Source organism: Helianthus annuus, chromosome 5 (genome assembly GCF_002127325.2).
Source record: "Helianthus annuus cultivar XRQ/B chromosome 5, HanXRQr2.0-SUNRISE, whole genome shotgun sequence".
Classification (NCBI taxonomy): Eukaryota; Viridiplantae; Streptophyta; class Magnoliopsida; order Asterales; family Asteraceae; genus Helianthus; species Helianthus annuus.
In genome coordinates, this window is record NC_035437.2 from 73115058 (window position 1) to 73187146 (window position 72089).

General features: G+C 37.5%; 2 protein-coding genes and 2 long non-coding RNA genes across 5 annotated transcripts; 1 reads left to right on the forward strand and 3 right to left on the reverse strand.

The window, feature by feature from the left end:
• Nucleotides 1-27314: 27314 nt before the first annotated feature.
• On the reverse strand, nt 27315-27812 carry LOC118492330. The gene is made up of 2 exons (XR_004893228.1): nt 27679-27812; nt 27315-27603 (listed from the first exon to the last, which is right to left on the reverse strand). It is a non-coding gene; the product is annotated as an uncharacterized LOC118492330 (long non-coding RNA).
• A 2560-nt stretch (nt 27813-30372) lies between these two features.
• Nucleotides 30373-31383, reverse strand: LOC110938769. Its single transcript, XR_002591672.2, has 4 exons — nt 31360-31383; nt 31195-31262; nt 31056-31112; nt 30373-30422 (listed from the first exon to the last, which is right to left on the reverse strand). It is a non-coding gene; the product is annotated as an uncharacterized LOC110938769 (long non-coding RNA).
• A 27590-nt stretch (nt 31384-58973) lies between these two features.
• LOC110940430 (transmembrane 9 superfamily member 7) lies at nt 58974-62985 on the forward strand. Its single transcript, XM_022181965.2, has 7 exons — nt 58974-59183; nt 60181-60345; nt 60420-60529; nt 60604-60712; nt 60782-60894; nt 61236-61386; nt 61605-62985. Exons 1-7 carry the CDS (start codon nt 59070-59072, stop codon nt 62760-62762), a joined length of 1920 nt encoding a protein of 639 aa, XP_022037657.1. The 5' UTR covers nt 58974-59069; the 3' UTR covers nt 62763-62985.
• Nucleotides 62986-65537: 2552 nt separating this feature from the next.
• LOC110940431 (calcineurin B-like protein 10) lies at nt 65538-68852 on the reverse strand. Of its 2 annotated transcripts, none has more exons than XR_004893229.1 (9): nt 68713-68852; nt 68463-68637; nt 68314-68396; nt 67786-67845; nt 66782-66890; nt 66655-66707; nt 66506-66586; nt 66323-66435; nt 65538-65782 (listed from the first exon to the last, which is right to left on the reverse strand). XR_004893229.1 is itself a non-coding variant. In XM_022181966.2 (9 exons), exons 1-9 carry the CDS (start codon nt 68740-68742, stop codon nt 65707-65709), a joined length of 771 nt encoding a protein of 256 aa, XP_022037658.1. In that variant the 5' UTR covers nt 68743-68848; the 3' UTR covers nt 65538-65706. The 2 variants fall into 2 exon arrangements, 1 of the variants encoding a protein (XP_022037658.1); XM_022181966.2 differs by having other exon boundaries at nt 68463-68628; nt 68713-68848.
• Between the last annotated feature and the right edge of the window lie 3237 nt (nt 68853-72089).

Below are 72089 nucleotides of genomic sequence, written 5' to 3' on the forward strand. Positions count from 1 at the left end.
TACTTGAACTTATGGATAAATTGCTACTTGAATATTGATACTTGTACATATCTGCATCATACTTTAATTACCGTCACTACATTAATTACACGCTGAACCTTAGTGACAAACATGATGCACAAAAGCACAGTAGCACTATGAACGGATAAGCTATTGAACATGCTGATAAGCCAGCATCAGGCAGATATTGCCTCTAAGGCCTGTATGAGCCAGAAATATTTTCACTAAACCCATAGTGAGTGTAGGGATACAAGGGTTGTAGAACTGCGTCACTAGGTGATTATTACAGTGACCGGATGTGCCTAAAACGTACTTTAAGTACAAAATTCAGCACTTTAAATAAAAATTCAGCATTTATCTAACTAATAAAGTGCCAAAACATGAGAAAAATATTGTTAGACACTTTCCAAAGTGTCGGGAATAAATTGTGTCACTAAAAATAATAATAACGACACCCTAAAGCTTTGTTAAGCACTTTAACAGATCACTATCCAACCGAACAACCGGACTTTATCCGGAACATAAAAAGATTGTCTTTAACATTGTTTTTCCTTGTTTAAGCCTGTTAGGGTCCCCGAATACCCTAACACCCGTTATATATTACACACCACACAATACACTAAATAAATCTCCAACTAAACTAACTTTAACACCAACCATTTAGTTCAAAATGAACCAATTACCCCACCCCCATAGAACCGATCGGTTCCTCCTATGGAACCACCATCCTTACAAGATTTTGATTAGTTTATTCTTATGCTAAATATCTCCTACATATTATCCTTTGGTTAAAGTTGGTTAGAGGTTATAAGTAGGCACATGGGGAAAGAACATTACATTCACTTTACAACCCACAAAAAAAAATTTTCACACTTTTTCTTTCCACCTTGGATACTCACGGCCGGCCACTAAGCCACACACCCATCCACTTTCCAATTTCCATCTTGTATTCTACATACACACAAAGGTGAAGGATCGCGTACAAGGAAGCTTGGTGCTTCCGGATCGTCAAGGACCTCACCTCAACGCTATTAACCACCCATTTTTCGACTAGTTTCTTCCCTAGCCTCGAGCTAGTAGTAAGTGACTCTAAACACCTTTTTGATCTATTCTAAAGTGGTTAATAAAAGTTTTGTCGGTTGAAAACCATGAACATATAAGATCAAAATTAAAAGTCTACTAAAGAAGATGAACAAGGTGGATAATAGATGAATATTAGAGTAAAACTTATAAAACTAGTATTGTTATGATTATTTTTGGTTGTTGATTGCTAGCATGGGAATGGATCGTCATCAAACCCGCTAGATCATGTTCACAAAACATGAACTAGCCTTATGTTCAGTTGTAAAGTTTCTAGATGACGAACCCTTTCCAACATAAACATGAACTTGTGTAAAAATAATTTTTCTTATGAAATGGAGCTCTAAACTAGTAGATCTACGGATCTACAAGTGGTATTTTCAAATGACCGAGTGTCAAGGAAATTATGTTTTCTAAAGAAGGATCTTACGTTAACTAGAATGATTTTTAGAACACACAAGTGTTTAAACACTTGTGTAACGCAAAGTTTCGACAAAATAACAATTTTTGTAAAAGATGACGAGAAGTTGTAAAGACGAAATTTCTATAAAAACGGGGTTTCTACGAAATCGGAATTATTTATATGAAGATCCGCTAAAAGTAATGGGATTTACATCATAGTTTTGGAAAAACTACAAGTTCATGTGATTTATGCGATTTACATATTTATCAACTAGTTTGTTGTGTTGGACGTTGTTTTGATTGAATAAGAAAATTGTTGAATTGATTTGTAAAAGAAAATGATACGCTTGAAAGCGTGGCCACCTCCAGTTACAGAGGAAACTCTGGCGAAATTTTTCTAAAAACCTAACACTTAGAATTATTTTCACTACAAGTGTTAGAAATACTTTTCGACATGTTTTCAAAATATAAGTTTCGCCACGACTTTATTTACAAATATCGGAGGTGGGATTTTCACAAAATTAAACGTGATAAATATATATTTGGTAAATATATTTTTCACAACGTCACTTGTCAACTATTTTGTGAAGTGTATAAATATTATTTTTAGGGTAAAAATAATATTATCGAACGTTAACGAATCCAAAATAATACGAACGCTTTCACGATAAATATATAAGTACACCGGTAATTATTATTACCACTCGATCGTTAAAACGAAACTTACGCATTTTACGGAAATATTCATGCATGCGTATATTTGACAAAGTATTATTTTGGGAAAATTTTGTAAAGTAGAAATATGATATTTTTGAGAAAAATATTTATGTTTTGGGATTGGAAATAAATATATATTAAGTGAGACTTAATGATATAATTCGAACGCACATGTATTAAATCCCCCATCCTTGGGAAGGAAAATAATCACCAAGTATATACAGAAAGTAAACACGAAATAGTTGTCTAACTATTTCCCAAAGAATTAAACCATAAAGCTAAGGCACGGCCGTCCGTCTAATAGAGTTAGTACATGTAGGTCGTTGCACAGCTGCTTGACTTGAAGTATTACTTGGTAGAGACGCACCGCTGTGAGTTCATGTCCCCCTTTTCTCTTAACTGTTTTCAGTTTTCTAAACTGCGGGGGTGAAATACATGTTACTTTGATTACGAATACTTATTACATGGTATGGTTAGCGTAAGGAGGGTTAATACCTAGATCATGTGAATGGGTAGGCTATTATCGTAAGACCATTAATCCTTGTATAAGGACCGAGAGGCATGAGTGATAGATCTATCGGGTGTTGCGAGCCCCACGCATGAGCCAGCGTGTGGCTGCATGTGGTGACTATGTCGTTCCGCCGGAAGGACCGGTATGAAATTCGCGTTACAGGTTTGAGTGCTTCCTAGGCCATTTCACTTATTAATGTATTAGCTACACATTAATTGATCTCTTTTTCCTTACTGCTACATACCAGGAATTTTCATACATACAGACATTTTACAAAGGTTTTACTTACTCACTACACATGAACTCGCTCAACATTATTGTTGATTTTTCAACTTACATGTATTTCAGGGAATTAAAGGATCTGGCACGGTATGGCACGTTTTCCCGCTGCACTAGTACGAGGTCATCCGGGTTTAGGGAATGTGACTCTTTCCTGGACAAGTCACAGTCCTTAAACTGTGTTTATGTTTATGTTTGCTGAACAATGTTTATGTCGTTAGGGTGTGTTTCCGTTGATACAATTTTATTGTATTTGGTTTTAAAACTTAAATGAATGGATGATCTTGCATGGTTTTTACTCCTACAGCTTTGTTATGGTTAAGCTAAGGTATTAAGAAGTCACACCAAATTAACCACGCTTCCGCAAAGCCAGGGTGTGACAGCTTGGTATCAGAGCTCTGATCGTAGCGAACTAGGATTCCTTCTCGAGTCTAGACTTTGATCACTAGGGCTCTCACGAAAACATTTTTATTGCATACCACTTAAGTCCAGATCCAAAACGTTTTTACATACAAATGTTGAGCACATTTTATTCATTTTTCTTTTTAGGCTCAGTCTTGGAGGCTGAGGCTCGGTCTTGGAGGCCGAGGCTCGATCTAGGAGATCGAGGTAGATGGCTAGTGGGACTAGGGAGAGTAGGCCCAGTCTTGGGGGCTGAGGCTCGGTCTTGGAGACCGAGGCTCGATCTAAGAGATCGAGGTAGATGGCTAGTAAGACTAGGAAGTGTAGGCTCAGTCTTGGAGGCTGAGGCTCGGTCTTGGAGGCCGAGGCTCGATCTAAGAGATCGAGGTGGATGATAGAGCAGTCTTAGAGGCTGGGAGAATTTGGCTAGTGGGACTAGGAATGTCAGTCTAGGAGACTGGGAGGCTAGTGGGACTAGGAGAATTATTTGATTGTTTATTGTTGACTTACATGCTTATATGAATATATGGTTGATTATTATACGTATATGTGTTTGTGTTACAAACGTCATGCTTTCATCATGTACTAGAAAGATGGACACTACGAATCCCATGGCCATAGTATCAGACGACATAGTTTTATCGAAGCACGAGGTGTACATTTCCGATACTACCGGCACAGACAATGACGACTTTCAGCCCTTTTGCGCTGCCTGAAGTCGTAGCAGAGCCTACTGATGGCCATCTTGTTGAGAATTTGCCACTCGCGGTGATCCCTGCTCCTGTGCCCCTTGCCGCTTATCCTGTTGTTGATATGCCCCCCCCCCCCGACGTGGCCTCTGACGACGATAACGATCTACTAGAAGAGGACCCATTGGAGGGCGAGGCCCTATTGCTGCTGGTATTAGCCTACTGCTTGCGGACGCTCCTGCAGGGGAAACTCATGCCCATTCCCCTGTCCCAGACTCATTTGAGTTCCTGACATCCGCATTTTCGCATATACAGGGAGTGCAGCACCATTCACACAACGCCGACCCTGATACGGCATCATCGGCTACACCGGTTCCCGCACACAGCTTTGAGTTTGATCACAGTATTGAGGGTGATCCTGTTCTCCCATCTGGTTTTGATCCAGACCATGACCTTGAGTTCATACACTTAGACCAGCCCTTGGAGGATCCTGTAACCCCCTGTGATGGTTGATCCAGCTGATTTTAAGATGGAGTTTGTTGATCCGGAGCCAGCCGTGGCCCCTGAGCCAGGCGTTGCTCCTAACACCGCATTGGAGCATGACCCTGTTCATGCCGATGCACCTTCTGTTGCTCCTTGATTGATCATCTGCTTGGACGAGAGAAAATTTGGGGTAACTGTGCAAGACAATTTATTATTACGGGGGCCCACGTAATAATAACTTGTAGTGCACAGAAATCCTGGTGGACTCTGCGGGTCAAGCTAATGAAAACCAATGTGGCAGGAAATAACTCGAACACGAATGACCAAGGCGATGAAGCCTCGAGTTCATTCTATTTCAAGCAACAAGCCAAATTGGCAAGCCTATGTGAAGGCTCAGAGATTTATTTCCCCACCCATACATTGAGTATATTTACGTGAGTACATGATGGCTTATGGTGCTATGTATCTCATAGACAATTGGAAAGTTGTCTAACCCACTTCATGCCATTTCGGCAGAAGAGAATGCCACCCAGGCGTGACACAAACACCAGTATGTTGCCAAGGATAGAAGCTGAGCTGCGAAAACGCAACTCACAGGCAATTGCTTGACATGAAGCACTCCGCTCTAAGCACAGCGATGGCACTACTGGGAATAACCCCCCCCCCCCAACTGACCGCACCGCTTGCTACATTCTTCTCTACAACGTTCGATAAGCCGATTTGATGGTCCCTATAAACGCACTATGCTAGCTATAAACCCTTACCATTCCTCGCATTATGAAAAACACGCACAGGATAAGTTGCTCCTATAATATCGACTGCAGTTGAGGATATAAGTCGCGGAACATTGAAGCTTGAGCTGACACCACAAAGGGCAACTTCTAATACAAAACATTACATAACCGAAGACATGAGCTATGTGTCTACATCACAAGACAGCATATTGTCTGAAGACTTTAAGTAAAACACCACGTCCTCCACCAGCATGCTTTGATCCGCCGCATACATCAAGACCCCTTTGTGCTCTTGACCTTGTTCTTTCACCATTCCCGGGATTCTGATGTTCATGTCTAAACTAACAAGCGATAGAGCAAATGACTCACGCACGTTAACAGTATACTTTTCTTTCCCACCTCAGTCACCAGTATAGTTGCTTTCTGGATTAAGCGGATTGCATTACTCTTGGGAAAAGATGCTAATGATAAGCGGGGATTTCAGAGACTTTTGAGGATCACTTCTGACCACGTAATTATGATGCACCGATATACTTGTTGGACAAGGGTAGGGTGACCCTATGTCCCTTCTGATGTGATGCATTTTGGTAAGACACAGTGATTGTGGCCGGAGGATAATGAAAGCCCGATCATCTTTAAACATGCGACTATACTTATGACTAATGACTGACGAAAAATATCGTCGCTATGCTCCCACTAAGCACGTTGATGATTTACATATCTGTGCTATAACTATAATACCACATGTCTGCTTGCTACGTTCCTATCTGCCAGCTGTGCTATAACCGTGATGATATGTGATTAATTGTTAAACAACTACGTATTTACGTAAATGTAATATACCTCTGAGGTCTTATTCGTTAGACAGAGACTTATGTGCTCGTGTCCTTACTAAGACCCGACCTAACCGACTTCCTACTAGGAAGATGTCGACTCGAGGGAACACCGATACCAACAACCCTTTGCCGACGACAGAGGCGGAATTTCAAGAACGCCTCTTACAGTTCATCGCACAGTATGAGGCCTTTCGCCCCGGAAACAAACCACCCAACGGCTGCACCTATAAGCAGTTCTTAGGCTGCCAGCCCCTACATTTCGACGGCACTGGGGGTGCCGTAGCCTTCGTGCGCTGGGTTGAGAAGACGGACACTGTTTTGCGTGCGAGCAAATGCGCCCCAGAAGATCAGGTCACGTACATTTCCGGGCTGTTCCGAGATGGGGCTCTGTCATGGTGGAAACTACAGGTTCAGACAATGGGCGAGGCGGTTGCGTATGCTTTATCATGGGACGAGCTAAAAGAGCTAATGTATAAAAAGTACTGTTCGAGAACAGAAAGCCAGAAGGTGGAGACTGAGTTCTGGAACTTGAAGATGGAAGGCCCAAAAATAGCTGAGTATGTGGAGAAGTTCCAAGTTCTGTCGCGTGTTGTTCCTTACATGGTAGATCCGGAGTTTAAGAGGATTGAGCGTTTCATTTGGGGATTGGCACCCCAAATCATGAGCATGGTGACGACATCAAAGCCTGCAATGATCACTGAGGCCATCAATCTAAGTGTAGCCTTGACTGAAGAGGCAATTAGGATGAACAAATTTTCAACCTCTGAGGAGAAGATAGAGACTCATGTAGAGTCATCGGGGGACAACAAGAGAAAGTTGGCAAATTTCAAACAGGGTACCCAGTCGAGTAGCAACAACATGGCCAAAAAGAGAAAAGAGTACATGGGTAAGCTACCTAAATGCGACAGGTGCCGACGTCATTATACCGGGCGATGTAAAAATGGGAAGTGTGACAACTGTGGCAAAGTGGGACACAACAGGGAAACGTGTTGGCGTGAGACGAAGCGTGGAAAGAAAGGAAAAGGAAAAGATAAGGAATGTTACAACTGCGGGGATATGAGGCACTATAGGAAAGATTGCCCAAAGGAGATTAGACAAAATTATGGGAAAGATGCCTAACACCGGGCTAAGGAAGCACGCCAGGAATCCAAGCATGGATATCGGTACGTCCCATATTACTCAACGCTATGCATCCGTTTTATTTGATACTGGTGCCGATTATAGCTTCGTATCATTAGAGTTTAAGAATATGCTTGGGTTAGCCGATAGTAAGTTAGATATTCCGTACTCAAGTGAATTGGCTAATGGAAAGATAGTAGAAGCCAACGAAGTTATCAGAGGTTGTGTGATCGAATTGGGAGCGCGTGAGTTTGTTTTGAATCTACTACCCGTCCAGTTGAGAAGCTTCGACGTGGTAGTAGGGATGGATTGGTTATCGAGCAACAAGGCAGAAATTGTTTGCCACGAAAAGGTCGTTCGTATGCCAACCGATGATGGTGAGACCATTGTGGTTCATGGAGAGAAGCGTGAGACGCCTTTGAGAATTATCAGCTGCTTGAAAGCGCGTAAGTGTTTGCAGAAGGGATGTGCTGCCTTCCTGGCACACATTGTGGATAAGAAGGCTGCTGAGCCGAGGATCAAAGACATCCCTGTTGTGAGGGAATACCCAGAAGACTTGCCTGGACTGCCGCCTCAGAGGCAAGTAGAGTTCCGCATTGACTTAGTTCCAGGCGCCGCGCCTGTGGCTAAGGCACCCTATAGACTTGCTCCGTCTGAGATGCAGGAACTGTCGACACAACTTCAAGAGTTGTTAGACAAGGGATTTATCCAACCAAGCTTCTCGCCTTGGGGAGCTCCAGTTTTGTTTGTCAAGAGGAAGGACGGTAGTCTCCGTATGTGTATTGACTACCGGGGGTTGAGCAAGCTGACGATCAAGAATAGGTACCCTCTGCCAAGGATTGATGATCTGTTCGACCAACTGCAAGTTCAAGCTTTTATTCAAGATCGATCTTCGATCTGGATACCATCAGTTAAGGATACAAGAGGAGAGTATCCCGAAGACAGCCTTCAGAACTCGTTATGGGCACTACGAGTTCCTAGTTATGCCGTTTGGGTTGACAAACGCACCTGCAGTCTTTCTGGATTTGATGAATAGAGTTTGCAAGCCGTATTTGGAGAAGTTCGTGATAGCGTTCATCGATGATATCTTGATTTATTCAAAACGAAGGCTGAACATGAACAGCATCTTAGAGCTATTCTGGAGTTGCTAAAGAACGAACAGTTGTATGCCAAGTTCTCTAAGTGCGAGTTTTGGCTACGAGAAGTGCAATTCCTTGGGCACGCGGTAAATGGAGATGGAATCCACGTGGATCCAACCAAGATCGAAGCGATCAAGAATTGGGAAATGCCAAAGACGCCAACCGAGATTCGGCAATTCTTGGGTTTGGCTGGCTATTATCGAAGGTTTATTGAGAATTTTTCAAAAATCGCTCAACCATTGACACTCCTCACGCAGAAAGATAAGAAGTTTGATTGGGGAATCAAACAGGAAGAAGCATTCCTGAGATTGAAGGATAAGCTCTGCAACGCGCCAATCTTAGCACTACCGGAAGGTACAGATGATTTTGTGGTATACTGTGATGCCTCGCGTCAAGGATTGGGTTGTGTGTTGATGCAACGCCAAAAGGTTATTGCTTACGCATCGCGTCAGTTGAAAGTGCATGAAAAGAACTATACCACTCACGATTTGGAGCTTGGCGCAGTGATTTTTGCTTTGAAGATCTGGAGACACTACCTTTATGGTACGAAGAGTTCAATTTTCACAGATCATAAGAGCCTACAGCACATATTCAACCAGAAGGAGTTGAATATGAGGCAAGGACGATGGGTTGAGTTGTTGAATGATTACGACTGCGAGATAAAATATCATCCAGGGAAGGCGAATGTGGTCGCCGATGCCCTAAGTCGAAAAGAGAGGATCAAGCCTATAAGGGTTAGGGCTTTGGAGATGATTATTCAGACCAATCTTTCCTTGCGCATTCGTGCCGCGCAGAAAGAAGCTCTCAAGAAAGGAACCTTGAGAAAGAATGTCTCCGTGGGATGGAGAAGTTATTGGTACCGAACGAGGAAGGAACGTTATGTTTTGAGAAAAGGATTTGGGTTCCTCTGTTTGGTGATTTAAGGAAGGTTATTTTTGATGAAGCTCTCAAATCGCGGTACTCTATCCATCCGGGAGCGGATAAGATGTACCAAGATCTTAAGGATTATTACTGGTGGCCTGGGATGAGAGGCGATGTTGTTGTTTATGTGAGCAAGTGTTTAACATGCGCTAAAGTGAAAGCTGAATACCAGAAGCCCTCAGGACTTCTGCAACAACCAGAGATTCCCAAGTGGAAATGGGAACAAATCTCAATGGATTTTGTTACAAAAGTTGCCAAGAACGCCAAGAGGCCATGACACTATTTGGGTGATAGTGGATCGATTAACGAAGTTAGCGCACTTCTTACCTATCAGAGAAAAGGATAACACGAGCAAGTTGGCCGAAATTTACATGAAGAGAAATTGTTACACGTCATGGTGTACCTCTCTCGATCATCTCTGATAGGGACGGAAGGTTCGTATCAAGGATTTGGCAATCCTTCCAAGAAGCTTTTGGCTCGCAATTGAATATGAGCACCGCGTTTCACCCGCAGACCGACAGCCAAAGCGAACGGACGATACAGACTTTGGAAGACATGCTGAGAGCGTGTGTATGGATGTGGACGGTAGCTGGGATAAGCACTTGCCTTTGGTCGAATTTTCATACAACAACAGCTACCACACCAGTATTGGTGCCGCGCCATTTGAAGCCCTATATGGCCGCAAGTGCAGATCACCGCTTTGACGTAGGTGATAGACAGTTGGTTAGTCCTGATGTGGTCCAGGAAACCACAGATAAGATTGCACAGATCCGAGATCGCATCAGTGCGGCTCGTGACCGTCAGAAAGCCTACGCGGATCGAAAAAGGAAGCCTCTGGAGTTTGAGGTAGGTGATATGGTTTTGTTGAAAGTATCACCCTGGAAGGGTGTGGCACGCTTCGGGAAGTGTGGGAAGTTGAATCCGCGGTATATTGGTCCGTTTAGGATTTTGGAAAGAATTGGGTTGGTAGCATACAAGCTGGACTTACCTGCTGAACTAAATGGTGTTCACGATACATTCCACGTATCAATTTTAAGGAAGTGTCCAACGCAAGATACCGTTGTCATTCCTACCAACGAAATTCATGTTGACGACATGCTCCACTTCGTTGAAGAACCCGCCGAGGTTACGGATTGGAAAGTGAACAAGACCCGCCGGAGCAGTGTCAAGCTCGTCAAGGTTCGTTGGAATGCCAGACATGGTCCTGAATACACCTGGGAACGTGAGGACCGGATGAAAGAAAAATACCCCCACTTATTTCCCAAGAACCCTGCGACTAGAAGCAGAACTTAAAATTTCGGGACGAAATTTTTCTAACGGGGGGAGAATGTGACAACCCTCACTAAACAAGGTATCCGTACAACTTGATTAATAACTAATTACTCCTTAATTACTGTGCTTACTTGAACTTATGGATAAATTGCTACTTGAATATTGATACTTGTACATATCTGCATCATACTTTAATTACCGTCACTACATTAATTACACGCTGAACCTTAGTGACAAACATGATGCACAAAAGCACAGTAGCACTATGAACGGATAACCTATTGAACATGCTGATAAGCCAGCATCAGGCAGATATTGCCTCTAAGGCCTGTATGAGCCAGAAATATTTTCACTAAACCCATAGTGAGTGTAGGGATACAAGGGTTGTAGAACTGCGTCACTAGGTGATTATTACAGTGACCGGATGTGCCTAAAACGTACTTTAAGTACAAAATTCAGCACTTTAAATAAAAATTCAGCATTTATCTAACTAATAAAGTGCCAAAACATGAGAAAAATATTGTTAGACACTTTCCAAAGTGTCGGGAACAAATTGTGTCACTAAAAATAATAATAACGACACTCTAAAGCTTTGTTAAGCACTTTAACAGATCACTATCCAACCGAACAACCGGACTTTATCCGGAACATAAAAAGATTGTCTTTAACATTGTTTTTCCTTGTTTAAGCCTGTTAGGGTCCCCGAATACCCTAACACCCGTTATATATTACACACCACACAATACACTAAATAAATCTCCAACTAAACTAACTTTAACACCAACCATTTAGTTCAAAATGAACCAATTACCCCACCCCCATAGAACCGATCGGTTCCTCCTATGGAACCACCATCCTTACAAGATTTTGATTAGTTTATTCTTATGCTAAATATCTCCTACATATTATCCTTTGGTTAAAGTTGGTTAGAGGTTATAAGTAGGCACATGGGGAAAGAACATTACATTCACTTTACAACCCACAAAAAAAAAATTTCACACTTTTTCTTTCCTCCTTGGCTACTCACGGCCGGCCACTAAGCCACACACCCATCCACTTTCCAATTTCCATCTTGTATTCTACATACACACAAAGGTGAAGGATCGCGTACAAGGAAGCTTGGTGCTTACGGATCGTCAAGGACCTCACCTCAATGCTATTAACCACCCATTTTTCGACTAGTTTCTTCCCTAGCCTCGAGCTAGTAGTAAGTGACTCTAAACACCTTTTTGATCTATTCTAAAGTGGTTAATAAAAGTTTTGTCGGTTGAAAACCATGAACATATAAGATCAAAATTAAAAGTCTACTAAAGAAGATGAACAAGGTGGATAATAGATGAATATTAGAGTAAAACTTATAAAACTAGTATTGTTATGATTATTTTTGGTTGTTGATTGCTAGCATGGGAATGGATCGTCATCAAACCCGCTAGATCATGTTCACAAAACATGAACTAGCCTTATGTTCAGTTGTAAAGTTTCTAGATGACGAACCCTTTCCAACATAAACATGAACTTGTGTAAAAATAATTTTTCTTATGAAATGGAGCTCTAAACTAGTAGATCTACGGATCTACAAGTGGTATTTTCAAATGACCGAGTGTCAAGGAAATTATGTTTTCTAAAGAAGGATCTTACGTTAACTAGAATGATTTTTAGAACACACAAGTGTTTAAACACTTGTGTAACGCAAAGTTTCGACAAAATAACAATTTTTGTAAAAGATGACGAGAAGTTGTAAAGACGAAATTTATATAAAAACGGGGTTTCTACGAAATCGGAATTATTTATATGAAGATCCGCTAAAAGTAATGGGATTTACATCATAGTTTTGGAAAAACTACAAGTTCATGTGATTTATGCGATTTACATATTTATCAACTAGTTTGTTGTGTTGGACGTTGTTTTGATTGAATAAGAAAATTGTTGAATTGATTTGTAAAAGAAAATGATACGCTTGAAAGCGTGGCCACCTCCAGTTACAGAGGAAACTCTGGCGAAATTTTTCTAAAAACCTAACACTTAGAATTATTTTCACTACAAGTGTTAGAAATACTTTTCGACATGTTTTCAAAATATAAGTTTCGCCACGACTTTATTTACAAATATCGGAGGTGGGATTTTCACAAAATTAAACGTGATAAATATATATTTGGTAAATATATTTTTCACAACGTCACTTGTCAACTATTTTGTGAAGTGTATAAATATTATTTTTAGGGTAAAAATAATATTATCGAACGTTAACGAATCCAAAATAATACGAACGCTTTCACGATAAATATATAAGTACACCGGTAATTATTATTACCACTCGATCGTTAAAACGAAACTTACGCATTTTACGGAAATATTCATGCACGCGTATATTTGACAAAGTATTATTTTGGGAAAATTTTGTAAAGTAGAAATATGATATTTTTGAGAAAAATATTTATGCTTTGGGATTGGAAATAAATATATATTAAGTGAGACTTAATGATATAATTCGAACGCACATGTATTAAATCCCCCATCCTTGGGAAGGAAAATAATCACCAAGTATATACAGAAAGTAAACACGAAATAGTTGTCTAACTATTTCCCAAAGAATTAAACCATAAAGCTAAGGCACGGCCGTCCGTCAATAGAGTTAGTACATGTAGGTCGTTGCACAGCTGCTTGACTTGAAGTATTACTTGGTAGAGACGCACCGCTATGAGTTCATGTCCCCCTTTTCTCTTAACTGTTTTCAGTTTTCTAAACTGCGGGGGTGAAATACATGTTACTTTGATTACGAATACTTATTACATGGTATGGTTAGCGTAAGGAGGGTTAATACCTAGATCATGTGAATGGGTAGGCTATTATCGTAAGACCATTAATCCTTGTATAAGGACCGAGAGGCATGAGTGATAGATCTATCGGGTGTTGCGAGCCCCACGCATGAGCCAGCGTGTGGCTGCATGTGGTGACTATGTCCTTCCGCCGGAAGGACCGGTATGAAATTCGCGTTACAGGTTTGAGTGCTTCCTAGGCCATTTCACTTATTAATGTATTAGCTACACATTAATTGATCTCTTTTTCCTTACTGCTACATACCAGGAATTTTCATACATACAGACATTTTACAAAGGTTTTACTTACTCACTACACATGAACTCGCTCAACATTATTGTTGATTTTTCAACTTACATGTATTTCAGGGAATTAAAGGATCGGGCACGGTATGGCACGTTTTCCCGCTGCACTAGTACGAGGTCATCCGGGTTTAGGGAATGTGACTCTTTCCTGGACAAGTCACAGTCCTTAAACTGTGTTTATGTTTATGTTTGCTGAACAATGTTTATGTCGTTAGGGTGTGTTTCCGTTGATACAATGTTATTGTATTTGGTTTTAAAACTTAAATGAATGGATGATCTTGCATGGTTTTTACTCCTATAGCTTTGTTATGGTTAAGCTAAGGTATTAAGAAGTCACACCAAATTAACCACGCTTCCGCAAAGCCAGGGTGTGACAAAGAGTGACTGGTCCGATACTGCGGATTTGTACGAACACTCTAGCCTTAGACAGAAGACCCAGGGTACAGGCACCCACCCTTCCAGTTTGCACGTGTTCACATTATTTAGACCAAACTTTAACGAGATTTTGAAAACTTTGAAGGTTCAAAACCTTATAATTAATCATCCTAGACACAGATGATTGGTTTTCAAAGCAGATTCGAAATTTGTGTTCTTATTGTGGTTGTCACCGAAGGATAAGTGACGGTATTGTTTTAAAACTAAACACAAGATAACTTGTGTTAGGGTCCTAGGAAGGTTATAGTCTAGGTCAAAGCATTACTAATAACCTAATTCCCTATAACCATTGGCTCTGATACCAACTTTTCTGTCGCACCCCGACCACATAAAACAACAAAACGTGGCGGAAACGTCGGGGAGTGTTGTAACAGAATCATTGTTTCACAACCATGGATTAGAGAATTTCGTTTTATTGAATTATTGAACTCATTGTTTTATTACAAATAAAATGAATACAAATATTGTCTTTCAAATTTTAAAGTCGCTAAGGCACGAGTCCATCCTATGTATAGCATCTATCAACAATCATCACATAGCAGCACCTGAAACATGTGTAAAAATAGGTACGTCAGCATAAAAATGCATGTGAGTTACATAGGTTTTAATGAAAATAGGATTCATGACTTGTAGGTTTAAAAGAATGTTTTAATAAAATAGTCATGAACTTTAAAAATGTTTTCTTTTATAAATCATATAACAAGTGATAAGAAAACAGATGATATAAAAAAAGATGCATAAATAAATAATTAAGTAAAATGAGTTTGTATAACAATATTTTACAAAAAGGTTTGTAGTATACATGAAAATATACTTTGGTTTTAAGAAAGTCGAATAAGTAATATATCAAAATATATTTCGGTTCCAAAATGGTTAAACAGATAGTATATTAAATATACTTTAGTCGTCAAAATAATCGTTTTCGGTAGTATATCAAAAGTATACTTTGATTTTATAAATAACATATTAAACTATGCTTTGGTTTTATAAATAACATATCAAACTATGTTTTAGTAATTAACAAAATATATGTTGTTTTGTACAATATCACACATGAGAGTATATCAAACTATACTTTTGGGAGTATAACAAAATATACAATAAAAATGTGATTTAAGAATTCAACCAAACCTTAGTGCATCAAAATACACCTTTGAGACTATAGAAATACCACAAAGGCAATCCCTATTTGGATAAAATATCGGTTTCTTACATTCCATAAACAACAGGAATGGGGTGTCAAATCCTATAGCGCTATATCATACTACCAATAGGTCTGGTGAACATAAAATAAGTACAATTCAACAATTCATTTTTTATAATCTTTGAAAAATCAGTGTTTAAACCATAAATAATCATTCAGTTTGTCAAAAGATAAGTACTAATATGTATAATCAATTATACTTTGAAATCATGAACATAACAAACACGTACACATGTTTCACCCCAAAACATTGAAAACAGTAAAAGAGGGGACTATGTACTCACTTGAGGATGCTTAGAAGTCTTGAATAACAACCAAGCAAAGTTAGAGGGATCACGGAATCAAACGGCACCTAATATAGGTAACTAAGTAAATAAACCGGACCTAAATCGGAAGATCAGATAGAATGAGGTTTCGTAAACCAAATGAATATAGGGACTCATGTAATATGGTTTAACAAAGCCTACATACTAAATCGAAACCTAACCTAAGTGCTTACGGCCCATTACGACCCGTTTAGGTAGCTTATGCTACTTTAACGCGTCGTTCGCGTAGAACGCGTTCGGACCACCTAACTAGTCCTATGACAAGTAATATATGCCTTAACATGTCTAATAATGTTGCCTAATCAGTTTAAATGTCAAAATTTATGTCACATATGCTTAAAATAAATTTATGCGTAAAAAGGGCATTTTGGTCATTTACCTAAGGCATATAAACTACCTATCATACAACTACTTAAACTAAGTGACCATAAGGTATAACCTCAGAAGGTTATTCCCTATACAACTATGGTCACTAAACATGCTTGGTCGGATCCTAATGATCGACCAAACGGGTCGTGTTCGAAAGTCTAAGCGGTTGTTTAGACCGCTTGACTTATGACTCTAAACATGCACGAGACTAAAAAGTGATGAGCTAAACATGTTACAACATGTTTAGTTAAGTTAGAAAACAGGTTTTGATATCAAAACAAAGTGTTTTGATACCCAAGAGTAGTTTGGTTACAAAATATGCATGAATACGCATTTTGACCGAAACTTCGACTCGTCAATACGCCTAGTTAACGTGGTAATCAGTAGGTATAGTCACACGGGACTATAACCATCGTGATTACGCTCACGTTGCAAAGTTCAAACGAACTTTTTGTTGACCGTAACCTGGTCAAAGCAGAAAGTCAAACACTATTTGACTTTCGTGCTTAAACGCAAAAAGAACGAAAGAATGCTTACAAAGGGTCCAAGCTAGGAAGTTTGATCCAAGTTTGCTAAGGTATGAAGTGTTTAAACCTCAACTTGGAGCAAAATGAATCAATGTGTGAGGAAAATGGAATGAGAGCTTGGGTATATATAGATTTCGGAGAACCGTTAGGATCGTTTCTCGCATTTCGTGCTTCGATCTTGGCCCTCGACTTGGGCACATGGTTTTCAAAACCATGGGAATACTTAAAACCATCTAATTCCAGCCCACAGAGTGCAAAACCTTGGGTTAAAACCATTAAAACCTCAAAAATGGACCAAGTTCAATGTATCTGCCAAAAATTTCAAAAATGGTCCCTGCACTTGTAAAACTTGATTTTTTGGCACTTTTAGGCCCCGTTAACCCCATTTCAAGGCTCTAAAATGAAGTTAAAGTATAGGGAACTTGAAATGTGCTCAAAAATATCTCGGATGTCGGTTCGTTTGGTCGTACGGTTGCGTTGTTCGGTTAATTATGACGGAAATCGTAACGAACGCAAAAACGATCCAAATTACGCGACGAATGGAATTTTATCATGCCAATCACTAAAATAAAATATTTTAATGATTACATAAATTTTTGGATGTCCGGATATATTCAGAACGTAAGATATGCGCGAAAATGCAAACTTATGCACTTTTTGACGCTTTTTAGTCCCTTTTGATCAATAAAGTTTATTTTAGCATACCGTACCCCTCAAAGCCTATTTCTAAGCTATGCAAAGGATATTTAGGGTATGTTTAACTTATGATCAAGTTTCAGAATGTTCGCTACTATGCAAATCGGCATACTTTCGCAGTTTCACACAAATAGTCCCTGCGATCGAATAAACTTGATTTCAACACACCAAACCATGCGAAACTTATTTCTAAGTTATGTAAAGGCTATTTAAGGTATGTTAAGCCTATGTCATTTTTCTGGAGTGTTTGTTGCATTAAACTGGTTATATTTACGCATCAGTTCGCGTATAACCTTCCAGAAAGCGATTTAAAGCTCGAAATCGAACAAGAATTGATATGTGCAAACGATGCACATATTTATACAAATCCCAAGTATGAAATACAATATTTCATTGGTTTGGTATCTGTTTGATGGTTATAGTGACACAGGTGTCACATAACACATAGGCACATAATCACATATTCACATAGGCAAAAAAGCACATAAGCACGTAAAGCACAGAAGCACAAGAGGTAGTCAGAATACAGAAACCTATCATTCAAAGTCCGCGAGCATTCTAGAATAGCGATTGCGATTAGCGAGTAACATAGCGAGTAGTTAGCGTACAGTTATCCCCCAGTAGTAGCGATTTGTCAGCGTTTTGAGGTAGATGTGTAGTGCGAGTCGCGTGTGTCGATCAAAGCGAAGAGCGAAAAGCGAATAAATCACCAAAAATCGTAACACATAAAATCACATAAAACACATAAAAGCGACGATTACCAGAGTCGGCAGTTGCCAGCTCATAATCGAATCACATAAAAATCGAGAATGGATTGTCTAAGGCTGATAGACGTCGACTATCCAAAGTAGTTCGACTATTCACAAGGACTTTTGGTACACACTTTAACCTTCGGGACTGTGCTCTCGCCTCGAATTTGGGTGAATGGCACGCATCCTTTCAGTTTTTATGTGACTTCAAGTCGTTGGAGTCCGTCAAAACTTTGGTGAGAGTTTGTAAAATCAAAATAGAGAACGTAACAAGTCATCAAGGTTCGGGTTTCACCCCTGACTTAACAACTTTGTTCCTGTTTTGATAAAATAATGAGGAAATCTTGCGTTAAAGTACGGATTTCACTCCTGATTTAACGCAAATTCTCCTGTTTATAGATAAAATGCGGGTCGAACAAGCAATTTAGTCGAGAGTTTGCGGTTTTCACACCTAATCTCGAACTAATCGCTCGTTCATTTTCGAAAATTAGAGTGCAGTGATAGTGTAGCGTATGCAAGAATAGCGAGAAATAGCAAGTAAGCTCGTACAAAACCCATACAGGGTGTGCACAAGTCGGTCTGTTGGTACCTAACTATAGACTAGGTCGTTTCTAAGACACCGACCCGGACTAGGTCATATCTTGCCTAATTCCCTATAGTTATGGCTCTTGTACTAATTTGTCACACCCCAACTGATGACGGAAACATCGGGCATGGCACTGAGCGAAACAGATTGTCCAGAAGTTTCCATAACAACGACGATTACCAATTATTTAAAGTATCACGTCTCATACCATGACATAATAAGTAGCATAGTTATTACAGACAAAAATCAAGACAAATAGTTCTGTTTCGACAACTCAGATTTCAAATAAAATAAATTGTCTTGGTTTCTAGACTCTTTCCTAGCCTCGATTTCACAACAAGCCAATTATTTTAACATCTTAAGCACCTGCCACATACGTTAAAGTAAAAGTCAATACACATAGTGTAAAGGTGAGCATACAAGTTTAATAGATATAATAGAGTTCGAAATCGTTTACGCATAACCAGCACGTACACAGTGTGAAATGATGCGCGTAAGTTATCGACGTGATCCTATCAATACCAATGACTGCGGGTTGACTGCGCAAGGCAGTTCTTAATACATATTCACCACTGTGAATCATGTGATTAATTGTCCTTAACAACCCCTGAGTGAACAGGTGCTGAGTCCAAACTAAAGTACTATCGTTGCTAAGGCAGGTAGACAGCAATCCATGTGTAAACATAACAAACAAGCAATCATTAACTCACATATACATGCGGTAGCGGTTAGCGTTAAAGTATTGCGTAATGTGTTCGATGTGATTTAGAATAAGTAACGTATGTAACACCCAAAAGTGCGTAAAGCAAAAAGGGTTCGAGTATACTCACAGCGATGATGGATTGAAAGGAGCGCTAGAGTGAGTTTAGCCTGATCAGAACGATAGCATAAACGATAAGCGGCGCGTAAAACGGTGCAAAGTGTCAAGGATCAGACGGTAATCCGATCGGATGGCAATCCGATCGGATGGCCAGTTGATCGAGTGGCAATCCGTTCGGATGGTCATCCGATCGGATGGCCATTCGATTGGATTGTCACCTCGTTTGGTGAGGATGTGTTTGTGTATGATGGTTTGCCTTTTGAAGTTTTCGTTGTAGCATTTTGAAAACAGAGAAGTATCTCTACCCTTCAGGTCGATCGATCAAACGACTGTCCGATCGGGCGACGATCCGTTCGGCGAGGTATTTCTCAGAGCACAAGTTCACAGCAATGTTGTCACTCGATTGGGTAGTCTACCGATCGGGTGGCAATCCGTTGGAACTAGTAATGCACTAAACATGTTGAAAATTGTTTAAGTGTTGAAGTCTAAACATCACATGGTCGGGTGGTAATCCGATCGGATGGCAATCCGATCAGACGGCAATCCGTTCGATGTTCAAAACCTCAAAAGTTGAATTAAAAGTTAAGTGTGGGACTAAGGTGCAAGCCGATCGGGTGGCTGTCCGATCGAGTGGCAATCCAATCGGATGGCTGTCCGATCAGACGGCAATCCGTCCCAGTCGACCTGATCGTCTTTACACTTAGTGGTTTTAATAGTTTGTAGTTTTGATCGAGATGATGTGATAACGTGCTAAACAACAGAACCTTGTCATGGCTCAAGTAACCCGATCGGACCGGAATCACCCTAGTCCGACAGTTAATGGTCCGAGACGGTGGTTCATGTTTAACCCGAAATCTGTAGTCTCTTGGATAGAATTCAGATCTGGAACTAACCATACAACTAAGAATGAGTAGAAGATCAGAACAAGCTCCGATTCTATCGGTTTTGAGTGCATTGAGTGTAAAAGAGTTGAAAGAAAGCTTGAAAACCATCTTTCAATCCTTTTCACCATGAATATGTTCAGATCTATGCAAGATCTTTGTTTATTTATGTGGAAATCGTCCAGATCTAAGTTGTTCTTGGTGGATTGAAGCCAAAACATGAAGTTCATAAGAACTCCATGATGATATTATCCTAGAACACCTCAAATCTAATGATTTCACAGTTAAAAGTTAAGATTCAAAAGATAGAAAGGTGTAGGAGTGCGTATAGGTCAAGAAAGTACAAGATTTAGGATGAAAACTTACAAGAATCGTGAGAAATCGGAAGAAAAGTGGGCTGGAGCGAACTGGGTCGAGTGAGAGCTGTCACATCAAGTGATGTGACATATGAGGGGTATTTATAGGGTTTCCCAAAAAGGAAAGTGGGGAAAGTGGCTGGTCAATCGGGTGGCAGCCCGATCGGGTGGCAACTCGATCGGATGTCAACCCGATCGGATGGCAATCCGATCGGATGGAAACTCGGTCGGTTGGCCACTCGATTCTAGTGTTTGGCGCGACGAGTTTTGCGGTTTCGATTCGCGTGTTGAGCGTTGCGATGCGATAGAGTTTCCTTTTAAATTACTTTTAATCCCAACTACTATATCTAACATACAATCATCATAATTAACTTGCGTTTAGCGTTTGCGATTCGATTGCGATTGAGTTGCGATTGCGTTTCGATTAATCACCACAACATAAACATAACTAAACATGCACAAGTAACACATAAGTAACACACACACGTAAAACAATATCCAGAACGCATAATTCGGGCTGCGAATGCGATTGCGATAATAAGCGATAAAGCGATAAAACATGCGCTAAATATCGATTAAACCTCGATTAGTAATAAGTACTCCACACAATACAACTAACGTAAAAGCATAAATAGACTAATCTACAAGTCAAAGAAGTCGAAACAGGAATTGAGCAAGGAGTGACAGATCACAATTAGCAATCTTTTCTCCCTTTGACTTCAATCTTGACTTTGACTTTGACTTTGACTTTTGAAACACGGGGTGTTACATTAAACAACACAGATTCTTGAATATTGTTTACCTACAACTTTTATTGGGTTTTTTTTTTGTTAATTACGTCTTTTTTTTTCTCCTTCACTACAGGGGATGCAGGGACCTCAGGACTGGATGTGGAAGAATAAGACAACAGGTTTAGTTTAATTCCATGGTCTCTCTATGTATAAATATATGATAATTAATCTCGATTACTCCGTCTGTTTGGACTATTTATCATTTTCAATTTTGGTTCAACTTTGTAACGTGAAACGAGAATTGTTATCTCGACTTACTCTGTCATCTCCATTGTAAGTCCGTAACCTAGCATTTTGGTGAAAGGTATCAGCTAAGCCTACGTTTTTGGGGAAAATGCCGTCTAAGCCTGCACTTTAAAAATCAATGTATATTTTCTAAATTTTGTTTCTATTTTAACTTTGATTTTTGTTTTTGGCAGTCCAAGCAACTCTCATGCTGGCAAATATGGAACACCCATAACAAGGTTGTCTTTCCCAGCAAATTAAACAGCGAATCCGGCAACAATGATGCAGGACCTCAAATCCACGACCTTCTTATGGGTGAAGAATCACTCGAAATACCGGAGTTGGATTGGGAAAGATGATATAGATTTTCATTTGTGTAATGAGCCTAATGTAAATTATAATGTAATCATTTAAGAGTTTCTTGTTTGTAAGATTTATGATGAGAGTTTCTTTGGTTTTTCTCACTTTTTGTACAAGTTTTATGTTATGAATTTACATCGAGATAGATGGTAAACGATCAACAAGATGCACCGCTACCATTGTGGTTTAATGAAAGTTCGCCGTTCAAAAAAAGTTTATAATTGTCCATTTAATAAATCAATGTGTTCTTATAACTTACTAAACAAAAAGTTCTCTGACCCCAAAGCAAACTTGGGTTGATGACTTGATGCTCATTTTTAACACTGTATTTGTCGCTTCTTGCATTTTAAAGTTCTATTGAGAATGAAATTGAGCATATTATTATTATTATTATTATTATTATTATTATTATTATTATTATTATTACTATTACTATTATTATTATTATTATTATTATTATTATTATTACTTAGATGAATTGTAGGAATATATATGGCGTCGGCTAAAAGTAGTTCGCCAACAACTCAACTCCCACTTCACAAACATCTAAGTATTTATTTTAGAAGGGCTTATTCGAAACACAACGTTGACTACTTGGTTGTACTATTAAATATGCATTTCTGTGTTTTGTACACATTAGATCCCGCGACAACGCGCGGGTAAACCTACTAGTTTACACAAGTAGAGTAATTATGATCATACTAAAGTAATTACAACTAATTACTCTACTAGAGTAAGTACACGATTTTTATTTTATTATTTTTTACATTTTACAATTAAATATTATGCTTAAGTCGATGAAAAAGGAATTAAAAAAAATATTCTTTCACTTTTCGTGTTAAGATTCATTTGAATTTGATCTTTATAAATATTAAGTACTATCACAAATACATTATAGCCACACAATGAATTATTATTATTATTATTATTATTATTATTGTTATTATTATTATTATTGTTATTATTATTATTTTTATTATTATTATTATTATTATTATTATTATTATTATTATTTGCTTTGTATGTTCTTTATTTTTTTTTTTAGAAAAACTAAATGAGTCATATAATTTTTATGAAAACGGTGCAATATGATGTCGCCGCCACCATTTTTCCCTTTGTTCATTCAAGTAGCTACGCCACATTATAGGTATCATATCATTATTTTTTTCTTCTATTTGTTACATTTTATTTCGCTTTTTGTTGTTTTATACATTTATATTTTGAAGCTTCAAATTAGTCTTTGTCGTTGATTCATACAAATGTTCTCCACTGCAACACGTGGTGAAAAACCCCAGTTAATATAAAATCAAATCGTCCAGGGCATTATAGCCTAGTAACATCTAGTGGGTGAGATAAGATTTAGAGACCATTAGTTTCTTGGTTCGATTCTGTGACAACGGGCACGAAACCGGTAACTTCCGTACACTTTAATTACCATTTAATGATTACAATTATGTACTTAAATGTCAACATTGACTGATTTCATGCTAAACAAGTGAATTCATGCACGTTGTAGACTATAGAATATTGCTTATTGCATAAACGAGAGCGTTGCGTCAGAAATATTAGTAAACTCACCGGTAAGACACACTGTGTCAACGGAACTGCAGAAAGCAGTCAGACAATAAAATTGGAGCCTAGGTGAAGGTCCAATAACAAAAATACATTAAAACCCAAGAGTACATACAAGGGTTAATATATATATACATTACGGAAGCTAAAATAAGCACTAAAAGCATCCGAAACACACTTTAAGTGCAGAAATTTACATAATTCAGCTATAATCAGCATTTTGGCACTGAAATATTATGTAAAAATGTCGTTTTATTATCCAGAATATCTCCCTAGGTGTTAGGAATTGAAAGGGGTACAGGTGAGGTACTTAAAAGACACTAAAAAGTGTAATTTAGCGCTTTAACGGATCAGTATCCAACCGAACAACCGGACTTAACCCGGGGCATAAAAATATTGTCATTGACATTGTTTTTCTTTTTCTGAGCCAGTTAGGGTCTCCGAATACCCTAACACCTGTCACAAAACACTACATGCTAGTAACTAGTAAATCACCTAATTAAGCTTAACTAATACTCTAACTATTTAGTTAGAATCCAACTATGAACACCCCTCCCCCCAACGAGTTCGGTCCCATGAGGGGACAAACACTTACAAACTTTGATTTTTATAATCCCTTATGTCTAATATCTTCTAGACATATGATCCCATGGGTAATTAGGTTTGATGGATTATAAAAGAAACCAAAGGGACTTTCATTTCACATAAACCACACTTAACCAACTAGCTCTCTCTCTCCCTCTTGCCATAAGCTTCGGCCGAACACAACCATCCTCACCACACCACCTTTCAAATCTTGTTCAAGCTAATTACATACACACAAAGGTGCTAGAGTTCATACAAGGAAGCTCGGTGCTTACGGATTGCCAAAGACCTCACTACGTTGCTATTAACCACCCGTTTTTCGCATAGTTTCTTCCCTAGCCACGAGCTAGTAGTAAGTGACTCTAAACACCTTCTTGATCTTGTCTAGAGTGGTTAATAAGAGTTTTGTCGGATGAAAATCATGAACACTAAAGATCACCAACTAAAAGTCTTGTAAAATGATGAACTTGATGGATAAAAGGAAAGTGATGGTGTAAAACTTGTTAAACTTGTTTTGTTATGATTATTTAGTGTTGTTTTATGCTAGTAATAGTTCGGATCGTCATCTAACCCGGCTAGGTCATGTTCATAGAACATGAACTAGTGTATGTCAAGGTATGAAAAGGGCTAGATGTTGAACACTACTACATATTAACATGAACTTGTGTAAAAGTAAATCTTTTTGTAAAATGAAGTCCTAAACTAGTAGATCTAAAGATCTACAAGTGGTATTTTCGAAAAACCAAAGTGTATGATGAAATCATGTTTTAAGGCCGGATCTTTCATAAACAAAAGGTGTTTTTGTGAACAAACAAGTGTGTAGACACTTGTGTAACGAAGGTTTTAACAAAGAATTATTTTTGTAATACTTGACCTAGAAGTTGCAAAAATGTATTTTCTTCAAGAATAAAGATCACAAGGAACCGACTTTATTTATAAAGATGGAAAGATCTACTAAAAATAATGGAAAGTTACTGCACGCACACTTTTACATAACCCACAAGTTCATATGTTTGCGATTTACTTATGTTTTTGAACTAGTTTGATGTTGAAATATTGTTTGTTGATGTTGGAAAAATTGTTGGTTGAATTTTAAAAGGAAAATGATACGCTAGAAAGCGTGGCCACCTCCAGTTATAGAGGAAAATCTGACGAAATTTTTCTAGAAATATAACACTTGGAAATATTTTTACGACAAGTGTTAAGAATATATTTTTAACTTGCTTTTCCAAATAAATTTCGCCATGATTTTGTTACAAAATTTCCAAGTGTCGGAGGTGGGTTTTCGTAAACGAAACTTGTTAAATATATATTTAGAATACTAGTCACTTACCCGCGCGATGCGGCGGGAGTGGTATCACTTAAGTTGGTGAGTTTAGGGCTATCTACGGGGATGTAGTTTCCAATGTGGCTTGTGACGACGATGGTGGTAGTGTAGCAGAATGTGATGGTCGGTTGAGGCCTTCTTCAGCGGCGAGAATCAGCGATTTGCGGCGATTGGTGGTTTCGTGATGGCGTTTGGTGGTTATTGTGCGACTCAGGAGAAAACAAAGAAAATTGTTTGATTCTAGTTATGTTACCTGAAATAGACGGACTACCTAGGCTTTTGTTGGTTCAAATTGTGATACGAATTCACAAATAACTAACATTAACTACTATATTGTAAGATGTACAAAACATAGTCAAAAATTTCCCAAACAGTCTTAGGTTTGTAAGAGTCCTTAATCTTGAATTCCTAAGGTTTGGAACTGAAATTTGTCACAAAATAAAGGATTTCCTTCAATTAGTTTCTTAAGTTCAACCAGCATCATACCTCGAGCAGATTTAGTATCTCCATATTTGGATAATTGTTCATTCTCCCTAAAGTAGTGATCTATAAAAGTCAGTCAGCAAAGGCGCGATAGATGATGCTTAATACAAAAATTAAAGTAAGATAAATAAGTTCGTTTACAGACAAATGGTTACAAACAAATCAATCGAGTCGTTAATCAAACGATTAAACGCATAAACAAAACAATAAATATGAATTTGTACATTCTGATACATATCTACTTAGAGGTGGCAGTTTTTTTATTTTTTTATTAGCCATGCCGCTGCGCTCGTTGCGGCTGCCCTCACCGCGCCGCTGCGGCTGCACTTGTTGCGCTCGCATGCTCACTGCACCGATCAAATTTTAGTAAAGTACACGGATGGTAAGCCAGAGACAACTGAGGTGATGGCACCTTGACTGTCAATGACACAGTGCTGAACACTGCTGTTCCCTATTACCCTGCATATACCAAACAAACTTGCGATTAGTTTATGCACAGCTATTCATAATCATTTTATCATGAAATAAGGATACCTGAACAAATGTCTCGCTCGACCAATAGTTTCCCTTGACGCATTATGCAAGGTTCGCTCGGTCCAACAACTCAAGCAAATGTTTTCTATGTTTTTTAGGGGGAAGATGGGTGCTTCTCTCCACAGGGCATACAAGACACAGGTTGTTGGCGGAAGCCCGCCAAATTTAACATATAAAGTTTTTTTATATGTTAAATATGGCGGGTTGCCGCCAATAACCTGTGTTTTGTATGCCCTGTGGAGAGAAGCACCCATGTTCCCCCTAAAATGCAAAGAAAACATTTGCTTGAGTTGTTGGACCGAGCGAACCTTGCACAGGCTCAGTTTTTGCATCACAGCCTCAAAACACTTTTACTTCAGACAGATTAAGAACACAAGCTCAGCTTATGCATCATAGACTCAACACTTTTAGTTCAGACAGATTAAGAACACAAGCTCAGCTTTCGCATCACAGCCTCAAACACTTTCAGTTCAGACAGATTAAGAACACAAAATCCGGAGTACACAACAAGAGTAATTTGCCACTAAACTTAAACAACCTTTAAAGCATGATGTACGAGTGTTTTAAGCACAAGAAACACATATGTAACCTCACAAGCTCAGCTTATGCATCATAGCCTTAACAGTTTCAGTTCAGACATATTAAGAACAAAGCTCAGCTTATGCATCATAGCCTCACAGGCTCAGCTTATGCATCATAGCCTCACAGGATCAGCTTAATACAAAAATTAAAGTAAGATAAATAAGTTCGTTTACAGACAAATGGTTACAAACAAATCAATCGAGTCGTTAATCAAACGATTAAACGCATAAACAAAACAATAAATATGAATTTGTACATTCTGATACATATCTACTTAGAGGTGGCAGTTTTTTTATTTTTTTATTAACCATGCCGCTGCGCTCGTTGCGGCTGCCCTCACCGCGCCGCTGCGGCTGCACTTGTTGCGCTCGCATGCTCACTGCACCGATCAAATTTTAGTAAAGTACACGGATGGTAAGCCAGAGACAACTGAGGTGATGGCACCAAGCAAGAATGACACAGTGCTGAACACTGCTGTTCCCTTTTACCCTGCATATACCAAACAAACTTGCGATTAGTTTATGCACAGCTATTCATAATCATTTTATCATGAAATAAGGATACCTGAACAAATGTCTCGCTCGACCAATAGTTTCCCTTGACGCATTATGCAAGGTTCGCTTGGTCCAACAACTGAAGCAAATGTTTTCTATGTTTTTTAGGGGGAAGATGGGTGCATCTCTCCACAGGGCATACAAGACACAGGTCATTGGCGGAAGCCCGCCAAATTTAACATATAAAGTTTTTTATATGTTAAATATGGCGAGCTGCCGCTAATAACCTGTGTCTTGTATGCCCTGTGGAGAGATGCACCCATGTTCCCCCTAAAATGCAAAGAAAACATTTGCTTGAGTTGTTGGATAGATTACACAGGCTCAGTTTTTGCATCACAGCCTCAAAACACTTTCAGTTCAGATAGATTACACAGGCTCAGTTTTTGCATCACAGCCTCAAAACACTTTTAGTTCAGACAGATTAATACTTTTACAACTGGAAGACTCAGACATGTAATTAAGAGATGAACACAACTACGGGTAAAGCCATGGCTGCAACACACGGTTGCAAAGTGAGAACTATGCAACCTGGATATTGCCCCGCCAAGATGCTACTCGGATCTCCTATGTACCCTCAAAATACAATCATCACAGTCTATTGTGTTATGTAACCCCGCTTTAAAGCATGATGTACAAGAGTAATTTTCCACTAAACTTAAACAACCTTTAAAGCATGATGTACAGCTGTTTTAAGCACAAGAAACACATATGTAACCTCACAGGCTCAGCTTATGCATCATAGCCTTAACAGTTTCAGTTCAGACATATTAAGAACACAAGCTCAGCTTATGCATCATAGAGTCGACAGGCTCAGCTTATGCATCATAGAGTCGACAGGCTCAGCTTATGTATCATAGCCTCACAGTTGAGTGTAGTTGAGTGTTAGTTCAACTGAGATAAACTTACAATTTGAAAGTTTAATTCGTCTCAGTTGAGTGTAGTTGAGTGTTTGTAGAGTGTTGATACATCTGAAGTATTTATAGAGACTGAAGCAAGCATGTGGTCTTTCACACAGTGTTTATAGAGACTGCAGCAAGCAAGCAAGCTGTCTTAAGTGTTTGACCATAAAAAAAAGATCAATATCAGTCAGTAAATCAAATCTGAGAGTTCATAATGCCCACCTAACTGAGCATGCTATTGATTCAATATGTTAAGCAATATAAGAATTCATAATGGCGACTCTTGTATGTATTTCGCAAAAAAAAGTATACCCACCGTAACACCAACATATGTATCTATACTTCTATCTATACTACTTTATAAAGCATATAGGAAGGATAGAATGGTCTTTTGCCACTTTACAACTCTTTAAAGCCCATTGTACAAACCTCTTAAGCACAAGTGTTGAAAACTTGTTTTCAACACCTGATGATACCACGCGGATCTTAGCGGATCTACTTGACCCGGTTTTTGTTTGATGGATCCAATATATTCGTATTATCACAGTTTACAACCACAATTTCATCCGCCGCTCCACATTTCAGTTTTTAGTTTATCTCCAGTGGTAAGTAGTAAAAAAACAAAAAGGACAAAAGTCAAAGAAAAGCTACTGACATGACTTGCTTTTTGAATTGTCTTTGGATTATAAGTTGAAGTTGGATTCTAACTAAACACACTTCACATCCAATACAAATATAACACACATAAGAAACCAAAACAGACCATCATGCTTCATGGTTAAAATAGAATAACAAAGTTAGTTTCTTTAAATACAAAAAAGACCATTATAAAGCACACAAACTATATAGCTTTTAACCTAGATTCTTATTTCAAAATTCGAAACAACAGTAAAACAAAGCCAGTTGAATTTTTATAATATTTCAAATCTGCATAATCAAAACATAAAAACACATATAACTAATTATATCTCCACACACAAAATCTTTAATTTTTCCCCTAAATCCCCTAAAGAATCAAGCTTAAAAATACAAATATAACACACATAAGAAACCAAAACAGACCATCATGCTTCATGGTTAAAATAGAATAACAAAGTTAGTTTCTTTAAATACAAAAAAGACCATTATAAAGCACACAAATTATATAGACTACCAAAGTAATTGGATCAAACCAATCCTAAAAAAACAAAGTAACAGCAAACAGGTCAAACACTTACAAACGGGTCGATCCAATTCCGACTATGTTTATATCTAACGGGTCAAACAATAAATTAGCTAAAAAAATGTGGCAAGCAAGTCAAATAGGTCGACAGCCATGCAAAGTGTACTTTTAGTACATAAAATTTTTGAATCAGTTTATTCAAAGTAGTATATTATAATAATGATACAAAATCTGTGCTTATATTGGACACCCTAATTATTTATCAAAACCATTCGAAACGTGTTTTGGGTCGACCTGCCCGTAGTTTTGGCCCGTTACACAGCCCGCCTAACCGGCCAAGCACCTAGCATGAAGCAATGAGAAAAAGAGCAAAAATCATACCTACTCCCATTGATGTGGGAAAGTTGTTCACCACAAGCAACTTGAAAAGATAGATTGAAATTACTACCTGCAGGAGAAGGGGCAAGAAACAAAAAGCTCATGAACAAATAAATACGTTATACGATGACAACAGGAAAGATGCATTAAATATTAAGTAAATAAAATCGGTAAATACCTTAAAAAACAAACTCCAGTCGCTTCCTTCTGCCAAGATTCTAGCTACATTACCTACTTCATTCCTTATTCAATTGAGCCGCACCATGTTCGACGGTTGAAGCGTGTTAAGCAAACTTCAACCTACAAACCGTAGAGCTGCACAATAAGAGTATCACAATTAGTATAATTCATTGAAAATTAAAAACTGAAAACAAATTATGTGTTTGAACTTTAAACAAAGAGATGGGGTCTCACTTGACTGTCAATGTAGCACCGTATATCCTTCCATAGTCCTATTGTTTTAAACTTCTCCTGAAATGATGTCGAAATTCCCATTTAATACAAAATTCAATGATTTTTAAAACCTTTAAACGTCAAAAACAAAATCAATTACCCCTAAACCATGTGGGGAATCAGATCGAGATGGCTAGTAGTCGAATCAGCAATTGGATCAAACCAATCCTAAAAAAACAAAGTAACAGCAAAACTACTTTTAATTAGAGAGATTCAAATTTAAATCATATTAAGCGATGACTATTTGGTATGTGCATGCACTCACCATAACTCCCATGTTGAGGCTGTCCGCCAGCCGATTCCTGTATGGTTCCTTCGCCGGTGAGCTTGCAATCGGATTCTCCTTACAAACAAAACCATAATTCAGTAACCGATTAGATCAAACAAAAAGCCCTAATTATGAAACAGAAATTACGTTTTCGTATAATTCATTGAAAATTAAAAACTGAAAACAAATTATGTGTTTGAACTTTAAACAAAGAGATGGGGTCTCACTTGACTGTCAATGTAGCACCGTATATCCTTCCATAGTCCTGTTGTTTTAAACTTCTCCTGAAATGATGTCGAAATTCCCATTTAATACAAAATTCAATGATTTTTAAAACCTTTAAACGTCAAAAACAAAATCAATTACCCCTAAACCATGTGGGGAATCAGATCGAGATGGCTAGTAGTCGAATCAGCAATTGGATCAAACCAATCCTAAAAAAACAAAGTAACAGCAAAACTACTTTTAATTAGAGAGATTCAAATTTAAATCATATTAAGCGATGACTATTTGGTATGTGCATGCACTCACCATAACTCCCATGTTGAGGCTGTAATGATTTTGTTGTAAACTGTGATAATACGAATATATTGGATCCATCAAACAAAAACCGGGTCAAGTAGATCCGCTAAGATCCGCGTGGTATCATCAGGTGTTGAAAACAAGTTTTCAACACTTGTGCTTAAGAGGTTTGTACAATGGGCTTTAAAGAGTTGTAAAGTGGCAAAAGACCATTCTGTCCGCCAGCCGATTCCTGTATGCTTCCTTCGCCGGTGAGCTTGCAATCGGATTCTCCTTACAAACAAAACCATAATTCAGTAACCGATTAGATCAAACAAAAAGCCCTAATTATGAAACAGAAATTACGTTTTCTCTATAAATCTCACAGAACATTAAAATAATCACAAAACCAACACAGATCTAAAAGTATTATCACACATCTAAAAGTATTATCATAGATCTAAAAGAATTATCAAAGATTCACAGATCTAAAAGTATTATCACAGATCTAAAAGTATTAAAACAGATCTAAAAGTATTATCACAGATCTGACAAAGCCCTAATGCAAGAAATTAAAATTGGTCCATTCACAGATCTGACAAAGCCCTAATTATCAAACAAAAAGCCATAATGTTGATCCATTCACAGAACATTAAAATAATCACAAAACCAACACAGATCTAAAAGTATTATCACAGATCTAAAAGTATTATCACAGATCTAAAAGTATTATCACAAATCTAAAAGTATTAAAACAGATCTAAAAGTATTATCACAGATCTGACAAAGATTAAAAAAAAACGTACAAAATAGGGTTAAAAACATGACCTGTTCCATGGATGAAAGGGGAGAAGATGGTGATGGCAAAGACAGGTTCCATGGATGAGCGGTGGAGGTGCGGTGGAGGTGCGGTGGAGGTGCTTCAGTTATGCGGTGGAGGTGCTTCAGTTATGCGGTGGAGGATCTAGGGTTTAGAAAGTGAAAGAAATGTGGAGCGGCGGATGAAATTGTGGTTGTAAACTGTGATAATACGAATATATTGGATCCATCAAACAAAAACCGGGTCAAGTAGATCCGCTAAGATCCGCGTGGTATCATCAGGTGTTGAAAACAAGTTTTCAACACTTGTGCTTAAGAGGTTTGTACAATGGGCTTTAAAGAGTTGTAAAGTGGCAAAAGACCATTCTATCCTTCCTATATGCTTTATAAAGTAGTATAGATATATTATTTGATCACCAACTTTTGTGCTAAGTGTATATAGTATGTGTTATACGTGCTAGTGTATTAAGACTTAAAAATACACTAAATACTCATAAGAAGTATAAACACAAAAATACATAAATCGGGTGCAAAGTGCAAAACACGAGATACTTATATTGATTTTTGAAGAAAATAATATAAGTAAGATACTTAGTTAAAAATATAAAATATTTTTAACACAACAATACAAATACAAAAGAGAGTGACTGTACTTGTGCGATACAAGTCTAGTGACTAACGATAATAAAACACGTTTAGGTCACGACGCACTATAAGCGAAACCGGTGAAGTTTACGACGCACAGGAACGCAAAGTTGTGAGTTCATGCTCCCCCTTTTTCTCTTAACTGTTTTCAGTTTTATAACTTCGGGGGTGAAATACATGTTACAAATATTACTATGTTTACAAATGGTATGATAACAAAAAGCACACTTGGTGAGAACGAGTACCAAGTGTGATGAGATATAAAAATACGAGAAACGCACTTGGTGAGAACGAGTACCAAGTATGATGTGTTATGAGAAATGATACGAGAAATCGTGTCACAAATAGGGTACCATAAGCACCATTAATCGTGTACATACTAAGACCGCAGAACAAAAGGTTAGATCTAATGGGTTTCAGGGCAGCCCCCCCTCTTGGTGACAACTAGAACCAAGTAGTGTTTTTGTGTCTCAGTCGTGAATCGACTATAGAAAAATGCCTATGGTTTGGTGACTTCCTATGTCGTGTCACATGTTAATGGCTTTGCAACCCATTAACACCTGATACATATAGAGATACTTGACTCATACATGAATACGTGATTTGAAACAAAATACATACCATGTTTTTCATACAAAGTATACAAACGTTCAATACAAAAACTGCATGAATTCACACCAACATTATGTTGACGTTTTTCCAAAACTCACATGTATTTCAGGTAACTAAAGGTGGATGTGCGTGCGGTCTTACTTATGCTCATGGATGTCGCTATGTTTTATTTTCGCTAAATAAAGTTGTAACTTTTAAGACAATATGCTATCACGTGTTGTAAACACTTGACTTATGTTTTCGGTAATGTAATGTTTAAAGTTATTTTTTGAGCATATAGTATGTTTACCTTTCGTATGCAATGAGAACCTTTCATGATCACACCTCGTGCTTCCGCCGCAGAAAGGGGTGTGACAGATTGGTATCAGAGCTGCGATTGTAGTGAACCAGGATTCCTTCTCGAGTCTAGTCTACAATCTCTAGGATCCTTTCACGAAAACAATTTTCCAAAAAGTTTTCATTGCATAAAACGTCCCGCGACATCCACTGCCTGAAACTGTTTACATAAGTCTAGAAAAGACACTACGTGACTTAGGGTGCACTGGGGTAGCACTTGTCTATGATTAAGGATTACTTGCGATTATGTGTGATAATTGATAGTTACACATGCTAGAAGTAAGAATGTCACAAGTATACGTGACTTTACCTAGGAAACAATGGCTCATCTGAAGGAAGAAATACGAGGATGAAACGAACTGTGCGGACTGTGCAAGGAGTTACGTAATTATGGATGCATACATAATTATGGAATTCGGTGCACAAAAACCACAGCAAGTCTTGTCACATATAGATTCCCTTAGTACAAGAAAAAGGTCAAACGTATACTCTTTGGAGTCAATGACTTAGGGTATAAAGACAAGAACCGCCAATGTGAAGAAGGGTGTTTACCTAATTATACATGCTTGTTGCTGTATGAATTGATTGCGTGGATTATTTGATGTCACTTATGTGGTATATGACTGCGTATACATATATATACTACTGTCTCGTACGACGATATCAAACAAATGTCTAACCCTACTATGTTATGTTCTATCAGAACATGACACCAAGAAGAGCTGTGAACGCTCGTGATCAACCTCCCCCTCCCCGACTGCCAAAGACTGCTGAAGAGCTGAACGCTCTACTGGAAGAAAGGATCTCTGCTGCTATCGCCCAGTACGAGGCGAACCGTACTCAAGACAGTGGAGGACCAAGCAATGCTAGACGTGACGGACATGGAGATTCGTCTGGAGGAAACGCAGCTCAAGGTAACCTTAAGACGACTTGCTAAGCATGGAGAAATTCATGAACGGTCTTTGTTTCATTATTTCTTCGGTTGCTCACAAGTGATTTGGTTGGGTCGATTACAGGCTGCACCTTCAAGCAGTTCCTCGACTGCAAACCAATGAACTATGATGGCACTGGAGGAGCAGTAGTGTTCGTGCGTTGGACGGAAAAGACTGAAGCCACAATCCGCATGAGCAAGTGTACCGCGGATCAACAAGTCACTTTTGCTACTGGGCTGTTTGTCGACGAAGCACTGACATGGTGGAATTTACAAGTTCAAACGCTGGGTGATGATGCCGCATATGGCATGACTTGGGATGAATTGAAAGAGAAAATGAGGGAAAAGTACTGCTCTCGTGCCGAACTCCAAAGGTTGGAGACGGAGTTCTGGCACTTGACTATGGTAGGTGCTGACATCACGGGGTATACTTGAAGGTTCCAAGATTTGTCTAGGGTGATTCCTTACATGGTAACTCCAGAATTCAAGCGCGTTGAACGCTACATTTGGAGACTGGCCCCGGAATTTCACGGCATGGTGACTTCGGCCAAACCCCAAACAATCACCGAGGCTGTAACTCTGGCTGTCAGCCTTACTGAAGACTGTGTTCGCATGCAGAAGCTATCACTAAACCCGACAGAAAACACCGATACGCATGCTGAGTCATCCATTGACAAGAAAAGGAAACATGCAAACTTGAATCAAGCAACTCGTAACAACAAGGGTTCCAATAAGAAGCGTGGCCCCAACCCGCCTCAGGAGGCGAAATCGCTTGTAGCCATGAACGACGCTCCAGCTAAGGGATACCTGGGCACCCTGCCCAAATGCAATCGGTGCAAGCGTCATCACGAAGGAGCCTGTCGCGTTCCAAAGTGCGAGAAGTGTGGAAAATTGGGTCACCGCACTGAAGACTGTTGGGGTAAGGGAAACAGAAACGGAAATGGAAACCGCGCTGGTGCTGGAAACAACGGTGGGAACGGTAATGGCAATGGTAACCGGGTTGGAAACGAAGCCGGGCGAAACCAAGGATGCTTAAGTTGTGGAAGCAATGATCATTTCATGAAGGACTGCCCGAAGAGAAACAATGCTCAGGCTCGAGCATTTGTGATTGGAGCAAGGGACGCATGCGAGGACCCTAACGTGGTCACCGGTACGTTTCTCGTTAACAATCACTTTGCATCCGTATTATTTGACACTGGTGCCGATTATAGTTTCATGTCTGTGGAATTTAAACATATGCTTGGGATAGAGTCTAGTAGATTGGATATTCCATACTCCATAGAATTAGCCAATGGTAAACTTGTTGAATCGGGCGAAGTTGTTAGAGGATGCACGCTAGAACTTGGTGAACGAAGATTTAGCATCGACCTCTTACCTATTCAATTGGGTAGCTTCGATGTAGTAGTCGGAATGGACTGGTTGTCCAAGAACAAAGCTGAAGTTATCTGTCATGAGAAGATCATTCGCATCCCTTTGACGAATGATGAAACTCTCATCGTACGCGGAGAAAGACGAGACGCGCCCCTGCAAATCATCAGCTGCATGAAGGCACAGAAGTGCTTAAGGAAAGGATGTGTTGCTTTCCTAGCTCACGTGATAGACAAGAAGGCTGTGGAACCGAAACTCGAAGACATTCCTGTGTTGAAGGAATTCCCTGAGGTCTTTCCTGAATATCTGCCAGGACTGCCTCCGCAACGACAAGTCGAATTCCGTATAGACTTGGTCCCAGGAGCCGCTCCTGTAGCCAAGGCACCCTATCGGCTTGCACCATACGAAATGCAAGAGTTATCTACACAACTCCAGGAGTTGTTGGATAAAGGATTCATAAGACCAAGCTTCTCGCCCTGGGGAGCTCCAGTACTGTTCGTAAAGAAAAAGGATGGAACTCTGCGAATGTGTATCGATTACAGAGAACTGGACAAACTCACTATCAAGAATCGGTAACCACTACCGAGGATTGATGACTTATTTGATCAGTTGCAAGGATCAAGCAACTATTCCAAGATCGACTTTCGATCTGGATATCATCAGTTAAGGATACAAGAAGAAAGCGTACCAAAGACTGCATTCAGAACACGCTATGGGCATTACGAGTTTCTTGTAATGCCATTCGGATTGACAAACGCGCCAGCAGTCTTTATGGATCTGATGAACCGTGTATGCAAACCATATCTCGATAAATTCGTGATTGTATTTATCGATGATATCCTGATCTACTCACGGACGAAAGAAGAACACGAGCAACACCTCAGAACCGTACTGGAACTACTGAAGAAAGAGAAACTCTATGCAAAATTCTCAAAGTGCGAATTCTGGATTCGCGAAGTCCAATTTCTTAGTCACGTGGTGAATGAGAAGGGCATTCACGTAGACCCATCCAAGATTGAAGCTATAAAGAATTGGGAAGTGTAACGCCCTGCGTTTTCAAACTTCCTACATTTAGAAACCTTGCGTGAAATTCTATCTTTGGAAACCTTGTGTTCTTATAACCATTCTTTCATCGTAATCGTTGTAAAATACGGAACTTGCTTCGTAAAAACTTGTGTCATACATACTTTATACTATGCACACATGTTGATTTGGTACTTAAACGTACTCATTCTACACTTATGCAACTTTTAGAACATGTTACTTATACTTAGGAACCTTAAATAAGTCACAGAACTCGTAATATATAACATTGGGTCGTGTTACAAACCAAGAAAACACAAAACCAAAAAAATGTGCTTCCTGGCCAGGCCTTACGGACCGCAAAGCCCCCCCTTACGGTCCGTAAGGGGGTCTAGCGAGCAGCAGATTTGAAATGGTCGCGGTAATGCACGAAATCCCAAGCTTTCTCCTCCTCCAATGGCCTCCAATCCACCTCTAACCTCCTCCAATCAACCCTAACTCATTCCCCTATAAATACCCATCCTCTCCAAGCATTCTTACACTTTCACAACATCAAAATCTCTCTCAAACACTCTCAAGTTCTTGCAAACTTCAGAAATTCGGACAGATTCATACATCTTTACAAAAGTGAGCATAACTTGCTCATTTCTTAACGAAATCACTTGATTCTTTTTCCTACTTGCTTGGATAATCATGGGGTTCGATTCCTAGACTTCTCCTTGGAGAAATCAGACCTGGAAATGCCCCGAAATAGTCCATAAACTTTCTGTTTGTTTTTATGTTCATCAAAAACTTGTTTAAACCTATGCAACTTGTGTCTAACACATCTCATGCCTATGTCCTAATGCTTACAACTTATCCCATGGTTGGTTAAGCTTAAAAACAAGGTTGAGATATTTAAAATCAGAGGATTAAACCTCATAAACTTGGTGTTTTGTCTAGGGTTTTAACCCACAAATCATGTCAAACATAGCCTTTGATACATGAGTGATTATGGAACAACTTGGATTGTCCCAAACATACAATCCTCACGTGATTTGATGATTTCTATTAGTTAGTTTACTTTACATATTTGTAGTGACCTTAGTTCATGACCCTCCTTGGTTGTTTTTACATCAAGTGTAGTGGTGAACATCAAAGGGGTACCTAAATGGAAGCTTTGTCTTCCTACCCCATCCATGACACCCATGACCCAACTTGAGGTACCTAAATGAAGATGTAATCTTCTACCTCTTACTTGAATACTTGAACATTTGGACTTAATAATATGTGTATAATATACGACCTAAATACTATCTATGTACACTCGAATCTTTGATGTTGAAATCATATTCATTTGTCAAAGTAGTAGGTTATCATCTAAGGACCTAAACCTTGTTATGATTCTTATGGGTGTTCAACTCATAAAATCATTATAACCCTTGTGGTTACCAAGTGTCATACAAGTGTTATGTGGGAAGATGAATATTTTGATATAATATTTTCATGTCACTTTCATTCCGAAACTCGATTCTAAACATGTTTGAACTTAAACCCTTACGCATTCAACCTTCCAACCTCGTCAACTTTGTCACATTGGATAATCGGAAAGCATATGCAAACTTTGTGAGTATACTCGTATTCCCGTTTTTACTTTTACCACTTTTGGGGTGTAACATGTTTATCTATCAACAAACTTACACATGAACATTTTGCTTAAACACATGAACATTCCTATAACATGCTTGTATACGTGATGGCTTGATGCTTTAAACTTGGATTAATCTTATGTGTCGAATTTATCATTAACTTCGTACGAGCCAAACCGTGACATATGTAGCGCTATAGGATTAACGACCCGCCTCTTTATCTTCGGTAATGTCATGAGCATATTGCGTTTCCTTGGTTTGATATGTTAGACACATACCATATTTAAATGTTCATCTTGAATCACATGCTTGCTATGAGGAATTGTTCAATCTTATCTTTTGCTATGTACGTATCAAACTTGTATACTCGCCTTTGCTTTTGCATTGAACTTTATTTTAACATGTTACAGGTGGATGTTGACGATGCATGGAATCTATTAGGATGCTTAGATACACACTTAGAAAGAATTGTATTTGTATTGTATCATTTTATTATTCATGTTGTTGTACTTTGTTTCAAAACCTTGTACTTGATTCTTTAGAAATGAAATGAAACGATTATTTAAATACTTGTCACAATTATTAGCGTTATGATGTCTCGAGCAATCTTCACACTTCGTCTCATCCCGATGTTTCCGCCATTGGTTGGGGTGTGACAGATTGGTATCAGAGCCATAACTATAGGGAATTAGGAAAAGTAGGAATGCTTTCACCTAGACTATAGTTTTAGAGCCTTATTCGTATGCTTTGTTTGAACCACTACATGATACCTTATTTGTTACTTATCTATGCTTTTTTTTAAACATGTATGTTACTCATGTGTAATATTTGACATGTTATTCGTACGCATTAGTGCTTGTTTTATTACGTGTTAACACTTGTTTCATTGTTTGAATCTTTATGTGTTATGTAACACCCTAATTCGTAAATGACTAAAGTCGCAGCGGAAACACGTACTATAAAATTTATTTCTTTATAATTACCTTGACTTACTTAAAACTTCATTTTAACACAACTTTTTCACATGAAGTCATTACCCGACTCATTTACAATTAAATACATGACATGGGTTTTCTAAATTTCAACACCAACGTTCCCGTACAATCTGTCTTGTGACTCGATCCTCGACCTCTAATCCTTGAAGATCCTCATGGCTCGTACAACCTGCGCTCACCACATTAAAATTTATAACATTAGTACGCATTATAACATACAAGATCTATTCATGTTCACTTTCCGTTCCGTTAACTCTTTTACATCCCGGCTTTCCATCTAATCATAAATTCCATGGTGAGGCATCCTTGCTATTCCTGCGTTACACTTCATTCACCAGACACGCTATTAATATCATTAGTACTCAATTTCATTGAAACACATGCGTACCGACCTTCATACATACTTATACATTTTTCCTGTGTTCACACATAGTTAATTATGTACATAAATACATACCCACATATAAACACAACTACGTTAATACATGCATATCTACATACACCCATATCCACATCATCACGTACACTCGTGACATTATACATATATACATACATACATCCCTACTTGCATACCTTTCAAACTCATACATGTCTACTCTCATATATACCGTCATATAACCACGTACTTGCTCACGTACTTATAAACATACATCCATACCCATCTACACATGTTCATACATTTAAACTTATAAAAACGTGGGTTAAATTAGTCGTACGTAACTTGAAACGCGTTTAAACGAGTTCCCGATACAAAACGGAGCAAACAACAATTTTTAGGATTCAGGGGGGGCGTCGCGTGACGCCTAGGGGCTAGACGCCCCACCTAGCCCCCTTTTTGGCAGAAAGCTGCTTAACAGTTGCTGTACATTCCTAGCATAACCCGATTTCACGGAAACGAGCATAACTCTCTCGTTTTTAATCCGTTTTACCCGATTCTTTTTCCTACGCGTCCGTAATTTTTTATTCTCCATCTTATGGAGTTAAAATCCAACATCCAAATTAATAAAATTTCAGACTTTTAAGTCTTCGGCTTACTACCATTTTTACCAAGAATTGACCCGTTCATAATTTTATCACACCAACATGTTTACTTGAACTTTAAACTCATGAAATTCATTATTTCAATATCTCCTATCATATAAAACTCAAATCACGGGTTCCTTACGTGATAAAGTCCCGTTTACGCTTAAATGCTTATTTTGACCCGTTATGGGTATTTGCGCATTAAATGGCCTATGACATACAAAACCATACTCTTCACTTTCACACATGACCAAAACATTACTCTAATCGATTAGCTTGTTTCCAATAGACATTTAAGGTCGTTTTCCCGATATACCTATCAAGGGCGTTTTTGTCAACATTGCTCCATCCTTTACAACCAAGGACTTCATTGCATATTTAACCAATTCTTCCACTTAACTACTACTCTAACGCACATACCTTACTCGGATCAAAGCTAAGATCCGTTTAATTCTTCATCGAATCCATACAACTCATCCCTATTTGACCTCGATTATCATACTTGATTAAATTGCACATAACTTTACATAAACAACTAAAAGTGATTACGGAAATCACTTACCTTGTGCACCCGTGTTCATACCCGCTTCCTTGCCTCATCTTGATCCGTTAGCCTTCCATGCTTGGCCCATGCTCGTGTGGTTCCAATTCTTTCATGCCGCCATGTCATAATCATGTTAGTATTCATTCTCATTCAAATTAACACACATTTACCTATTCTTATCAACATCGACTTTTACTAACATGCATACGACATGATTTGTCAACCATAATATTTTAATATCTTCGAAATCCAAATTCACTATCACACATAACACATAATCAATGCTCACATACTTATACTTTCATAACTCTACATTCGACAACCATATCTTATAAGAATCAACTTAGCATAATTCTAATATCACCCTTTGTTAGTGAGGTCGTACACTATATACATTTAGTGCATGCTCACTTTTAACCGTAATTAAGGAATTAGTAGACCGCATAGCAAACCTCACCCATTCAAAAACAATGTGCAAGCTCCTAATGCATAAGTTTAACCAACATATACTTTCAACCCGAATTCATATACGAGTTCCATCTAAAGCATATTTTTCAAGTTAGTAAACTACTACTTTTATCACAATCGCTTTCTATACATGTAAACTCACGAATTGCATACAATTTCACTTTCTAGCTTCACCTAGTCATTTTATCAAACACTTGGCGTGCGTACCTCTTTCTAAGCATAATGTACAAGTGTCCTAAGCATATTCTCCCTAAATTCACCTCATGAACCATCTTATTCAAGCAAAATCTCACAACCATCAATTCCACATCAAGCTTACCTATCACAATCTATTGTACAACACTTCATACAACACAAAATCACAATTTATCATCTACAAGATCATCGTGATCATCATGTTCACTCTCATGCAATGGGTTTCATTCTAAATCATCCAATTAACTAAAATTTAAACTTCTACAAGATAGGATTAACAAATAATCATCCTAATTTCAACCGAAATTCACGGGTTCATCATAACCCATTTTGTCAAACATCACCAAAACATAAACTTCGACTTACTTGGTGTGAAGAACACTTGGGTGATCAAGAATCTTGGTTCATGCATTAGTTTTGAGCCAAGTTCCACCCTCAATTTGAAGATTTTCAGGAACTAGGGTTTTGCCCTTCTCCTTCTTCTCCTGGTCGTGTTACACGACACACACACACACCTAATGTGTGTGTGTTGGGTTTTATTTTATTTTAATTACAAGCTTTCACCTTTTGGCAACCTTGGCCCTCCTAGTTGTAACTTAATCTTGGTTGATCCAATTTCATTTCTTATTTGCTTTGCTAGGCATTTAACTAGGTTTAATAACCCAGTTATTGTATTTCTTTCTTTCAAACATGGTGACACACTAACAAACTTAAATATTTGAGTTTTGGGGCGTTACAAGTCTACCCCCCTTAAAGAAGGTTTCGTCCCCGAAACCTTTCTCGTTCTTACTCTTACCTTTCTATTGTACTCATTCAATGGAGACATTACAACATAAGTCATTCGAGGTCTTTGCAAAAGTCTTAATCATGAATAATTATGATCGTACGCATTGTTCTTATCTTCTTAAATTAGTAATTTACTTTCATTATCACACGAGGGTCAGGGTCTGATCCAGAGCTCTTATTAGTGTTTTTCACTTTATATTGCTAGTTTCTAGTACATACTATCACTAGCATTTCATTCATTGAAATTATTCCAAATGTATACAATTATTACTCGTAAAGACCTAAGGTCACAACTTGTTTTTAGCTTCCTATTTAACCATATTACATTCATATATTTACTAATCGAAATAAATCGATTTATTTCATACTACTCATACATCATATGCTATCTTTTATTTTGTTCACTATGAGCTATCCTAAACATTCCATTACTATCATTACCTCTGATTAGCTTTAAGCTCATAGGAAGGGTCGATATATTATCATACGCCTACTGCAATCATTCAAAGACTTATTATTACAACCAAAATCACCCTTCTTACACCTACTTGTCCGTACTTAACATGAAGACTAAGCATTATTTCCATGGTTACTATTGTTATTTATGTCATGCATATCTTTTCTACAATGCCTTGTTCAAATGAACATGGCCAACAAGCCGAGCATCAAGGTTAGCATTTCTTATCGGTACATGTCGTTTATTATATTCTATCAGAACTTCCACAGTTACGATCACTCAATTCAGTACCACCAGTTCGCATAGAAGTATTATTCAATATGTAACTTTCTATTTAACATCCACAAGTTAAACCATTTACTAACCTCGCTAATTTGGCACGAGCCAACGTGTAACAACCCGAGTTGACTTGCTCCTTCACGAACCCATATCTTAACAGGGTTGATCTTGTCCATCTGGTAACATGAGCTTCCATTCATGAGCATTCTTTCACCGTCCTAGGTAGCTTTATTGCATCATGATTACTGCCAATCTCATTATAAAATTTGGGATTTACACATTTCATTCGATCTCATTCAGACATGTTGTTTATCACATCACCTCATTTATATATCAATACTTTATCAATTTCCTTCTTTAGTCATTAGTGTGTTATACCTATCCATAACGGGTCAATACATGGCCATTTCTTAATATATCATTGTTATTATTTATATAGACATACGTATCGAGGTACATGTTTGTACTCCTTTTCAATTCAGACATGCTTACGATCTCATCGCTTCACTGTTCCAGTGTTCTTTTGCAAGCACTTGCCTTCCCGTTTTAAAAGTTAGTCATAATACTTATTTCGCTTACAATACTAACATTTTAGTTCCATTTGCTCATATACTTTCATTTCCTTTACACATTCGATTACCCAATTAAAGGGGTAATGGCATATACTCTCATAATGAGATTCAAGCATACCGCTTACGACCCGGTCACATCAGGTTAATTGCTTTCAACATAAATCTTTCATTCTATCCGTATAACGGATTGAACTTCATACATTCGTTATTGCATTCACGACCACCCGTTCTAAACGGATGGTACCTTATCCTTACTCGACTTGTTCAACTTGAACCGGTCGACTTGCATAGCTTATTATAGCATTCGCTATCATAACCAAATCCGCAAGGGATTTGCATCATTCGTATCTTTCATTCCTTGAATCCGTCTCGCGGTTTCAAGCATTGCATTCGCATATTTCATCCCTTGAATCCGTCTCGCGGATTCAAGCATTGCATTCGCATATTTCATTCCTTGAATCCGCCTCGCGGATTCAAGCATTGCATTCACATCTTTCATTCCTACAAAGTACTCTCAATCCCCCGAGAGTCCTACTACCCATTTCACCCACACGCCTAGCTGCTACCAAACTCTATCGGACATACCTGTAATAATTATCACGGTCTCACGAACGTCATACGTTTCTTGTGTACTGGCCAGGTACACATTCCACGTACTAGTTTCGTGTCTTCGTGTAATCGCCACCTTATGTCCGAAGAATTTAGTTTTGGCTCGTGTAACATTTTCAAAACTTATTTACCATGTCGTTATCATAATTTGTTCAAAATTTTTCTTTCACTTGCTTAACCATACCATTTCATACGCCCATACGCTAGGTTTACGTACCTGGGGTCAATTCGTTTCATTACTTGCCTCGATGTCGGTCCTAGACCGCATTCACGGATCATCTCTTCCAACAATTTCGCTTACCCTTCACAAAACATACTATTAGTTTCCTTCAAATACATAATCTAATACATACTTACATTCGCTTTTGCCTTTAGGCCTCGATCGAGTCTTGGATTGCACGGGTTCTTGGTCACGAGAGCACACCGGTTTGAGTTCAAGTATTTACCTCCTGTTACTTGATTCTCTCAAACCAGGGCTCTGATACCAACTTGTAACACCCTAATTCGTAAATGACTAAAGTCGCAGCGGAAACACGTACTATAAAATTTCTTTCTTTATAATTACCTTGACTTACTTAAAACTTCATTTTAACACAACTTTTTCACATGAAGTCATTACCCGACTCATTTACAATTAAATACATGACATGGGTTTTCTAAATTTCAACACCAACGTTCCCGTACAATCTGTCTTGTGACTCGATCCTCGACCTCTAATCCTTGAAGATCCTCATGGCTCGTACAACCTGCGCTCACCACATTAAAATTTATAACATTAGTACGCATTATAACATACAAGATCTATTCATGTTCACTTTCCGTTCCGTTAACTCTTTTACATCCCGGCTTTCCATCTAATCATAAATTCCATGGTGAGGCATCCTTGCTATTCCTGCGTTACACTTCATTCACCAGACACGCTATTAATATCATTAGTACTCAATTTCATTGAAACACATGCGTACCGACCTTCATACATACTTATACATTTTTCCTGTGTTCACACATAGTTAATTATGTACATAAATACATACCCACATATAAACACAACTACGTTAATACATGCATATCTACATACACCCATATCCACATCATCACGTACACTCGTGACATTATACATATATACATACATACATCCCTACTTGCATACCTTTCAAACTCATACATGTCTACTCTCATATATACCGTCATATAACCACGTACTTGCTCACGTACTTATAAACATACATCCATACCCATCTACACATGTTCATACATTTAAACTTATAAAAACGTGGGTTAAATTAGTCGTACGTAACTTGAAACGCGTTTAAACGAGTTCCCGATACAAAACGGAGCAAACAACAATTTTTGGGATTCAGGGGGGGCGTCGCGTGACGCCTAGGGGCTAGACGCCCCACCTAGCCCCCTTTTTGGCAGAAAGCTGCTTAACAGTTGCTGTACATTCCTAGCATAACCCGATTTCACGGAAACGAGCATAACTCTCTCGTTTTTAATCCGTTTTACCCGATTCTTTTTCCTACGCGTCCGTAATTTAATTCTCCATCTTATGGAGTTAAAATCCAACATCCAAATTAATAAAATTTCAGACTTTTAAGTCTTCGGCTTACTACCATTTTTACCAAGAATTGACCCGTTCATAATTTTATCACACCGACATGTTTACTTGAACTTTAAACTCATGAAATTCATTATTTCAATATCTCCTATCATATAAAACTCAAATCACGGGTTCCTTACGTGATAAAGTCCCGTTTACGCTTAAATGCTTATTTTGACCCGTTATGGGTATTTGCGCATTAAATGGCCTATGACATACAAAACCATACTCTTCACTTTCACACATGACCAAAACATTACTCTAATCGATTAGCTTGTTTCCAATAGACATTTAAGGTCGTTTGCCCGATATACCTATCAAGGGCGTTTTTGTCAACATTGCTCCATCCTTTACAACCAAGGACTTCATTGCATATTTAACCAATTCTACCACTTAACTACTACTCTAACGCACATACCTTACTCGGATCAAAGCTAAGATCCGTTTAATTCTTCATCGAATCCATACAACTCATCCCTATTTGACCTCGATTATCATACTTGATTAAATTGCACATAACTTTACATAAACAACTAAAAGTGATTACGGAAATCACTTACCTTGTGCACCCGTGTTCATACCCACTTCCTTGCCTCATCTTGATCCGTTAGCCTTCCATGCTTGGCCCATGCTCGTGTGGTTCCAATTCTTTCATGCCGCCATGTCATAATCATGTTAGTATTCATTCTCATTCAAATTAACACACATTTACCTATTCTTATCAACATCGACTTTTACTAACATGCATACGACATGATTTGTCAACCATAATATTTTAATATCTTCGAAATCCAAATTCACTATCACACATAACACATAATCAATGCTCACATACTTATACTTTCATAACTCTACATTCGACAACCATATCTTATAAGAATCAACTTAGCATAATTCTAATATCACCCTTTGTTAGTGAGGTCGTACACTATATACATTTAGTGCATGCTCACTTTTAACCGTAATTAAGGAATTAGTAGACCGCATAGCAAACCTCACCCATTCAAAAACAATGTGCAAGCTCCTAATGCATAAGTTTAACCAACATATACTTTCAACCCGAATTCATATACGAGTTCCATCTAAAGCATATTTTTCAAGTTAGTAAACTACTACTTTTATCACAATCGCTTTCTATACATGTAAACTCACGAATTGCATACAATTTCACTTTCTAGCTTCACCTAGTCATTTTATCAAACACTTGGCGTGCGTACCTCTTTCTAAGCATAATGTACAAGTGTCCTAAGCATATTCTCCCTAAATTCACCTCATGAACCATCTTATTCAAGCAAAATCTCACAATCATCAATTCCACATCAAGCTTACCTATCACAATCTATTGTACAACACAAAATCACAATTTATCATCTACAAGATCATCATGATCATCATGTTCACTCTCATGCAATGGGTTTCATTCTAAATCATCCAATTAACTAAAATTTAAACTTCTACAAGATAGGATTAACAAATAATCATCCTAATTTCAACCGAAATTCACGGGTTCATCATAACCCATTTTGTCAAACATCACCAAAACATAAACTTCGACTTACTTGGTGTGAAGAACACTTGGGTGATCAAGAATCTTGGTTCATGCATTAGTTTTGAGCCAAGTTCCACCCTCAATTTGAAGATTTTCAGGAACTAGGGTTTTGCCCTTCTCCTTCTTCTCCTGGTCGTGTTACACGACACACACACACACCTAATGTGTGTGTGTTGGGTTTTATTTTATTTTAATTACAAGCTTTCACCTTTTGGCAACCTTGGCCCTCCTAGTTGTAACTTAATCTTGGTTGATCCAATTTCATTTCTTATTTGCTTTGCTAGGCATTTAACTAGGTTTAATAACCCAGTTATTGTATTTCTTTCTTTCAAACATGGTGACACACTAACAAACTTAAATATTTGAGTTTTGGGGCGTTACATGTTATTCTTGACATATTTCTCTATGTGTTAATACTTGTTTTATTATTTCATTCTTTATTCTTTATGTACCATTGTTGATATGCTTTCTTATGTGTTTATACTTGTTTGTGTATTCTTTTGACATACACTTTTCCTCATGCATTTTACTTGACTATTCTAAATCCGTAAACCCTCACATTATACAAATGGGACGAATTCACCAAAATAGGCGTGAAACTCACAATTTGGTGAACGACGCTCAATCTATATATTCTTCTTTTTACACGAGATATCGCCATTAAGCTAGGAGTGAAATCCACATCTTAATGGTAAATCTCAAATTTTAAATTCTAGTGGACCCTTGTCAACATGTCGAAACTAAATTTCGACTCGACAAGTACCAACCACACTTAGGATACGAAACCGTCAAGTTAGGGGTGAAACCCGCACCTTGGCGACTAGTTCCACTCCTTGATATTTTTTTTTAATCCCGCCAAGTCTCGAAATCTCGATTGATTTGGGACATGTAGTAACCGGAAGGGTAAATACCGTTAACCGACTTGTCGGCGAGAGTATTTTACCTATTAGGCCAAAGCATGCTCCTCAAATTCAAAAGACTTTTCGACCACTTTGGTTAGTCAAAGTTCCGTTTTGGAACCACCCAAGTTTTGATCAAACATGTGTTTCTATTATTCATTTTATACGATACGATCTTTCAAATTTGAATTTACTTTCAATATTCTCTTTTTACACACACAACATATTGAATATTTTCCATACATTTATACATATGCATGATTTCATATAATTTAAATTCATAATCCTTGTAACGACAAGTGGAGACATATCATCGAGATAGGAGTGATTTCCTTACCTTGACGATTAACTCCACTCCCCTTTTCTTAAAAACGACCTCACCAACGAATTAGGGGTGATTCCCTTACCTAGGTGATCGTTACCAAAACGTCTCTTCAAAATACCTTATGATGCAAACTCGATCATATTTTATACCCAAATTGTTTATCATTATTCAAAATACCTACTCATACCGATTTCAAAATACATTGTTTTATCAAGCGTACTTTCTATCATACAATCTGTTTTCCACTCAACTCATATACACAGGATTCTAAATCATGTCTTAAAACGTTTTATTACCTAAATTTCAATCATTACAAAATACGTTATGCAAAACCAATGAGTACTTTATGTTCCCTTACATTTACAAACTATACTCTACCTTCCCATTCAACTCAATCTATTTCGATTCGATAAACTCAAACAACTAGACATGCACGTCATTTCACGTGTTCTAGTTTGTACCTCACCACTACTTCACATGTACTACTCAGTTTTGTTTCTTTTATACTCAAACCTCTTGATCTTATACGTATTTAAATTCATACCATATATAAAATCATTAACTCATACACTAATAGTCGCGATTTATACATTTTACGTTAATACATACACTCACAACTATACACTTACGATTGTCCTCACATTCATGTCTATACTACATTCGTATTCATGTTCATATGCTTTATGTTTTCATTTGCACTTACACAACTTTGTTACACTTATATTCATACACATATATTTTATTCATACTTAACCTTCATGTTTTACACCTATATTCATATTCATGTTCATATCTATGCTCATAGATCTTATGTTCACACTGATACTTGTATTTATACCCATACGCCTTGTGATTACGCTTATACTCCTGTTGTACTCGCACTTATACTCATTTTTCATACGTTTTATGCTTATACTTATCCACATACTACTTACACGCTTTATGTTATGCTCATACGTACATGCATATTCATACTTAAACTCATGATTCATACATTCGTACCCGTACGCGAGCGTAATCCGAGTGATTTGCTTACGTGGGTCCCATACATACTTAAGCATGGACTTGCTTACATACTACGTTCTTATACGTACACATTCTTAATTCTTAAATTATGTATACCCTGATTCATACACGACTAGTACAAGCTACGCGGATCTTGCGACGATCAATATAATCGCGGGTGCACACGGGATTATAGTGATTGGCTCATGAGAACCATAGAGTGTACAAACACAGAACGTAACATGACACCGAATACGAAACGGACATAATGTGGTCAAAACACGGTGGATACGCCGCTGGTACTTCCTATATATATGTGTTTTCACAATGTTATCAAACTTCCGTAAAACGTGCCATGAGAAATTCGATGTTTTACAGACCTATTTAGACCTAATACAACTTTAGACAACTCACAAACGCATTATATCCGATTATCCACGACGAGACTTCATCCTTAACACACTACGTTCGTCTATCCAACACTTATGCTATTCTTATACTTGCACTCCTTGAGAGTCATTCGTTCATTCTATGCTCGTATTATTCTCCTTTATCCCTTTCTTTCATACAAACCTCGTTCACAATCAAGCTTGTTTAAACATTCGAATCCTAACTTATCTTATTACCTTTAGAACCGTCTTTCTATCCCTTATTCTGGTGTAAACGTATTTAGTAGGTCATTAATACTTTATTTTGCCAAACTTTCTCGTTCCACTCGAGAAGCAATTTTTATAAATATGTAGTCTTATACTACCTTTAAAACTTCCTATGCAACCTACCTCACTCTTAATGATTTCAAACCATTATATAAAGGCCTCCTTCGTAAAATAAAATACATTTGTGAAGCAACTCCAAATTTAGCTATTCAAAATCGTTTTACCCACGCACGTTTCACTCATGCTTATGCCTCTAGACCATTTTAGCTAAACAAATCATTTTACAAACCTATTATGACTATTCCCCCAAGATTTCATACTTTTCAAAACGTTTCAAAATTTCCAAGACTCAACATTTTTACCAAAACCCTTCAAGTCTATCTCTTGAATAAATTTCGGGACGAAATTTCCTAAAGGAGGGGAGACTGTAACGCCCTGCGTTTTCAAACTTCCTACATTTAGAAACCTTGCGTGAAATTCTATCTTTGGAAACCTTGTGTTCTTATAACCATTCTTTCATCGTAATCGTTGTAAAATACGGAACTTGCTTCGTAAAAACTTGTGTCATACATACTTTATACTATGCACACATGTTGATTTGGTACTTAAACGTACTCATTCTACACTTATGCAACTTTTAGAACATGTTACTTATACTTAGGAACCTTAAATAAGTCACAAAACTCGTAATATATAACATTGGGTCGTATTACAAACCAAGAAAACACAAAACCAAAAAAATGTGCTTCCTGGCTAGGCCTTACGGACCGCAAAGCCCCCCCTTACGGTCCGTAAGGGGGTCTGGCGGGCAGCAGATTTGAAATGGTCGCGGTAATGCACGAAATCCCAAGCTTTCTCCTCCTCCAATGGCCTCCAATCCTCCTCTAACCTCCTCCAATCAACCCTAACTCATTCCCCTATAAATACCCATCCTCTCCAAGCATTCTTACACTTTCACAACATCAAAATCTCTCTCAAACACTCTCAAGTTCTTGCAAACTTCAGAAATTCGGACAGATTCATACATCTTTACAAAAGTGAGCATAACTTGCTCATTTCTTAACGAAATCACTTGATTCTTTTTCCTACTTGCTTGGATAATCATGGGGTTCGATTCCTAGACTTCTCCTTGGAGAAATCAGACTTGGAAATGCCCCGAAATAGTCCATAAACTTTCTGTTTGTTTTTATGTTCATCAAAAACTTGTTTAAACCTATGCAACTTGTGTCTAACACATCTCATGCCTATGTCCTAATGCTTACAACTTATCCCATGGTTGGTTAAGCTTAAAAACAAGGTTGAGATATTTAAAATCAGAGGATTAAACCTCATAAACTTGGTGTTTTGTCTAGGGTTTTAACCCACAAATCATGTCAAACATAGCCTTTGATACATGAGTGATTATGGAACAAGTTGGGTTGTCCCAAACATACAATCCTCACGTGATTTGATGATTTCTATTAGTTAGTTTACTTTACATACTTGTAGTGACCTTAGTTCATGACCCTCCTTGGTTGTTTTTACATCAAGTGTAGTGGTGAACATCAAAGGGGTACCTAAATGGAAGCTTTGTCTTCCTACCCCATCCATGACACCCATGACCCAACTTGAGGTACCTAAATGAAGATGTAATCTTCTACCTCTTACTTGAATACTTGAACATTTGGACTTAATAATATGTGTATAATATACGACCTAAATACTATCTATGTACACTCGAATCTTTGATGTTGAAATCATATTCATTTGTCAAAGTAGTAGGTTATCATCTAAGGACCTAAACCTTGTTATGATTCTTATGGGTGTTCAACTCATAAAATCATTATAACCCTTGCGGTTACCAAGTGTCATACAAGTGTTATGTGGGAAGATGAATATTTTGATATAATATTTTCATGTCACTTTCATTCCGAAACTCGACTCTAAACATGCTTGAACTTAAACCCTTACGCATTCAACCTTCCAACCTCGTCAACTTTGTCACATTGGATAATCGGAAAGCATATGCAAACTTTGTGAGTATACTCGTATTCCCCTTTTTACTTTTACCACTTTTGGGGTGTAACATGTTTATCTATCAACAAACTTACACATGAACATTTTGCTTAAACACATGAACATTCCTATAACATGCTTGTATACGTGATGGCTTGATGCTTTAAACTTGGATTAATCTTATGTGTCGAATTTATCATTAACTTCGTACGAGCCAAACCGTGACATATGTAGCGCTATAGGATTAACGACCCGCCTCTTTATCTTCGGTAATGTCATGAGCATATTTCGTTTCCTTGGTTTGATATGTTAGACACATACCATATTTAAATGTTCATCTTGAATCACATGCTTGCTATGAGGAATTGTTCAATCTTATCTTTTGCTATGTACGTATCAAACTTGTATACTCGCATTTGCTTTTGCATTGAACTTTATTTTAACATGTTACAGGTGGATGTTGACGATGCATGGAATCTAGTAGGATGCTTAGATACACACTTAGAAAGAATTGTATTTGTATTGTATCATTTTATTATTCATGTTGTTGTACTTTGTTTCAAAACCTTGTACTTGATTCTTTAGAAATGAAATGAAACGATTATTTAAATACTTGTCACAATTATTAGCGTTATGATGTCTCGAGCAATCTTCACACTTCGTCTCATCCCGATGTTTCCGCCATTGGTTGGGGTGTGATAGGAAGCTCCCAAGACCCCGACTGAAGTTCGGCAATTTTTGGGCTTAGCGGGCTACTACCGGCGATTCATCGAGAATTTCTCCAAGATAGCTCAACCGCTAACGACCCTTACGCAGAAAGACAAGAAGTACGAATGGGGTGTTAAACAGGAAGAAGCCTTTCAGCTACTCAAAAACAAGCTATGCGATGCACCAATACTGTCACTACCCGAAGGCACGGAAGACTTCGTGGTATACTGCGACGCTTCACGACAAGGTTTGGGATGCGTGCTCATGCAACGCCAGAAAGTCATCGCTTACGCTTCAAGGCAATTAAAGGTGCACAAAAGAAACTATACCACTCACGACCTGGAGCTGGGCGCAGTGGTATTTGCCTTGAAGATCTGGCGACACTATTTATATGGTACTCAATGTACGATCTTCACAGATCACAAAAGCCTGCAACACATACTTGATCAGAAGGAACTGAACATGCGCCAGCGGCGATGGGTCGAGCTGTTAAATGATTACGACTGTGAGATTAAGTACCATCCTGGAAAGGCAAACGTTGTAGCGGATGCTTTAAGTCTGAAAGGGAGGGTTAAGACCCTAAGGGTTCGAGCATTGTAAATGACTATTCGAACAAACCTCACTTCACGTATTCGTGACGCACAATAAGAAGCCCTTAGGGTGGAAAACCGCAAAGCTGAATACCTCCGGGGTGCTTTAAAGTACATGGTGCCAAACGAAGAGGGAGCCTTATACTTTAAGAAGCATGTTTGGGTTCCGCTCTATGGTGGCCTACGAGAAGTCATCCTTGATGAAGCGCATAAATCGAGATACTCGATCCACCTAGGATTGGACAAGATGTATCAAGACTTAAAAGGATACTATTGGTGGCCAAGACTTAAGAGCGACGTTGCTGTTTATGTTGGTAAATGCCTGACCTGTGCTAAGGTTAAGGCTGAATATCAGAAACCGTCTGGCCTACTACAACAACCAGAGATCCCCATGTGGAAGTGGGAGCAAATCTCGATGGACTTCATAACGAAATTACCCAGGACCCCTAGAGGGCACGACATGATATGGGTGATAGTCGATCGGCTAACAAAGTCTGCGCATTTCCTACCAATCCGCGAAAAGGATAGCACTGGAAAGCTCGCTGAAATATACCTGAAAGAAATTGTGACGCGTCATGAAGTGCCTATCTCAATCATCTCAGACAGAGATGGACGCTTTGTCTCAAGAATCTGGCGGTCCTTTCAGGAAGCCTTTGGATCTCAGCTAGACCTGAGCATGGCCTTCCATCCACAAACAGACGGCCAGAGCGAACGAACCATACAAACGTTAGAAGATATGCTCCGCGCATGTGTCATGGACCTAGGCGGCAGCTGGGATACTCACCTACCTTTGGTTGAGTTTTCCTACAATAACAGTTATCATACAAGCATCAAAGCCGCACCGTTCGAAGCTCTGTATGGCCGCAAGTGCCGATCGCCCTTATGTTGGGCAGACGCCGGAGACAAACGTATGGTTGGTCCTGAACTTGTGCAAGAGACAACCGACAAGATTGCGCAGATCCAAGAGCGCATTAAGGCGGCTCGAGATCGACAGAAGAGCTACGCTGATCAAAGACGTAAACCATTAGAGTTCGAGGTGGGAGATAAAGTTTTGCTAAAAGTCTCGCCCTAGAAGGGCGTAGTGCGATTCGGAAAACACGGAAAGCTGAACCCACGATACATCGGACCATTCAAGACCTTAGAGAAAATTGGTACCGTAGCATATAAGTTGGAATTACCGGAAGAACTAAATGGAATACATGACACATTCCACGTATCCAACCTCAAGAAGAGTCCAACACAAGAGAACGTAATCATCCTTGTGGATGAAGTGCATATAGACGACACCCTCCGATTTACCGAACAACCCGTTGAGGTTACAGACTGGAAAGTCAACAAGACAAGAAGGAGCAGTGTCAAACTTGTCAAAGTACGTTGGAACTCTAAACACGGACCCGAGTACACATGGGAACGTGAAGACCAGTTCAAAGAAAAGTATCCCCACCTGTTCAAGAAGACTCCTACCAGAGCTAGTTCAGCCTGAATTTCGGGACGAAATTCTTCTAACGGGGGAAGACTGTGACAACTGGCACGAAACCGGTAACTTCCGTACACTTTAATTACTATTTAATGATTACAATTATGTACTTAAATGTCAACATTGACTGATTTCATGCTAAACAAGTGAATTCATGCACGTTGTATACTACAGAATATTGCTTATTGCATAAACGAGAGCGTTGCGTCAGAAATATTAGTAAACTCACCGGTAAGACACACTGTATCAACAGAACTGCAGAAAGCAGTCAGACAATAAAATTGGAGCCTAGGTGAAGGTCCAATAACAAAAATACATTAAAATCCAAGAGTACATACAAGGGTTAATATATATATACATTACGGAAGCTAAAATAAGCACTAAAAAGCACCCGAAACGCACTTGAAGTGCAGAAATTTACATAATTCAGCTATAATCAGCATTTTGGCACTGAAATATTATGCAAAAATGTCGTTTTATTATCCAGAATATCTCCCTAGGTGTTGGGAATTGAAAGGGGTACAAGGGAGGTACTTAAAAGACACTAAAAAGTGTAATTTAGCGCTTTAACGGATCAGTATCCAACCGAACAACCGGACTTAACCCGGGGCATAAAAATATTGTCATTGACATTGTTTTTCTTTTTCTGAGCCAGTTAGGGTCCTCGAATACCCTAACACCCGTCACAAAACACTAGATGCTAGTAACTAGTAAATCACCTAATTAAGCTTAACTAATACTCTAACTATTTAGTTAGAATCCAACCATGAACACCCCTCCCCCCAACGAGTTCGATCCCATGAGGGGACAAACACTTACAAACTTTGATTTTTATAATCCCTCATGTTTAATATCTTCTAGACATATGATCCCATGGGTAATTAGGTTTGATGGATTATAAAAGAAACCAAAGGGACTTTCATTTCACATAAACCACACTTAACCAACTAGCTCTCTCTCTCCCTCTTGCCATAAGCTTCGGCCGAACACAACCATCCTCACCACACCACCTTTCAAATCTTGTTCAAGCTAATTACATACACACAAAGGTGCTAGAGTACATACAAGGAAGCTCGGAGCTTACGGATTGCCAAAGACCTCACTACGTTGCTATTAACCACCCGTTTTTTGCATAGTTTCTTCCCTAGCCACGAGCTAGTAGTAAGTAACTCTAAACACCTTCTTGATCTTGTCTAGAGTGGTTAATAAGAGTTTTGTCGGATGAAAATCATGAACACTAAAGATCACCAACTAAAAGTCTTGTAAAATGATGAACTTGATGGATAAAAGGAAAGTGATGGTGTAAAACTTGTTAAACTTGTTTTGTTATGATTATTTAGTGTTGTTTTATGCTAGTAATAGTTCGGATCGTCATCTAACCCGGCTAGGTCATGTTCATAGAACATGAACTAGTTTATGTCAAGGTATGAAAAGGGCTAGATGATGAACACTACTACATATTAACATGAACTTGTGTAAAAGTAAATCTTTTTGTAAAATGAAGTCCTAAACTAGTAGATCTAAAGATCTACAAGTGGTATTTTCGAAAAACCAAAGTGTATGATGAAATCATGTTTTAAGGCCGGATCTTTCATAAACAAAAGGTGTTTTTGTGAACAAACAAGTGTGTAGACACTTGTGTAATAAAGGTTTTAACAAAGAATTATTTTTGTAATACTTGATCTAGAAGTTGCAAAAATGTATTTTCTTCAAGAATAAAGATCACAAGGAACTGACTTTATTTATAAAGATGGAAAGATCTACTAAAAATAATGGAAAGTTACTGCACACTTTTACATAACCCACAAGTTCATATGTTTGCGATTTACTTATGTTTTTGAACTAGTTTGATGTTGAAATATTGTTTGTTGATGTTGGAAAAATTGTTGGTTAAATTTTGAAAGGAAAATGATACGCTAGAAAGCGTAGCCACCTCCAGTTATAGAGGAAACTCTGGTGAAATTTTTTCAGAAATATAACACTTGGAAATATTTTTACGACAAGTGTTAAGAATATATTTTTAACTTGCTTTTCCAAATAAATTTCGCCATGATTTTGTTATAAAATTTCCAAGTGTCCGAGGTGGGTTTTCGTAAACGAAACTTATTAAATATATATTTAGAATATATATTGTTTGATCACCAACTTTTGTGCTAAGTGTATATAGTATGTGTTATACGTGCTAGTGTATTAAGACTTAAAAATACACTAAATACTCATAAGAAGTATAAACACAAAAATACATAAATCGGGTGCAAAGTGCAAAACACGAGATACTTATATTGATTTTTGAAGAAAATAATATAAGTAAGATACTTAGTTAAAAATATAAAATATTTTTAACACAACAATACAAATACAAAAGAGAGTGACTGTACTTGTGCGATACAAGTCTAGTGACTAACGATAATAAAACACGTTTAGGTCACGACGCACTATAAGCGAAACCGGTGGAGTTTACGACGCACAGGAACGCAAAGTTGTGAGTTCATGCTCCCCCTTTTTCTCTTAACTGTTTTCAGTTTATAACTTCGCGGGTGAAATACATGTTACAAATATTACTATGTTTACAAATGGTATGATAACAAAAAGCACACTTGGTGAGAACGAGTACCAAGTGTGATGAGATATAAAAATACGAGAAACGCACTTGGTGAGAACGAGTACCAAGTATGATGCGTTATGAGAAATGATACGAGAAATCGTGTCACGAATAGGGTACCATAAGCACCATTAATCGTGTACATACTAAGACCACAGAACAAAAGGTTAGATCTAATGGGTTTTAGGGCAGCCCCCCTCTTGGTGACAACTAGAACCAAGTAGTGTTTTTGTGTCTAAGTCGTGAATCGACTATAGAAAAATGCCTATGGTTTGGTGACTTCCTATGTCGTGTCACATGTTAATGGCTTTGCAAATCATTAACACCTGATACATACAGAGACACTTGACTCATACATGAATACGTGATTTGAAACAAAATACATACCATGTTTTTCATACAAAGTATACAAACGTTCAATACAAAAACTGCACGAATTCACACCAACATTATGTTGACGTTTTTCCAAAACTCACATGTATTTCAGGTAACTAAAGGTGGATGTGCGCGCGGTCTTACTTATACTCATGGATGTCGCTATGTTTTATTTTCGCTAAATAAAGTTATAACTTTTAAGACAATATGCTATCATGTGTTGTAAACACTTGACTTATGTTTTCGGTAATGTAATGTTTGAAGTTATTTTTTGAGCATATAGTATGTTTACCTTTCGTATGCAATGAGAACCTTTCATGATCACACCTCGTGCTTCCGCCGCAGAAAGGGGTGTGACAGATTCCCGCAAGGGGGGGTTCCCAAATTTATTGGGTTCCTCTTCAATTGGTGTATATGCATTATTATCGGGTGGTTCCTCCAATGGATGATTCCGATAGTGACACAATAATATTCCAATGATCAGTTAGTGATCAAAATTTGTCGTTAAAAAAAATATAAAATGAAATCCAAGAGAATGTGAAAATAGCAAATCCGAACCTGGCATTAGAAACTTAACCCTTTTATAACATAACCTCACACAAAACTCTCGTTTCTTCTTCTTCAATCAATCAATCAAGATCTCATTTGTCAATCCGATCGAAGAAGAAGATGGAGTGGAGCTTCAATCAATTCATCACCATCTTCCTCATCTTCTTCATCTTCTTCATCTCATCTTCTGAATCCTTCTATCTTCCTGGTGTTGCTCCTCGTGATTTTCAAAGAGTACGTGTTTTCTAAACCCTAAATGTTGTTCAATTGATCTGTTCACTGCATTTTGTTCAGATCTAATCTTGTTTAGTCGCTTAGATTGTTATCTGTTTGTGTATTGTATATTTATATAGCTTGTGAGTTGTGATCCGTGTGAATCGGGTTTGGATCTAGGGTTTTGTGTTGAATTGGAGTTTTGATCTGTTTGCTTTTGCTTGTGTTAGTGATTAGGTTTTGTTATTGTTTGTGTTGTGATGACACTTTCTGTTTTGAATTATAAAAAAGAAGCAATTTGAAGATGAATTTTTTGGAGAATGTTGTATGTAATACCTTTTTTTTGGTGTTAGAATCAATTACAAATAGAGTAATTATCATTTTTGTAGTGTAATTACTCTAGTTCAAAACTGTAGAGTAATAATAATTACTCTAGTTATTTGTAGGTTTAGTAGGTTAATTTCATTTGTACCGGATCCCACCCCTATCTTTTTTTATATGTAAATGGGGAAGTTGATCTGGTTATATTAGGTAATGTGTTGAGTTCTTAACAGGAGTTGGTTTTGGGATCTGTAGGTGGTTTATTGGTTGATGTAGTGAGTATGATTTCATTTGCGATTATCATTGAACTGTTGGTTTATGCATTAATGGTTGGTGATAATTATTATTATTAAGTATTCTAAAATGTAAACTAGGTTAGTGTTAATGATACTTTTGTGCTGTAGAATACATATCAAGTAGAAAGGGCTGTTTTAGTTGGCACTTGGAATTTTCTTGCATAGAACCTTCAAGAGCTTACATCTAGCTCTTTGATTTATGTTCTTTTGTAGTTTTGTTATCTTATAAACATGGTGCATCAAATTTAAGATTTATGTCTCTAATGTGAGATGCCTGGCTGGTGTTGTTCCTTGGTCTTTCTGCCATTTTATCTCTTATCGTTTTCTAGCTATTTCTGTAAGCTTGTTGTTGTAATTCGCCAAGGTTTATGACTTTGTACCTGATTTGACTCTCTTATCAGGGAGATTCTCTCCAAGTGAAAGTCAACAAGCTATCCTCTACAAAGACCCAGCTTCCCTATGACTATTATTACTTGAACTATTGTAAGCCCAAGCACATTCAGAACAGTGCTGAAAACTTGGGGGAGGTGCTACGAGGTGATCGCATAGAGAATTCAGTCTACACGGTGAGCATCTATTTTTCCTTCTTTTTATAGAGTGGGAGGAAAACGCTACAACGTGTTTTTAAATTCTATTTCAGTTTAATATGAGAGAGGAGCTCCCATGTAAAGTTGGTTGTAAAGTAAAGCTGGATGCGCAATCTGCAAAAAACTTCAAGGAAAAAATTGATGATGAGTACCGTGTTAACATGTATGTGTCTTTTTATATCCTTTGAATATTCCTTATGTTTTGGTTTTGAGCATTTTTTACGGCACGTTATGCAGGATTTTGGATAACCTCCCAGTCGCTGTTCTTAGACAAAGGCGGGATGGTAGCCAGTCAACCACTTATGAACATGGTTTTCGTGTAGGGTTCAAAGGCAACTATGCTGGGGTGAGTTTTATAGCTACTACACTACACTCACTTTAATATAGGAACTTATTCTTTCATTTACTTCCATAGAGCAAAGAGGAAAAGTATTTCATCAACAATCACTTGAGCTTCAGAGTCATGTATCATAAGGACGTTGAGACAGATTCTGCTAGAATTGTTGGGTTTGAAGTTACTCCAAACAGGTATTTTATTCCTCCCGTTCATAGTTATTAATAGCGAGCGTAGCGCCCGCTATAGCGAATAGCGTAGCGTAGGGCTCATGTAAATAGCGAGATTTTTGTAAAATTTTTAGCTTTTTTATATATATTTTTTTTTTTGGTAAAATATACATACAATTTTTTTCTAAAAATTTTCTTGTAGTGTATCGCTAAACATGAAATAGCGCCGGCTATTTGATTGCTATCGCTACGTAGCGTATAGGTAGCTTGTCTCTATCGTCCGCTATTCGCTATTGACAACTATGCTCCCGTTCTTCCTTTACATATTAGTTTGACTGAACATTTACCTCAATCTATGCTCATAGTATCAATCATGAGTACAAAGAATGGGATGACAAGAACCCTCAATTGACAACATGCAATCAAAATACCAAAAATATAATTCAAGGAAGCACGGTACCCCAAGAAGTCGATACAGACAAGGAGGTGGTTTTTACTTTTGATGTTACTTTCAAGGTACAGTCATTTTATACTTTGATAAATAAAGGGCCAGTTAGGTAACTATAATAAAGTAGCTAAAATTTGGGTCAAACGTATGTAAATGCTTACAACGTCATATAGTAATTAGATCAAAACACGTAAATTACTTGTTCTGACCCGTTTTACCACCTCTACAGCAGGGTATGCATTTTTCTATATATTATTTTTATATATTGTCTTTTTAAAATTTGTAGGAGAGTGATATCAAATGGGCATCACGTTGGGACACCTACCTTCTTATGAACGATGATCAAATCCACTGGTTTTCAATCATAAACTCCCTGATGATAGTCTTGTTTCTTTCGGGCATGGTAGCAATGATCATGATGAGAACACTTTACCGTGACATTGCAAATTATAACCAATTAGACTCGCAAGATGAAGCCCAAGAAGAAACCGGTTGGAAACTCCTTCACGGAGACGTTTTTCGGGCCCCTACAAAATCCGGGCTTCTTTCTGTTTACGTTGGAACCGGTGTCCAAATCCTAGGGATGACATTAGTTACCATGATCTTTGCATTACTAGGTTTCTTATCACCATCCAACCGAGGTGGACTCATGACGGCTATGGTTCTTTTATGGGTGTTTATGGGTTTATTCGCTGGTTATTCCTCAGCACGATTATACAAAATGTTCAAAGGTACCGAATGGAAAAGAAACACATTAAAAACCGCCTTCATGTTTCCGGGTATTTTATTCACAATTTTCTTCATCCTAAATGCGATAATTTGGGGTGAAAAATCATCTGGAGCAGTACCATTTGGAACCATGTTTGCTCTTGTTTGTTTATGGTTTGGGATATCGGTACCGTTGGTGTTTGTAGGCAGTTACTTGGGTTTCAAGAAACCCGTAGCTGACGACCCTGTAAAAACAAATAAAATCCCGAGACAAGTTCCGGAACAAGCTTGGTACATGCAACCCATCTTCTCGATCCTAATTGGAGGAATCTTACCTTTTGGAGCGGTCTTTATCGAGCTTTTCTTCATTTTGACCTCCATTTGGTTGAACCAGTTCTACTACATATTCGGGTTTTTGTTCATTGTGTTTGTGATTTTGATAATCACGTGTGCGGAAATAACAGTCGTGTTATGTTACTTCCAGTTGTGCAGCGAGGACTACCATTGGTGGTGGCGCGCGTACCTTACTGCAGGTTCATCCGCGTTGTATCTATTCCTCTACTCCATTTTCTACTTCTTTACCAAACTGGAAATTACAAAGTTGGTATCGGGGATTTTGTATTTCGGGTACATGTCGATTGCTTCATATGCCTTCTTTGTGTTGACGGGTACAATCGGGTTTTACGCATGCTTATGGTTTGTGAGGAAGATTTACTCATCTGTGAAGATAGACTGATTGATGATGTAAAGAGTAAAGATTATGATGAGGAACAAGAGAATGGCAAGGGAAAGAATAGAAATGAAGCAGTGGTTGGTTGGTGTAATATTTTATTATTATTATTACTATTAGATGACAGTCATATGATTGCTAGTAAAAGGATACTGTCTTGTTTTCTAGTTTAGGGTTTTGGTTTTATGCGCCCCTTTTTTCCAATAATCATTACTAAGTTTTTTTTTTTTTTTTACTAAAATATGTTTTTGTGCTATTTTTATACCAATCTGTTTATGAAAACAAATGTACTTTGGTCTATACGCCTTGCACAATTAACCAAACAAACTAAGAATTTGGATGACTTTATTTTGGGCGTGTTTGGGATTCCGTTTTTCTCTCAAATTCTCAAAAGTCCTTTTGAGAAGGAATATTCACTTCTCCTTCAAGGCATAATTAAGCATAAAAGTCCTTTTCAAATGGTGTTTGCGATTCCTTTTTTTTTTTCTTAAAAAGTCCTTCTCAGATGGATGTTTGGTATTCCTTTTAACTTTTAAGAAGTTAATAAGTCCTTTTAAGCTCCAAAAGTCCTTCTGAAAAGGAATCCCAAACATGCACTTTGTAGAATTTGTTGATGTTGTCTTGGTTAACATACTATTCAACAACCTAAGTTGTTTCAATTAAGCAAGCTTGAGCTTGATCGAAGTTATATGTAACATAGCTTAGGGTTGTCTAAACCATTTATAGGGGTCTAAAGTTATACCTTCTTTTTCGAGTTTCATTGTTGAATAGCACCAAAGGTCTTATAGCTAACGATGTATCAAGATGATCATCTCCATGAGGTAGAGGAATTTTGTAGATTTGTTAATTATGAGAAAAATTACAAGTTTGAGTTAGGGGGGAGGGGGTGGTCATCACTCATCACTCATAATATCCAATCAAGTTCCGTCATGTCATCAACCATTATTCCATCACTCACAACCTTTTTTAGTGGCAATGGTTATCACTTACAACACCCAACATTAAACCCTCACACTCCCTCACATGGTTCCCTTTATCACGCGTGAATTTTTTTCACGGAGATAATATATCACGCGTTAAACAATTTGGTGGCGGTGGAATTTCACCAACTTCCACGTGTTAAACAACTTCCATCACGTACAACAATAGCACCGCCCCGCCTCCCCTTAAGCCGCTCAAAAACAAATGGGTCATGTCGAGCAGGTTAATGGGTGAAGCCTACAATTATTAACGAAGATTACCATGGGTTTTAACAACCCAAGTTTGAACAAATAATTCTTAGACTTTATTACAAAATTTTCAAATGAAAAACATAAAATAAAAAAACTTTTGGTAATCATCAAACTGCAATGTTTTGATCTTCAGGTAGGGATGAAGATGACGTTAAGGGAGTGATTGTTAAATCTTCAAGTGGATGCCACAAATCCATATTGACCTTGAAATGTAGCCCCTGGGACGGGGCCTTAAGCTAGCTAGATCTTTCTTTTCTATCTTACGTAGGTCACCCCATTCATAGCTTACGCTTTACATAAAATTTGGAAAGCTAGAAAAAAGTTTAATGCAAGCCTTTAAACTGGAATATAAATTGTTACATGTTTAAGATTTTTTTTGCTCGATTCAAGTGCCGGGTTTTAGCTCATATAACTGGATGTCAAAATTCAACTTGTTTATAAAAGCTTAAGTTAATGCCTTTAAAGTAGGGCTCATGTTGCTATTGCCTTAAAATTTGGATGATTGACAGCCATATGTTGGAGTATTTTCTTGTATACACCTTTATTAATTAATCATCAAGACACTTTCGTAAACATTAACGAGTGACTGGAAACTAATATGTTTAAACATAACTTGAGTACATACGATCTTCAAACATTTGGTCCTCCACACCAGGTTAATTAGAAGATTGGATTAAAGAAGCTGATCCGGCCTATTCTTTTCTAAGTCTGGTTATTTGTGTCATGCAACAAGGGTGAACCAAACCTAAGTTGTTTGCTTGCTACTTGATCGACCTCAAAATTACTTGATGCCATCCAAAAAGCATTAATAGTGGCATTGATGATAAGATAGTCATTGTCGTTATATTTGGTCACTTCTGTAGTAAAAGTTGATTGCTATTTAGACCTTGCCAAGCTGACTGTGTCTTCAAAAGATTTGATACATATGCAATTCAGGATCGGTTCTTTTGTTCTCACAATTCGACCTTGATTTAGCCTAATATTCATATCGTCTTTTGATAAGCAATCTCTAACCAGATTTGATTGTGCTATTGAATTGAAAATTAAGTCTTTTTTTCAGTACTAGTTTTTTTTTTTTGGCGTCGGGCGTTGCGACGAAACCGAGCAAATGATAATGTAAAACAAACGTGATTTGAAAATAAAACATGTTGTTTAGAAAGCCAAACCATTAGGAACGGTTTAGTTTATTATCCTACAATTTTATGATACCAAATAAATACTTTATTTTGAGTCTTCGTTTTTAACAAAACTTATAACGTAATGTCATGAAAAAATAAAGAGCAACTACATACTTAAGTTTTAGAAAAAAAAGTTATAAACGTAAATTATTAAAGAAGTATCAAATTTATCGATAAATTAATATATGTTCTAAAAAAAGAAAAAAATAATAATGATAAAAAAATGGTAAAGGAAATATATGGTTTAAAAAAAAAGAAAAAGATTAAAAATACATTGATAAAAGTAAATATAATATTAAACTATTATAATATATTAGATAAAAATAATAAAAAGCTATATATTATTATAAAAATAAAGTTACTATTCATCGTGTTTCATCAACAATATATATATAATATAATTGTTATTTACCATAACGGCCATTGTTTTAAGTGTTGTTTATTTCAAACAATAGTTTCAAAAAATACAATAATACAAACTTTCTGACTACCTAACCGTCAAAGACGCCGTTGTTGGAACCTTATGTCTTCAGTCGTCATCTACTCCTTTTTTCGAAAGGAGTCATCATCTACTCCTGTGTTGAATATAAAACTCGGGAAGGCCGTGGTCACATCCCTAACAAATGAATTTAAAAAATTAATAATCGAATACCGAAAAATGCTACTTAATTAAAAAAAAAATTAAGAAAATGTGTGCACCATAATCAATTTTAATGCAAATACATAGATTGTCCCCTCAAAACTTGGTACAATGGCATGTATACTCAACAAAAAATCATAATATTAAATATACTCATATTTCAAATTTGACATTAATACCCCTACCTTAAAACTTGAAATAGAAAGAGAGGGGTATAATGGTAATATTATACTTGTATTTAATGAAATGGGTTGATACTTAATATGATATTTGAAGTATTTGGAATTGGGTAGATATGATATTTATTCAAACTTTCAGGGTATTTATGGAAATCCTTAACCCATAAGTCAAAATTGTATGCCTAAAATTACCATCAACTAAGGCAAGATTAGGAAATTTTATGAAGGATGACCCGGTAAATTTGGATTTAAAACTTCCGAACCATGGCAATAAAATCGTTTTTTCATAAATAGGAGATATTTCATTGGGTTGAAAGACTAAAAGCAACAATGGTACCTAAGAGATGTAAGAGTCATGTTCTTCAAGAGATGGGGTCGCTGAATGACAAAGTTCCTCCACTCTTCTTGATTGATTCTTCCATCCTTGTCAGCATCCGCATCAGCAAAGGTCTGAGCACACAAAAACACAAGTCAAAATGAATGCCTTTTTGATCCAACAATAACTCTTATCAAGTATCACATTATCGATTATCTCTTCAAGAACTTCATCTGAAAGACGCATCCCGGTTTCCTTTAAAGTGGCAACAATCATTTCTTGAACCTGATAAAAAGAATTCGGTTAACGAATACTAGAACAATTTTCCAAATAGAAAGAGATGAATCGCTTACTTCTTCCCGTTCTATGTAGCCAGTTTTTCGCAAATCATATAATCTGAAAGAAACTGTGGAAGGGAAAACATGAGAAAAAGGTATACTGCAAAAACAATTCACTTGGAATTGGGTTCACAAGACTTACAATCAATTTTTTGTTCTATTGGGCCACTAGGATGGAAGATGCTCAATACATGGACAAACTCCTCAAATTCAATAACGCCATTTTGCTTCTCGTCAAATAGATCAAAAACCTAGATAAATTAACATAACTGATTTTCAGTATTTTTGCCAGAAACCTATTATTACATGAGCTTGATGTATTTGATTCTGGTAAGCATTTATATTGGTAGAGAGATGTCCAATACAATACAATACAAAACCAAATTTAAGTAGAGAACTGCGTAGATACACCTGTTGTTGTAAATGTGATCAGTAAAACCATGCATCTTTTTTCTCTCGCCCACCACATGTGATTATCTTCCACCACATGTATCGGGCGAGCTCCTATATGGGTATTGGGTACGGTAGTAAGCATACTTTAAAACATAGTTGTTAAAAGCCATTGCCTCTTGCGCCTAGGCCCATTTTTCAGGCGAGGCGAGGTAGTTGCGCTTTAAGTCGAGGAAATTGCGCTTTAATTCTCCAGGTGATGGTTCAGGCGCACATTTCGGCGAGATTCCTAGATTTTGGAGAGTTTCCGGCCAAATTCTCTAAATTCCGACAAGATTCTAGCCAAATTTCTACTTTTATCTAAGGAAAACTACTTTTCTACACTAATATTTTTAGAACTTTTGGTTCTAAACAGAAGATATATAGTTTTATATAATAGATTTTGTTTATTTTATTTGAAGAATAGTATTCTTTTTCTGATACATAATATAATTTAACTTTTTTTCATTATACGCTTGATAGGATTCTGATTACTAACAATTGAAATTGAAATTGAAATCGAAATCTAAAGAAGTAACATAAATTATACTAAATTGATACGAAGATGGATCCAATTGGATCTTACAGACTCGATACTAACTCCGAAGAGTCCCAGGGCTACGCCCTCTCTCTGTAAACAGAGCCTAAACTTACGCCTTTTCTTATCCCCTTCCCCAAGAAATTATTGACACATTCACTGCAGAGCCACATATTTACCTTGTTCAAGAAAAGATTCTCTCCACAGGCTGAATGGAGCAAAGCTAGTTGGAGTTCCTCCTTTAAAGAAGAAAAAACAAGGTAAAAATGAGTAACCTTATATCAACTTTATCTTCACCAGAAACTCTCTTCTATTTACAAAATCCTGTCTCATATCATCGTAACTAAGCTAGATATCTTGTAATTCATAAGATGTAGTTCAATACCAGCCAATTTGCTTTTTGTTAACTCAATTGCTAGCTACCTGCAATTTGAATCCCTCATGTTTTATCAGACGCCTACTGCAAATCTGTAACTAAAGTTTTTCATACGTAAAAAATAAACAAGTTTTTGATGTTACTAAACCGAGTACCGTAACTAAGTAGGTGGATTACCCGAACACCATTCATGATATTCAGTTTCAGTATGTTTGCATAATCAGTATGGTATGGTATTCAGGTTATTATTTACTGATTTTCAGCGGATCAGTATTTTAGGCAACTAGATACCACTTCATCACTACAATAACATACATACATACATACATACCTTGTGTATAAGTCCATCGTCTATAATCGAACAACTCAACTTATTAAACAATTCACGCAACGCTTCAACTTCATTAACCGAAACTGAAACATCCAGATGACAAAATTCAAAACCTAATCAATCAACTCGTAAACAAAAAAAACACTCACATGGCGAATCACGAGCGAGACGGCTGACGTCATCAAAGGTATAAAGAGGTTTCGCCGGACGATCATGAAAACATGACGATAAGCTGTGAATCAGAACCTCAACTAAAACTGCAAACGGAATCAACGTAGCACATAGCTTTTCCGCTAACGTTAGTGAGCTCGATCTCTATATGTCCTAATTCAGATCTACAGTTTCAGTTTCAGTTGAAGAAGATAATTATACTATTTTGAACGAGTCAAAAGTGAGTACCGAGGTTGATGAGCTCGACGCCGCTCCCATGGTGGCCACTGTCGGATCCAAATTGCACTGCTTTCAAGGTTTCAATCGCTGCTGGATCCAAACATTTACTGGCCCAACCACCCGCCTTCCAGATAGTATATAAAAATAAGCGAGTAAATTACAAGATTTGTACCATCTCATTATAGCCTAGTGGTATTTTGAAGCTGGGATAAGGTTTATGACCATTAGGTCATGGGTTTGACTCCCACATAGGGTGAATTGGTGTATCATATGATCGGGTGGTTCTTAGTGGTCCATCGGTGATCCAAATTTGCCGTTCAAAAAAAAACGAGTTAATTACCCGGATGGTCCCTATGGTTTCACGTTTTTTCACGTATAGTCCCTACCTTTTGAAAATAGCAGGTATGCTCCCTATGGTTTGTTATTTTGTTACCCGGATAGTCCCCTGAGTATATGTCAGCTAGTTTGGAAATATCAGGTATGCTCCCTGTGGTTTGTCATTTTGTTACTCGGATGGTCCTCTGAGTAATTGTCAAGGGACTATCCGAGTAACAAAAGGACAAACCATAGGGATCATACCTGCTATTTACGAAAGGTGGGGACTAAACGTGAAAAATCGTAAAACCACAGGGACCATCCGGGCAATTAACTCAAAAAAAAATTACAAGATTTGTTATTTATGTTTGTTTCAAATTTCAGGTGTTACCCTCTACCTTTAAAATTGATGAATTTTGTATTTAATGTTTAAAAATGTTGCACGCTATGTCCTTTAGGACAAACCCAGTTATAATTTTCAGTTAAGTTATGTCATGTGCACTGCACATGAGGGTAGTATTGTCTTTTCACATCGTAATTTATAAATGATTTTTAGAAAACAAATAAAACCACCACTGCAACAGATTCAAACTTTTCTTATACACCCGATTTGCTCAGCCCTGCGCCCACCATCACCACTCACTCCACTGTCTCCAACATCACCATCAACATCCACCCTTCAATCCACCATCACCAACCACCCTTCACCCCACCACCGTCTCCACACCTCCGATCTGCAATTGTGTAAACACATATCGAATAAACAAACTCAAATCCTCTTTAGCAGATCCAGGAGCAGGATGTGAGAGAACAATAGCGTTGGATTGACGAAGAACACCGGAACGGGGCAACAAATCGATGTCGTTAAGCTGGTTTGAGAGCCATCCGGTGGCCATATCGAGATCACTCTGCTCTGCATTAGAAGCTTTTCGGCGGTGTAGGCAGGGTCGGTGCAGCCGTCGCATAAGGTTTGGATGCGGCGGAGGGTGGATAAGAGGTTAGGAAGTAGTGTTAACAGGAGCTGGTTTTGGGACAAAACGAAAGGTTGGTGTCTGGAATGGGGTTTGGGGACGAATCGAAAGGTTGGGGGTTTTGATTTTCCGGTGCGGGGGTAGGTTCGGGTTGGGATTTAAAGGGGTGTCGCTGCCGCCGGAGTTTGTAGCCATTGATTTCAAGCCGCCGGTAAAACGGAGACGGAGAAAAGGTGAGAACATAAAGGGGAGTTAACGGAGAAGAAGGTGAGGACTAGTGGGTTCATAATTGGGGTTATTTTGTTTTACTTTTTAAAATGATATTAAATAATGGGGTAAAAAGACTAAAATACCCCTGTGTGACCAGATTTAACAAAAATAATTTAGGTTAGGCTCAAAGGACATAACGTGCAACATTTTCAAACATTAAGAACAAAAGTCATCAATTTTAAAGGTAAAGGATAATGTCTGAAATTTGGGACAAACATAAAGGACAAAGCTTGTAATTTACTCAAAATAAGCAAATCGCAAACGTAACGAAATCACGTTGTAATGTATATAAAGATAAACACCACGGTTGCGCATTATAGTGACTAGGTTTAAATGTAAATAAAAAGATGCCACAATGGTGTATTTTGAGTATGGCTAGCAATACGTAACCTGTATAAAATACGATTAGAAAACGTTATAAAAATCGTGTCGAAACATAGATACATATAACTCGCATGGAGCATTGATATAAAAACAAAATGAAATCCAAAAAAAAAATCACGTAATGGAAAAATCGTTAAAACTTAAAATAATAAGTTTATTAAAGTTTAGGGGTTGTAGCGTAAATCCGTTAAAAAAAAGCAAAACAAAATATAGTTTTATTAAAGTTGAGAGACTAAATATTAAGTTTATTAAAAATAAGGGATGTAAAGAAAATTAAGCACTAAATGACAAAATTTTTTAGTATTGATAAGACGTCCAAAATTATTATATAATAATAACAGTCATAGTTTTTCATTGGTATTTTATTGATTTTTTTTATTATCACTCACATGATCTAGCAGTACATTCCTTAGCTAATCATATCATGTATAAACGTTTGTAATCAATTTGTAACATGTACTTCACACCCGAAGTTATAAAACAAAAACAGTTAAAGAAAAGGGGGACATGAACTCACAGTCTTGCGTTCTTCAATCAAATAACCCAAAAGCTCCTTCTCAATTGCACGACTAACTACATACGTACTACGGTTTATTAGATGGGTGGGTCGTGTCTTGACTTAGTATTAATTATTGCCTTTAAGTTACGTTTCATTGTGTCATCAATATTACTCCAAGTTATATAATTATTTGTTAAAATAATAAATATTTTAACTTAAATTATATTTATTAAATTTTGGAATGTTAGTTAAAATAATATATTTTAACTTGACACTTTTATGTATTTGTACATGTATAACTTCCCAAGGATGAGTCTATTTATATTCATGTTCTAAAACTTGTATATTGTTGCCAAGTATTGGTGACGTATTCTGGTGTGTATTTATACGTACGAGAATACGTATCTTTATTGTGTTTATTAAGTATCTCATACTTAATTTTTGTACTTATTTTTCCGGAATAATATTTCTAATAAAAATCTATCAATATATATTCCCACAATATATATATATTAACAAATATTACATAGAAAAATTATTTATAATTTTTCCCTTGGCAAAATAATTATATTTTCATTTAAACCTCAAAATAATATATTTTCAAGTCTAGCTTAGAAAATATATATAAATCTATTTTTTCACCCAAAAATAATGTATTCCATGTTTATTTAAAAAAATGTATATTTTCTCCTAAAAATAATATATCTTCTAATATTTCCAAGAAAAATATATATATTTTTATTTACCAAAAATAATATATTTTCTGTTGATGCACGAATGTCTAAAGCCTACGTCTTAGTCTTAGTCAAGCTTGTATAGGGTCTAGGGGTCAGAAATGTGAATTATGTATAGTATAGGGGCTGTTTTGTAATGTTTATATTGTAAAGGGCTGATTCCGCTCGAAATGACATTGTGTCATTTGGAGCGAAATCAGATGTTTCTGATTC

Coding starts and splice junctions, on each gene's coding strand:
- LOC110940430 (XM_022181965.2), top strand. CDS start 59,070: ATGGAGTGGAGCTTCAATCAATTCATCACCATCTTCCTCATCTTCTTC. Junction 60,346..60,419: donor TAGAGAATTCAGTCTACACG/GTGAGCATCTAT, acceptor ATTCTATTTCAG/TTTAATATGAGAGAGGAGCT. Junction 60,530..60,603: donor GATGAGTACCGTGTTAACAT/GTATGTGTCTTT, acceptor CACGTTATGCAG/GATTTTGGATAACCTCCCAG.
- LOC110940431 (XM_022181966.2), bottom strand. CDS start 68,742: ATGGGAGCGGCGTCGAGCTCATCAACCTCG. Junction 66,708..66,781: donor AATAGAACAAAAAATTGATT/GTAAGTCTTGTG, acceptor TCCCTTCCACAG/TTTCTTTCAGATTATATGAT. Junction 65,783..66,322: donor ATGACTCTTACATCTCTTAG/GTACCATTGTTG, acceptor TTCATTTGTTAG/GGATGTGACCACGGCCTTCC.